The sequence below is a fragment of the Mercurialis annua genome, linkage group LG2 (assembly GCF_937616625.2).
Source record: "Mercurialis annua linkage group LG2, ddMerAnnu1.2, whole genome shotgun sequence".
NCBI classification, from domain to species: domain Eukaryota; kingdom Viridiplantae; phylum Streptophyta; class Magnoliopsida; order Malpighiales; family Euphorbiaceae; genus Mercurialis; species Mercurialis annua.
In genome coordinates, this window is record NC_065571.1 from 46,658,017 (window position 1) to 46,716,499 (window position 58,483).

The 58,483-nt window shown below is 33.7% G+C and overlaps 3 protein-coding genes across 5 annotated transcripts; 1 reads left to right on the forward strand and 2 right to left on the reverse strand.

Moving 5' to 3' along the window:
• The first annotated feature begins 1,705 nt into the window (after positions 1-1,705).
• Positions 1,706-8,747, forward strand: LOC126669165 (uncharacterized). 2 transcript variants are annotated; one of them, XM_050362547.2, is made up of 20 exons: positions 1,706-1,838; positions 2,071-2,142; positions 2,241-2,345; positions 2,419-2,475; positions 2,601-2,671; positions 3,956-4,055; positions 4,172-4,242; positions 4,316-4,416; positions 4,732-4,835; positions 4,931-4,984; positions 5,171-5,226; positions 5,481-5,519; positions 5,626-5,770; positions 5,889-6,064; positions 6,145-6,212; positions 6,293-6,365; positions 6,470-6,531; positions 6,628-7,540; positions 7,799-8,089; positions 8,406-8,747. In XM_050362547.2, exons 2-20 carry the CDS (start codon positions 2,101-2,103, stop codon positions 8,686-8,688), a joined length of 2,811 nt encoding a protein of 936 aa, XP_050218504.1. In that variant the 5' UTR covers positions 1,706-1,838; positions 2,071-2,100; the 3' UTR covers positions 8,689-8,747. The 2 variants fall into 2 exon arrangements, with proteins under 2 accessions (XP_050218504.1, XP_050218505.1); XM_050362548.2 differs by lacking the exons at positions 1,706-1,838; positions 2,071-2,142; positions 2,241-2,345; ... (5 more) ...; positions 4,732-4,835; positions 4,931-4,984 and adding an exon at positions 5,041-5,076.
• Positions 8,748-15,359: 6,612 nt separating this feature from the next.
• On the reverse strand, positions 15,360-21,778 carry LOC126669745 (tubulin-folding cofactor E). The gene is made up of 15 exons (XM_050363292.2): positions 21,312-21,778; positions 21,064-21,231; positions 20,840-20,886; positions 19,895-20,041; positions 19,709-19,783; positions 18,827-18,936; positions 18,583-18,719; positions 18,435-18,496; positions 17,732-17,839; positions 17,596-17,630; positions 17,078-17,143; positions 16,500-16,591; positions 16,347-16,423; positions 16,190-16,267; positions 15,360-15,679 (listed from the first exon to the last, which is right to left on the reverse strand). Exons 1-15 carry the CDS (start codon positions 21,613-21,615, stop codon positions 15,581-15,583), a joined length of 1,605 nt encoding a protein of 534 aa, XP_050219249.1. The 5' UTR covers positions 21,616-21,778; the 3' UTR covers positions 15,360-15,580.
• A 5,824-nt stretch (positions 21,779-27,602) lies between these two features.
• On the reverse strand, positions 27,603-34,719 carry LOC126666646 (uncharacterized). 2 transcript variants are annotated; one of them, XM_050359477.2, is made up of 7 exons: positions 34,294-34,719; positions 33,824-34,164; positions 32,639-32,824; positions 32,386-32,487; positions 32,220-32,294; positions 31,978-32,094; positions 27,603-29,184 (listed from the first exon to the last, which is right to left on the reverse strand). In XM_050359477.2, the coding sequence occupies exons 1-7, from the start codon at positions 34,562-34,564 to the stop codon at positions 27,793-27,795; spliced, it is 2,484 nt and encodes an 827-aa protein (XP_050215434.1). In that variant the 5' UTR covers positions 34,565-34,719; the 3' UTR covers positions 27,603-27,792. The 2 variants fall into 2 exon arrangements, with proteins under 2 accessions (XP_050215434.1, XP_050215435.1); XM_050359478.2 differs by having other exon boundaries at positions 32,223-32,294; positions 34,294-34,718.
• Between the last annotated feature and the right edge of the window lie 23,764 nt (positions 34,720-58,483).

Consider the following 58,483-nt stretch of genomic DNA (forward strand, 5'->3'; position numbering starts at 1 on the left):
AAAGTTTTATAGATTGTTTATGATTATATTAAATAATTTATTAAATGAATTCATATGCAAGTAAAATGGATTTAGAGCATAATTAAACCAAATAAAGGATAAAGAGACAAAATAGTAATTTAAATTTTATACTTTTGTTCGATCACTTTAATATCAATTTAACTTAGATTATTCAATTTTACATAATTGTATAAGAATTTAATATGAACCATATATACTAAGTAAATTAACATTTAATTTATGAAAGCCGAAAAATGATTATATTTAATTTAAAAAGTAATTTTGAAATTAATAAAAATTGAAAAAATTCTATATTGTTATAATTTCTAGGCCAAATGACCCATAAAATTTAACTCTTTAAGCAAATTTTATTTTTTTAGAGTAATCCATCATGTGTTCTTCTTCTCAGACAATCTCTGTTAATAGAGATCATTTGAGAACGAACTCCATCTAAGAAGACGGATTTAAATGGATTCTTTTCAGATCTGGGTTCGTCTTCTCAGACGAATCCTGACACTCCGGCTACTGTTGGAGTGGTGGGAGAGGTAGAATGTCGGCGGGGATCAGCAGAGGGGGTGTATTTCAGAGGTTTAGATTATTTAATTTACATAAAATTTACAATTAATCTATAAGTAGGATTAACTATAAATATTAATTAAATATATAAAATTTCAGAATTAATTTTTTTTTGGGATAAGTATAAAGTTTCGAGACAAAGTTTTTAAATTAATCTCGCGGAGTCAAAGTGGCGAGGTCGGATGAAGGTGGATGTAGCTTTTTATAACATAATAATATTTATTTGTATTAAATAAAAAAATTATTAATTAATAAATTGTAATTATAGATTATTTTTAATTTTTTTTTGGAAGAAGAATTTTTGTTTTAAATATATCATTAAGCGCTATTTCGAATATATGTTGAAATATAAATTATTGATTTAATTTTTTTAAATGAAAAGAGGTCAATTTGATGCTTGAGAGTGGAATTGAAAATGAAAAGTGTAAATTTAGATAAAATCGGTGATTTTACGACGTCAGAATGTAAATATAAAGGATTAAAAAGTGGAGTTTTTTTTCAGACGATTAACCCAATTTTTTCAAAGGAAGATATAATTTATTGGAAAAAAAATTAATGTACAAACATTATTTTTTTGAGAATAAAGTACAAACATATAACCATATAACAAGAAGCAACCATCATATATTAGTTATCATGGGATGGATCGTGATTAGGTTTTCTTTTCATAATGGATTGTAATAAAATTATAAACTAACTTTATGTCATAAAATGACATAGTTTCCATTAACTATTCAATGATTCATAGAAGAATTAGTGGTTAAATAATCAGCACATATGCCTGCACAAACATGATTCTTATCCTTTATAATAAAAAGAGAAAAAAAATATCATACATATTCAAAAACATATTTTATTATTTATTTAAATTACTATTTAATACTATTCATTATAATGACTTGTTGAAAATGCAAGAACACAAGTATTAAGTATGAAATATCTTCTCTTTCAAAGATATAATGTTTTGTAAAAATACAACATATTTACAGACCTATATAAATATTAATTCTTAAATTTCCAACCACTTATTATGTTGCAATTATAAAAATATGACCCTACCAAATGCATCAATAATATTTTATAAGATATAGTTGAGAAAAGTAAGGCAATGATCCACTTCGTCTTTGAGTCATTTAATTTCCACTATCTTTTTTTTTCATAACCAATAGTGTCTACCAATCATAACAACAAAAAGTTCCTTCAATCCCAACAACTACAATACATTTCATTTCTTTTTCTCTCCACCACAATTTCCATTTCAGGTTTGCTCATTCTTGCAAATTTTATCTTTCAAATCTTGCAAGTTTCAACTCATTCATAATCTGCTTACTCTTAATATGATTTTCATTTACAAACGGGATTTAATGTTCGTTTTCTAGTAACACATATATAAATGAACATATATATATATATATATATATATATATATAGATTATTGTATATTAGTATATTACATTTACTTGTGGTATACTTTATTTATTTGTTTATCTACAGGCGTAGAGTGATAAATCAATAATTGGATGCATGATGGAGAAAAGTAACAAATATGATTCTTCCGAAAAGAAGGTATGTTTTTGTGTTGAATGTTTTGATTGATTTTTACAGTTATAGATTAATAAAGATCCCATGTTAATGTAGTTTAATTTGAATTTGTGTATTGTTAGATTGATCCCGGAGTACCACCATCGTTGAGTTGGCAACGACAATTGAATAGTAACGGAAATGTACCTAAACCGTTCAGTCTAAGTTTTGGAGAAATGATGCATATGGTATTTGCTTTTAACAACTTTAAGTATGCCATAATGTTAGAATCGTTGGTCCTTAAATTGTGGTTTTGTGTAGCTTCCGATAGGGGTGCGACTATGGCGTTACTCCAAGGAAGAGACGAGAAATGGAAGAGTAATGTATCTCACTTAATTCTCTGTTTATCATAAACATGATAAATGGATGGTTTATAATTTTATATGGTGAACGTGATTCACATAAGAATTTCTCATTTTGCTAATACTATTTGTTATTTGCAGGTGCCAATATTTGATTTTTCCAAAAAGCATGAGATTAGTGGTGATCATGGCGTTCCTTTAGGTGGCATCGGGTATGTGTTTCTCTTACTCTACTTTAACAAATCATCCCAATATTTTTGCTGTCTAATGCTGTGTTCTGCATTATATTTTAATCAAATTCATTTAATTGATCCTCATTTTATTGCTTTTTTAAATTTTTATTTAAGTGAACTACTACTTTGCTACAATAGGCAAGTATTTAATTGCTGTCATATGAATAAAATAGGACTGTATTTATTCAATTGGATGAACTTTGCTATACTTGGAATAAAGTGTTTGAATCGTATTACAATGAGTAAATAAAAAAATAGTTAGAATTGTTTTTAACGGCAAATATTTGAATTTTTTGAGGTATATAATTTAACCTTAAGAAAACCTTTTAAACCATTTGTATTGAAAATAAAGTTTACGGATTTATAAATGTATTTTTAAATATGATAAATTCCAAATTTCTCATTTAGGAGTTGGAAATCCGAATGGAAATTTTTGAAAAATAAAATTTTTTACAAATTTATAGTATTCACGTACCAGAAAATGAATTTTATTTTAATTCACTAACTGTGTACAATTTATGGATTTTAATCGTCCAAACTTTCTCAATTCAAATAGTGTCTCAAAACTTTGATCCCTTAAATTTATACATAATGTTTACTTAGTTATCATCATAAAAAAGAGAAAATAATTTCAGGCTCTAATTATGTAATAATTCACATTTTTGTCTTTTTTATTAAAAATTATTATGTATAAATTCACATTTTGGTCCTTCACTTTTAATTTTATTAGTATTTTAAATATTTCGTTTATTTTTTTATGATAGTCAACTAAAAATACCTAACTTTAAAAAAATTCAATTTAGTCCTTAAATTTATTTTGTATAAATAAAAAATTATCTGATTATGGAATTCAATGGCTTCATTAATTCAATTTAATTTGTTAGACTTTTTTTATATCATTTTTTTAATTTCTTACTTCATTTATTTTTTAAAGCTAAAAACTTGTAAAAATAATTTTTTAAAAAACATTACTAAATATTAAAAATTAAATTGAAATCACTAAATTTTATAATAACATAACTTTTATAAGTATTAAATATATATTATGAATTAAATTGAATTTTAATTTTTTAAATTAAATTTTATAACTTAGTTAAATAGCACTAAAGTTGAAGGAAAAAAATAAAAATGTCATTGAAAATAAAAATGAATGATCATCATTCATCATATCATATGATTTCCAAATAAGAGAAATAAAAGTATGAATTATGAAATTTGAAAGTAATTTGGTTTTTTAAAAATATCAAAAATTTATGCCCAAAGGTCAGGAAGCATTGGAAGAAGCTACAAAGGAGAGTTTCAATCTTTCAAAGTGTTCCCATTAGCATGCGAGGAATCCCCAATTTTCGCTAATCAATTTTCAGTAAGCTTTCATACTCTCTGGTGATACAACAATTAGAAATTCCATTGCTGATTTATTGCATTACAATTATGAATTCTTGCCTTGAAAACCCATCTGGTTGCTGTTAAATTTGACAGGTTTTTGTTTCTCGACCTAACGGTCAAAAGTTTTCTTCTGTCTTATGTTCAACAAAGCCAGAGATACCCAAGTGAGCTACTACTATTTTAAATTGCTTTTCTAATGCTCTTTGAAATGTTTATTTTTAGTTCTCTGGCATGTAGGGAAACCACAGGCTCAGGCATTGAATCTTGGGATTGGTCTCTCAATGGCCAAAACACTACTTATCATGCCTTGTTTCCTCGGGCATGGACCACTTACCAAGGTACATTCTGCTAATACTTATCTCTTTTCTTTAATAATGGTGACAATTATCAATTTGCAGCTGGTAGCTGTCAACGGAAACCTTAAAACCGATATCCTGAAAACGAAAAACCTCGAAACAGTAGTTTTTTTTATAAAAATAGATTATAGATATGAAATTTTATTGTTTAAATAAGTATGCCCGGAAATGGAAATGGAATGCTGAAATGGAGGACTCGACAAGTTCCTATTCAATATAGTCTGTTTATCAGTAACACTGGATAATGAAACTGGATGATAAAACTTATTCTCATGGTCAAATGCTTATGTGAATCAGGTGAACCGGATCCGGAACTCAAGATTGTGTCTCGACAAATCTCGCCTTTTATTCCCCATAATTACAAAGAAAGTAGCTTTCCGGTATCAGTGTTTACATTCACAGTAAGAAAAGACGGTTTGTGGATTGTATTCTTGCATTTGTTTTCCAGTTCTGTTATTCCTGGTTTAATGAGTTTCAATGCTTATTTTTATTTCAGCTATCCAATTCTGGAAGAACTTCAGCAGATGTTACATTGCTCTTCACTTGGGCTGTAAGTTCAGAGATTTAAGAAACTTATTATGTGTTATAAGCATGATTTTGAAGACGAAATGTTTAAAATGTATGAACAAGGACATAGATAAGGTTCTTTCTCTTTTCTGAAATTGCCATGCAAAAAAAGTATAATGAGAATCAAAGGGTATGTAAAAAAATGATTCTGATATTCCTGCCTTTCCAGAATTCTACTGGTGGGGTCTCCGGATTTTCTGGACAGCACTTCAACACGAGGATCATGTAAGTTCATTCTTAGTTCTTCGTATTAGATGCATGTCTAAGTACAATTTATTCTTTTGTACCATATGTTATGTAACATAAATGCTGAAATGGAAAAAACGAACGGGAAACCACAAACAAAACAACATCTTCTATAAAAATATATTATAAATGTTAAGTTTCAAAGTTTAGAGCTGACAAGTTCCTGTGCTACATAAACCATATATTATTAATCCAATGTTGAAGTCATTAATTCTACCGTGAGCTCCTTTCAGGAAAGAACATGGAGTGCATACGGTAACTTTACACCACAAGTAAGCCCTCGATCTTGATTTGCAAAAACATGTCAAGCTCCCAAATTCATATGTTTGATGGAATATTCAAGACTAGTATCTGTAATGGAAGCCTAATTCATTTCAGGACAGGGAATGGGCAGCCACCTTTGACTTTCGCCATCGCAGCGCAAGAAACTTCTGATGTACATGTATCTGAGTGCCCTTGCTTCCTGATTTCCGGTGATTCCCAGGGTATAACAGCAAAGAACATGTGGGATGAAATCAAAAAGGTTAGTATTCAACTCTATTGTTGAATGTTCATCAAATTTTCTATAAGTGAAAATGTTTTATGAACTAATAACTTGATCATAAGGATGCTCAGAAGATTCTGAAAATTTGTTTTTGTAGCATGGTACATTTGACCAGCTGAACTACAACAGAACTTCACCTTCAGAAGCAGGATCATGCATTGGATCAGCAATAGCTGCAACTTTAACTATTCCTCCAGACACTGTTCGTACTGTAAATTTTTCATTAGCATGGGATTGCCCAGAAGTAGGATTTAGTGGAAGAACGTATCACAGGTAGACTTCCCTATCTCCTTAAAAGTGTGTCATAACTTTAGTCTAGAATGCTAAAAAATACCTTACATACACTATATCAGGCGCTATACGAAATTTTATGGCACTCTAGGAAATGCAGCTGCTGATATTGCACATGATGCTATTCTAGGTAAAATTTGATACCCATGTTTACAAATGAAATCATGTTCTATATCTTTGATCTAAAATATATTTATCCTGTAAAACTAGAGCATACTCATTGGGAATCCCAGATAGAAGAATGGCAAAGACCGATTCTTGAAGACAAAAGGCTTCCTGAATGGTGAGATATGATCCATTGCAAAAAACGCCTGCTTTCAATAATTGAATTTTTTACTTCTCTATCTGTCATGTATATGCTAAGTGGAATATATTTCGTTTTTCTAGGTATCCTATCACTCTCTTCAATGAGCTCTATTATCTTAATGCAGGAGGAACAGTTTGGACAGGTATCAATGCTACTTCATTTTATGTAGCTTAGTGTATAATTCAAGAAACTTGATTTGTTCTCAGTATCCAACAATGTGATCTTTTACTTCCCTCAGATGGATCACCTCCATTGCAAAGTTTTGCAGCTATTCAAGAGCAAAAGTTCTCTCTTGATAGGTCAGATTTCCAAACTGAAAGTAGCGATGCTCACAAGAATGATACAGCTGTTGAAATCCTAGAAAGGATGGCATCTATATATGAGAAAATGCATACTCCAGAAACCTCAAATTCTGCTTTCGGGACATATTTGCTCGGAACTGATGAAGAAAATATTGGTCAATTCTTATATCTTGAAGGTTCCGAATACCTCATGTGGAATACCTATGATGTTCATTTCTACTCATCTTTTGCACTTCTTATGCTATTCCCAAAACTTGAACTCAGCATACAAAGAGACTTTGCAGCAGCAGTAATGTTACATGATACTACTAAGATGCAAATTATGAGTGATGGAAAGCGAGTTCCACGAAAGGTTCTTGGGGCTGTACCTCATGATATTGGACTGAACAATCCTTGGTTTGAAGTAAACGCATATAACCTTTTTAGTACAGCTAGGTGGAAGGACTTGAATTCTAAATTTATTCTCCAGATATATAGAGATGTAGTTGCTACTGGTGATACAAGTTTTGCAAAAGCAGTTTGGCCGTCCGTATATGTTGCAGTCGCTTACATGGATCAATTCGACAAAGATGGTGACGGTATGATTGAGAACGAAGGGTTCCCTGATCAAACATATGATGCATGGTCTGTTACTGGTGTAAGTGCCTATTGTGGTGGACTTTGGGTGGCAGCACTCCAAGCTGCTTCTGCCTTGGCATGTGAAGTTGGTGATGATGCATGTGCTAAGTACTTCTGGGTTAAGTATGAGAAGGCAAGAGCTGTATATAGCACATTATGGAATGGTTCCTACTTCAACTACGACAGCAGCGGTAATAGCTCTATTCAGGCTGATCAATTGGCTGGGCAATGGTGAGCATCAAATATTGTCCTTTTCTGTATTGTTTAGCATAATGATCCAAAAAAACTTTTGCAAATTTTATCAGTTTCAAAACTTCTAATTTTATCAATTTTGACTAAATTTGATAGATTTCATTTCAATTATAGTCACATTGCAGAAATTTAGTTAGAATTGATAAAAAAGTCGCAATTGCTTAGATGTTTTCGGATGATTAGGCATGTGGTTGATCAAGTATACTCTAATATTCCATTCAATAATATATGTTTCAGGTATGCTAGAGCATGCGGTCTTTCTTCAATTGTTGATGAGGAAAAAGCAAAGAAGGCCCTGGAAAAGATTTACTCGTACAATGTTGTAAAGGTGAAAGGTGGAACACGAGGAGCAGTAAACGGAATGCTACCAGATGGAAAAGTTGACATGTCAGCAATGCAATCAAGAGAGATATGGGCAGGCGTTACATATGCTCTTGCTGCTTCTATGATTCAAGAACAAATGCTGAATATGGCTTTTCAAACTGCAGCTGGTATCTATGAAGCTGCATGGTCCCAACAAGGTCTCGGGTGCGTATACAACTCTTAACTCAATAACGGGAAGTTTCTTAGTAATTTCAGGCCAAATTAGTCGATGTGACAGCCCAAATGTTGCAATGTCATGGAGCAATAAAAAGTTATCTTGCACCAAAATGAAAGTTTAATGCCTGTCAAAATTTGATGTCCATTATTAATGTAAAAAAATATGATATGACAAGATCTGAGTGCCATAAGGATTAAATTTGACCTGAAATCACATAAGAAAAACCTGTTTAGTGACTCTGAAAATCTAATACCTCTTAGAATCAGTGATGAGTTTAACCGTAATCTAAATTGGGTGTTGCAGATATTCATTTCAGATTCCAGAAGGGTGGAATACAGATGAGCAGTACAGATCTCTGTGTTACATGAGACCATTGGCAATATGGGGAATGCAGTGGGCATTATCAAAGCCTAAACTCTTCAAACAAGAGATGGAACTCGGCTCGGCCATTGACGACAGTTTGTATGCTTCTCAAAATGCAGGATTTTCCAAAGTTGTTCACCTTCTGAAATTACCGGAGGACGAAGATTCTAAAAGTTTTCTACAGACTGCTTATGAGTTCACTTGCAGGAGATTTCCATTGTAACTTGTACATCAATCTAACTATGATATTTCAGTGATTGGTATATACAAATGGTTCTTTTACCTCTGTGGTTAAAATTCTTTACATGTATAGTTTTCTTGAGACTTTCAGCATTGATGTTGCAGACAGAACTCAGATTGAAGTTTTTTCTATTATATTTAATAACTAATAAAAAAATAATTATGTTTCAAAAAATATATAATGTAATAATTTGATGCAAAATTTGCAATGATCATGTAGCAATACAGTAATTCAGAACATCCCATTCAAACATATAACTAAACGAAGAGTAGTGAATCATAAATTATGCATACAAAATCGAACACAAAATTGAATAGTAACAAACACTTTTGATGCATTTGACAGTAAGTATAACAAGTACAGTTTGAATTTGAACAACAATTGACATTATAAGTCTGTTAAATCAAATGTTTGCTTGCACGCAACTAATCTATAACAATTCATACATTTACAAACAAAACCTAAACATTAAAAACACAAACAAAAGCATTCATCTGACATTAAAAGACAATCGACGGATCCCTTGTTTCTTGAACCTAACCGCAGAGCACGGCTTCAACGGACAGCAGCCTTCTTTTGTGAGAGGTGCAGTTGACCTTGTAATCATATGATCTCGAGCATAGCTTTCCATGTTCCCTCTCCATCTTGCATCTTGATGTTGTTGTTGTTGTTGTTTCCTCACATACTCAGTAGTAGCAACCCTCGAGCCTTCTTTTGTGACAGGTGCAGTAGACCTTGTATTCATACGATCTCGAGCATAGCTTTCCATCTTCCTTGACCATCTTTCTTCTTGATGTTGTTGTTGTTGTTTCCTTACATATTCATTAGTAGCAATCCTCGAGCCTTCTTTTGTGAGAGGTGCAGTTGACCTTGTATTCATACGATCTCGAGCATAGCTTTCCATGTTCCCTCTCCATCTTGCATCTTGATGCTGTTGTTGTTTTCTGACAGGTTCAGAAACCCTCGAGGCGTCCTTGTTCATAGCCGGATGGACTGAGGGCAAATTGCAGGGTTTATGACGAACAGAGGTTTCCAGTTTCCTTGCCGATTCTTGTCGTCGAGTTAGGGGCTCAGCAGTAGAACAGGACGTTGATCTTGGTTGCTTTTCTTCCTGACTTACAGAAGCAGGAGCCGTAGATGCATCCTTGTTGGTGGTAGCCGATGCTTCCTGAAAATCGAGAGGCCAATTCCAGCGTTTATGAAAGGCAATTCTGCTCTCCGTATCACTGACAACCTCGAGAGCTTGTCCCAACAGTTTACGGGCGTCTTTGGCGGCAGCAGAAGAATGAAGTTGAGGATCGATCAGTTTATAGGTTCTGCAGAACAAGCTGTGAATGTCTTGAATAGGTGCGGAAGGATCATGGATTGAAAGAATCTCGTACCAGTTGATCTCGCCAGCAGGGTTCTTGCACAGCGCAGCCGTATGGACTCGATAAGCGGCAACGTACCTGTCAACAGTTTCAGGACCGCCATAGAAGGGGTCGAACTGTAAAGCAGTTTTGGCCATGTGGTAAGCCGCATTTGGGTCGTTGGCCAAGAAGAAATCCTCGGCCATCTGAAGCAGAACATGAGTCATGGTTCTCGGCAGACAGAAAAGATTGTAAAGATGTTAATGAATTGAATGAACAAGGCGGGAAGTAAAAGTGAAGAAGAAGAATGGGAAAACAGAGTGAAGAGAGTGAATGGGTGTAAGTAGGATTTATAGACCTTTTCCCAAGTCTTGATTAGGGTTCATTGTTGCTTGCATGTAAAGCAACAACTAGTAGATCGGTATTATTAATATTCCTATTCCCGACTTCATTAGGAAACTTATTAGCGTGTTAAATCTTTAACTCAAACATTTCAGAATAAGAAACAAAAGACAATTTTAATAAAAATATCAAAAAATAATTAAATAGCTTTAAGTAAGTAAATAAACGATTAGTTTATATTTTTTGCTCTGCTATTTTCAATTTTTACATAATTGGAGGATATTTCGTAGGACAATTAGCAAATAATTGATTTTAATTTTATTAATTAAATGACATATTAATAATTATAAAGAATTTAAATATATATAACAACTCTACATGGGGGTTAGCCTTAATAAAAAATATTAAATTAGCTTAACCTAAATAGGAGATTAATTTTAATAGCAAATGATTAATTAATTAATTTTAATAGCTAGAAAAACATAAAGCTAAGTAGAAAAAATTGAAGTGAAGTGGGAGTCTAATTCTAATAGAAATAAATAGATTATAGAAAAAAGTATAAATATAAATTATGAAATACAATAAACACTGTAATTATTTACTTACTGCATTTGTAACCCACATAATTAATGTTTAACTGCCAGATTTTATCCATCACAATAAATGTTTAGGATATTGATCAACACTAAAAAGGAAACAAAATTTGAAATTTTGATAAGCGTATCGGGTGAAAGATCCTCCAAATTTTGTACCATGTTTCATTCGATAAAGGAAAAATATATATACGCTCATCAAAATTGATTTTGTTGCAAAAACTTATGCCACTTTAAGCCATTAAAAAAACTATATGAAAGAATTCAAAAATTGCAATAAACAATATACTCTTTTTTTTTTTGAATAAAATGACAGAGTTTTAAATATTTGAAAATATGTGTTTACTTATTATACATGTATTTTATCCACCATTTGAATTATTGAAAAATTATCATTTAATATTTTTTTCATAATAAAATGACGTGTTGCATGATACAAATATAAAAAAATGCTAGCATTTCTTGGACATTCATAATTATTATTGAATTACTAATGATAAATAATTTTATTAAATGATAATTAATTTTCAACAAATTAGTAAAATCTTAAAATATTCTAACATGTTTTGAAAAAAAAATTCATAAATTGATGAAAACAATTATAATTTCCTTCAAATTATAACGAAAAACCCTTTTTTTAGACGAAATGTAGAATTTTATTGCCGCATTAGAAAAAATATTACAATTCAAGCATACAGCTTCTTGTGAATACATTAAAAGACAAATAAATAATAAAAGCTGCAACCCTTTTGCGCAAATAACTAAGATAAGAATTTCCGATGATAGCAATATGAAATCGAAAATTGCAAATTGTTGATAAAGCATCACAATGTCTTCTGAAAGCAACTGATCTGGATTTCGTCAGTTGGACATTAGATTTAAAGTGCACTTTATCAATATACAATCTACAGCTCTGACAGTTTCAATCCACTACTAGAAAACAGCAATTTACCTACGGAAAATTTCGTCGGTAAAATAACAAATGTCGTCGGTAAATAAATTTACCGACGAAACACCGACGACATAAAAGTCGTAGGTAATATATTCGTCGGTATGGTATACCGACGAATTTACCTACGAAACTTACCTACGCATATGTTTGTAGGTGAACTGTCGGTATTTACCTACGATTGTTTTCGTAGGTAAATTTGTAGGTATTTACCTACGAACTGTTTGTAGGTAATGTCGTCGGTATTTTACCTACAAATAATTTTGTAGGTAAATCCGTAGGTAAATACCGACATATATTCGTAGGTAATGTTTTACCGACGAATAAATTTTTGGTGTACCTACGGAATATACGTCGGTATTCCGTCGGTAAATTGATTTATTTTAAAAATAAAATAGCTAAAAATACGAAAAACCTGAATATTTATTTAGTAAAAACCAATAATATATGTAAAATTAATTCAAACGATGCTAATAATCCGATTTTGATTACTACAAAATTAAAATCCTACATTGTTTGAGAAACGTCAACTACAAAGTTCTAACGCAACTATAAAAATTTAAATAGACCAATTTAAATAGACCAGTTTAAATATCTGAGCTGTTCAACTGGATTATATATTTGAATGAATTCAATTGAAAACCTAAAAACAAAAATTCCATCATAAACGATTCAAATCTGCACCGAAATAGAAGATCCACAAAGAAAACATCAAATCCCATAAAGGGCAATATAAAATTTTCACAGAGGAAAATATAAACTCCATAAAAGAAGAGATAAAAACAACCATTAATAAAAACATAAAATAGCAAAAAACAACGATTATATATAAAATATAGGCTTAATGCCTTAGAAAATCCTGACCTTTCATTTCCTTTTCAATCCTACCCTGACGTTGAAATTTTTTCAATTTTACCCCATTTTGCATTTTTTTCATTTCAATTGTATCCTAAAGTATAAAATTGATCTTTATTTATTTGACAAAATTTTAAAAGAATTCTTCAAAAATGGTCAATTAAATGTAAAAAGTTAATTTAATGCAAAAAGGATCAATTTAGAGAATTTTTGTCAAATAAAAAAAAGGTCAATTTTATGCTTTAGGGTATATTTGAAATGAAAATAAAATATAAAATAGGATAAAACTGACTGACTTGCAACGTCAGGATAGGATTAAAAAGGAAATGAAAGGTCAGTGTTTTTTTAAAAAATATTAGGCCTAAAATATATAAATAAAAACTGAATTAAAAGAAAACGAAACCACCGCCGGGCCTTGAAGAATGCCAAGCTTAGGGTTTGTTTTTTTGTTGGAAGAGGATGTTGTGCAACGAAGAACTCTTTTAAGTTTTAAGATGTGTGCTTGCTTCTTACCGTAAATGAATTTTTTAAAATAATTTTGTATTCAAGTTATTTAAGTAATGTATTTATAAATAATTCAAATTTTAAAAAATGAATAAGAATGTGAGAAGTGAAATTTAGTTATACCTTTTAAAATAATTCTAAAAATAAAAGCAAAAATTTAAAATTATATTTCATCTGAAGAAATTAGTTATTATTAAATATCTAAAACTAGTTAAAATAGTTCAGCCACATTTGTAGTACATGGACAAATACTGGCGTTCTTAAATTATAAATATTTAAATTAAAAATAAGAATTATATTCAAAATTAGTTAAAACAATAAAGACATATTTTTTGGAGGAAATTTTTTATACTACACTATTTCATATTTTATTTATAACTTTATACTATTGTTTTTGCTTTTGCTTTTCTAACTTTTTTTTTACGGAAAATACCTTTTTTTTTATTTTACAAATATCTTTTTCACTTTTTAATGATTTATTCTCTTTTTAATTTTCTGGTATTTTATAATCGTGTTTTTAGTGTAATTATAGTATATTATAGTGTACTTATTGTGTGTTTACAGTGTGATTATGGTGTTTTTATAGTGTAATAATAATGTATATATAGTGTATTTATGGCATTTTTATAGTGTTTTTATGGTGTATATTATAAAAACACTGCAAATACAACATAAACACTGCAAATACACCATAAACAATGCAAATGCACCGTATATATATATATATATATATATATATATATATATATATATATATATATATTAAAAAACGGTAGAAATACACCAAAAAAATATAGATATACTGAAATACACCAAAAATACACTATATATATCATAAATACATCATAAATACACTATAACATAAATAATAAAAACAATCCAAATACACCATAAACTAATTCGTTCTTTATAAAATCAGTATCATTAAAATAAATAAACAAATCTATGAATAAGAGAAAGACAAAATAATTATATGAATAATAAAACAATTTTATAAACAAAAAAAAAATCATAGATCTACAATAATTTATTTACAAAATATTTAAATCATCACAAAAATTATAAAAAAATCTAAAAACGATGTCGAGAAATCCATAGCGCGAACGGAAGAGCCGAACAGAAAAGCGCGAATGGAAAAGATGAACGAAAGAGGCGAAAAACTCATCAGAAGTAGACGAACGGAAGCGCGAACGGAAAAGCGAACGGAAGAGACGGACGAAAAAAATAACCGGAAAAGACAAATGAAAAATCAAACGGGAAAAAAGAAGAAAAAAAGAGAGAGAAAAAAAAAAGAGTATGACTATGTAAAATTTTAACTTAAAATGAGATCCGTCTTTTATTTATTAGGTAGTTTTATAAATATGTTTGTTATTAGTGTATAGTGGGAAATTATGAAAAGATGGACAAATTTGTTGTAAATGTATTTGAAAATGAGGTATTTTGAAAATAATTCAGATTTTTCATTCAAATAAAAAATAATTCATAATGATTAGTAATTAACAAGTAAATATTTATTTATTTTTTAGTTAATATATAAGGTATTTTGGTGACGTGGCAGCTGATGTGGCACTGTCAGTTTTTTTTAAGACTGGCAGCTGACTGAAAAAGACGGCGCCAGGGGTATTTTGGTCATATTTGGGATTTCGGGAATTTTATAACCGCCGCCACAAAGATCAGGGGGTTTAGTGCCCGTTTTTAAACATCAGGGGGTTTTGTACACGTACCCTCAAAAGTCAGGGACCATGGATGGTTATTAGCCAACCCTTCTATTTAATTATTTTTAATATTTTCATCCTTATACTAATTAAATTGTCAAATCTTTTAAATAAAGGGTAGAGACGAAAAATCAAAAAAAGGATACAAATGAACTTTTTCCTAAGTCAGGGTATAAACGAAAAAATATTATGATGTGGGTTTTTTTTAAGGGCATACATTCAAACAAATAAAATTAATATTTATTTTTTTACTCTATATATGAGAAATATAAAAAAAATTCTGAGAAGAACAGTTGAGTTCTTTGGTGAACATGTGCCAGAACAATGGAGTTATAACTAATTCATGTGCCAGAACAATGAAGATTTTAATTCTCAGCATTGAAATAACGGAATACATAAACAATCATTTTGGCTCACATGCATGCAAGAAATGGAAGAAACTCGTGCATGGATCTATTAGAAGAAAATTGAAGCAACTCTAACATGGGCATATAATGTTGAAAGTATCGCTTTTATAATTCACAGCGAAGGATCATAGTTAGTTCATTATAATTTCCCTGTCGACTGTCAACTCTCTTCATCAACAAGAATGGTCGAGTCATTGCCGACTCCGATATCCATCAACGTTGCCATTTCATCATCCAGCAATAAAGGTAGTGGGGAACCCTGTACATTATCAAACAAAAGAAATGAAACATAAAAATGAAGCTCCCTCTAAACTAATGTGAACTCAAATTTTAAAAATTAACTAAGAAATGAATAATTATCAGATATGGTGGCTATTTTAGATTTAAAGCTGGCTTTATCAGGTCCCAAAATGAGCTAACTGAATTTTTTGATCTCTGTCATTCTTAAAGAAACCTATCAAATATAGAATGTTACAGCAAGATGGGATTTCCTCGACTAATCTAGATTCTAGATATCCCTGCCTGTGCTTGGTTTGCGATCCGAACATAGAGAACAAATTTGGGCTGGGAAGGCAAAATGAACAAGTCTGTTCTACCTGGCCATATTTTGTTTCCACGATAAATTTCATAAAAGCTGTGAAGATGATAATTTTTGTAGCAAAATGCAGTTGTTTCGATTTAGTTATCAATTTTATAGCAAAAAGTACCAAGAGGATGTTCATCATCAATAGCTGTTAATAAACAAAAGAAATAGGCGAGTAAGACAAACCTCTTCCTGAAGAAACAGTTTTGGCTTGACAGACTTGAGCTTGAAAAAGCTTTCACAAAGAATTTTTAGCTTGCCAACCTGGAGTGAAACATGCACTTGAATATACCTTAAAAGAATGTCCAGTGACATGCTTTAGTATGGAGAGTGTAAATATTACCGTTGTAGTTGCAGGTAATTTCTTTGTTATGAGAGGTTTCTCACCAATGGACGCACCCACACATTTCATGGTGATTGCTGCAGATTTATCAGTGAACATAAATCTTGCTATTCATTCAGTAGAAAACAAAAGTAATTATGTAAGGGTTCATACACATAAGTCCAGAAGCCATTTTCTGAGGGCCTGATGTTCCAATAGATGGCCTCTCATCTTCAATGCCATGGAAAGCCTTAAGCTCAGCTAACCTAGAGTCAAGTTAAGTCCACAGTCAGCGGGAAGAACATTATCTCTGAGATAATAATAATAATAAAAAACGGTAAATTTCCATAATCCATTAAATATGGAGTGTACTGGCACTTCCTGAACATGATAAATGAGGAAATATCAGGGCTAAAAATCATTTGGACTAAAGTTTAGTCCCTCTTAGAAAATAGATGAGCTCGAAAACATTTGAGATGGTTAATAATACTCGATTGACATATAGGATGCAACATATCCTGCTAATCCTGAAGTCAGCTTTAAAATCAACTATTGTAAAACCAAGCTCAAAAGTGAACTGTAGTAGGAGGTTCTCACATTGCTACAGAGAACAGTACTGTGCTTTTGGACTACAATTTCATATGCCCGAATCTAGGTACACAGTAATGGGATAATAGCTATTTTCAGTGCAACCTCTGTCTGGGATTTAATGGCAATTAAACAGGACAATAGTTACACATGACAATGATTACCTGGGATGCAATTTTTTGATTTGATCTGGAGTATCCTGCAGCTTTGACATAACTAACCGAACATATCTGCAAAGATGAAGCAAATATTTTCATTAAGAACATTAATTATGTCATATAAAGAATATACATATGACAGAAAATAATACTCCCTCCGTCCCAATAGAGTTGTCCACTTTGCCTTTATCACACAGTTTAAAAAAAGTAATTATTGCTTATGAATTTTATAAAATTTTCCTTACTTTTCTTGTCATACCCTTATTTAATATATGGCCCACTTGCAATTTACTTTTAAAAGACTCATTAGTGGATTTTAAATAGGGGTAATATAGGATTTTGAGTGTAAAAGTTAGTTACTTTTTGAAAGTGGACAATAGTTTTGGGACAAAAAAATTTCTCAAAGTGGACAACTCTATTGGGACGGAGGGAGTACAATGGCAAGGATAAATAGCTTATCTTTAGGATTCCTTAATTTCCCAAAATAGAAAATAAAGGGATTCGATAAAGGATAAAGTATATACCGAATTTCTGAGTCCTTCCTTTCACGAGGAGTAACCTAGAGGCGTATGAGATCAAAGCAGATCCGATTCAGAATAGCCTCTGAAGGAAAATCAATGAGCTGCGAAGAACATAGGAGTTGCAAGTTTGAAAGTTTACCTCACTTCCATTCAGCATTTCAACTTTTGATAATCGTGCTATCAAAACAAATCTTGGGATACCACCTTTTCCAGAATCAGTTATTGGATTTTCAGAAAGCCTGATATCCTACAAATAAGCAGGCCAGAAAGTGTGATAACAGAAACTAGTATTTAAAGTACTCCCAGAACAAGTTTTACTTCTCAATGATTGATTCTTAATTTCTGAATGCTTCTAATTTATATTACCCAGGGTAAGACCAATATAATCTGGAGTATTGACAAGCTGCATACAGCACAATTATTTTACGTCCTTGGAATGCCCACCTGTAACGGCGCAGCCCAACCGAGCCAGTTAACTACCAGACTCAAACAACTGACCCAAAATGATAAATCTAAGTTAACTGATAGTCAGGCCTCAAGCTTTATGTACGCATTGTCACACTCTCAACTCACCAAATGTTGGATCTTACACTACCAATCATGAGTATAAATTCATTTTATAAAAGTGGCCATAATATCAGAAAATCAGGAAGCCAGGTTCAAATGAAGTCATTAGCCCTTCCCACTTAGTTCTTGCATAATAAATGAATAGTTCTAAAAATGCTCAACCGTATGAAGTCATTAGCCTTTCCCTATTTAATTTTCAGTAGCACGTAGATGAGTTGCATATTCCCAATATAATGTGAAGCAACTGACTTGAATCACATGTCTTAGTATCTTACCACCAATTTGGGGAATGAATTTAGTGAGTCAACTGAGGCCAGATCCTCAATGTTGTTACCTCCTGAAGTGCATATAAGAAATTTAGATGCTTCCATCAAGTAAACAGAAGAGTTCAATAATAATAAAGAGGTCTACTTGATGAATTACCTAAGAGAAGGGAACGCAAACTTTGAAAAGGAACTTGAACATTAGATTCTGACCCACTGAGTAGCTTTTTAATTGCACTGGCATCTGGGTAAAATATTTGGTTCAATTTGTTCTTGTTCAAATGAAGCTGCTCCAAACTGAGTGCAAAACAAATTATGTAAGTTCTATAACAATTAATAGCGATTGAAAAATTGAAAATGCTTTGAATAAGTTTCTGACAGAAGAACACACACATCTTTCTGACCTTCTTAGTAGAGAAAGCTTTAAAATTTCGGTCCATTCAGCTATACAATTATCTTCCAAATTCAGAAGCCGCAAAGTATCAAATCCTTGAACAATTAAAGAAGATTCTGTCTAGAAAAGAAAGGGTCAAAAAAAAAAAAGTTGAGCTTCCAGAGGAGATTTATGCAGCGAAGCATAAGACAACTATACGAAGTATCAGAAAAAAAATCAGCTAAAACATATTTCCTAAATTTTTTCAACATTTTATAATGGGAAAAAAACTCTTGACATGTAATATCCACCAGCTTCTGCATAACTTGGTAATTCTCAATTTCTAACAACTGAACTTGCAAAATTCAAGAGTCCCATCTTAATACAGCCATTTCACTTGACTCATCATAAATTTTTGGGAACAAGCTTCAGTTCAAATATTTGCTTTCATTAAGTGCTAACACAACTCTCTGCCCAAGAGGGCCTAAAATGCAGATTTTATAATCACTATACAAGGCATTTCTAGATGAAAATAGTAATATTAAGTAAATCATTTAACACCACCATCATCAGAAGTTACTAACATTTCGCTTGTCAGGAGGGCACGGGAAAAGAAGGGTAAATTGTTGGTGGAGCTCAGTTTCCAGTGGATGGTAACAGGGAAAAGTGAACCTAAAGTTCCATTTACTTTCTTTAAGCTTTTCTTAATAGACTACTTAAATCGTTCCTCAATTCTATTAGTTGTCACTCTAACATTCCACTTCTCACCATACTAGCAAAATCAGTAACCATCCACAAAATGGTTCAAAATTTCACTTTTTGAGGATAATGAAAACTATCATATAATATTGTGCACATAAACCCTTATGCAAAATCTATTTAGAGTGCAAGTACAATAGTTAAAAGGTACTACTTTTAATGTAGTGATGCCATTCCCCATTAGATGCAGCTCCTCAATCACTGGCAATAAATGATTAAGAACTTCAACCTGCAAAGTCAGTTTATTTTTAGCTTTCAAAAAACAAAATAAAGGTATAAAAACCTAAACTAGAAATTAAAAACAATTGACATAAACATGAAATAAGTAGAGGTAGTCCACCTGTGTCCAATTTATTTCAGTATTGTTCAGCACTAGAATACGGATGTTTTTAAGTTGGGGTAGATCATCAATGTTCTGTGACATCAAATTATAAGACAGATTGAGTGCTGAAAGAGCTGGCACTTGCTCACATATGGTGCCAACATCCTGCAATAGTAGATTCAAACGAGAAATTATTTAACTTCAGCACCAAGCTATAGAAGTAGCAAGTAATGAACAAATAAACGCATCCCATCACACCTAACTTCTCCATTATGTGTTTCATATCCATAACTACATTCACCTAATGACAATTAAGACCTTCCAAATGAAAACTTAATGTCTGGAGAAAACATCCAGTTTTCATGATTTCATCATAAAGTGTTTTCTCTTTTCCCTGTCCAGAATGGAGAGGATAAAATGATTATGTTTAGCAGGTGAAATTAGAGCATGCAATAATGACTTGTAGATCTACCAGGCCAGAATTTACAATGCGAATTTGGCAGATTTCACAAGTTTAGCAAAAATGTAAAAGTAAAATAAAATAAAGGTCCTCTGTTTTTTTCATAAAACACAAGCTTAATATCATTGACACACCTTAGAGATGCTTTGCATGTATATTTTTTTAAAATTGTGCTGGATCCTTGTTCTTGTGATTTGCAAGTGACAGAAAAAAAAGAATCAATTTATCAACCATTTAGTTCATGAACAACTGGGATAAATAAATCTGATTTATGCAAAATACAATAAATTACATGGATTTGAATTTGATGTATCTAGAAATATTTACATCACATGTTAATCACATTACAACTAACTCGATAAACAAAAACTTGTAAAATAAGCAAAGAAAGACTATCGGTAAAGATGGCAGAAGGCAGTAACAAAATATAAGGTGCGTCATCGACAATCTTTTTAATTTCAAAATTGTGCGGCTTGACAACAAACAATAAATGCAGAATGTACCTTCCATTCGGAAAGTAAATTTCCTGTCAGGTCTAGCTCCTTCAAATCTACAATAAAACGAGTTAATTCATGTTATACGTTGCAATCGGGACCCTAACTAACAGCCATTTTTTTTTCAAGTACAAGAAATACAACTAACTTGGCACCAAATAGCTGATTTCTGAACTTAAACTTCAGAACAACGCTGACATTATAGTAAATTAATAAATAGTAAAAAAACTAACTTGGCACCAAATTGGTGATTTCAGGTGATCCAGGACAGCTTACACCCAAAAAAGGCAGAGAAGCACTCTTCAATCCTTCAAATTTACTCAATTTATCCTTTATTTTCTCCTTTCCAACAAATTCCACAGATACCTTTCTGTTACTTGCTGAAAGCACATACATTTCATCTACAAAAACAAACTTAATTCAAATTCCAAAATTCTTAAAGAAAATACCACCGAGTTGAGTTAGTAAAAATGAAACATACCCTCTTCTTCTTGAGTTGATTCCCCTTTGTATCTGAGATACAGACCATCTATAAGGGAAACTCCCGGACTTAGATTCTGGGCCCGAACGAATGACCCGGATCGTTCCGAGTTGGCTTGAAAATATTGAACACCGTTAAGCGATCCATTGTGTTTCCCTTCTCCATTGTCCCAATCGACGCCAACCCATGTGCCTGAATATCCTTCTACGGCTCCAATGTACTTCACTGTGCCAACTCGTCTAGGATCTTTTGCTAAGTGGACTCGCTGCCCGAGTTTGAATGACTCAGTGATGGAATCCTGCATTTTCTGTAGCTCTCTGTAGCTGTTACCGTGTCTACTGGTTTGTCAGTTTGAATAACCGGGTCTCGGATTACTCATTCTTTTTAGCGGTTATGGGTTACGATTTTAATTAGAAGATGAACAAAAGATCAATTCACCCCTTTGGCAAAACACCCTTCTGAAATATAAAAAAAAATGTGGGTTTCTAATTAATCCCAATTAATCTTAATTAAACCTAAAACTCGAATTAATTAAACCTAATTTAATTAAATCCTGATTAATCTAATTATTTCCTATTAGGCGTCTTTCAATTTGAGCAAAGAAACCGAATAGTGAATTGTGAATTGCGTGCAATGTTAGGAAATGGATTTCAATTTGTCTGTGATCTTGACTCCGTAACAAGCGATTGTGAATTTGATTAACTTTATAATAAGTATTCTAAATTATGCTAAGTGATCGAGAATAAAAATATTGAAAGTAGATTAAATTGAACTCATAAATATGTTTACAAAATTAAAAATAAAAAATATAAGTGTTTGGAAGCGTTTTTTGCCGTTGAGTGCGGTTTTTGGAAATTTGTTCGAGGACACCAAATGACGAAGTGTTTTTTTATTTATAGAAAATGTGATGACAGTTGAAACCTCTTTAAACTCCTTACGGTTGTTTAAATTTTTTTTGATGAAAGCTTACAGCCTCTTAAATTTCAACTACCCACGTTTTGTATTTTCATATTTTATTTAAAATTGTCTTTCACATTATATGGGGTAATTGATCCTGACAATCACTGAACTTTCGAATTTTTTCATTTCAATCACTAAACTAGTTTCTTTTTCATTTTGATCACTGAACTTTTATTTTTTTTCATTTTGGTATTTTCCGGCCAAAACTACTTAGATGGCAACTGAAATTAATTTTTTTAACCCGAAAACTTTCCATATATGCATTATTTGATCCAAAAAGTCATTTTCAGAGTGAAATTATATATGTGTGATAAATTTTTAAAATAAAACTTGTAAAATCCGACTGTCATGTAAGCATTTTTGGCCTGAAATACCAAAATAAAAAAAATGAAAGTTCGGTGATCAAAATAAAAAAAAAATAGTTTAGTGACTGAAATGAAAAAATTTGAAAATTCGGTGATTTTCAGGATCAATTACCCTATTATATGACTTTAAGTTACGCATTTAAAACTTTCCATGCAATTTTATGAAAGTATTTTTATGTTTGTGTTTTTTCTCCACTCATAGGGGTTATAATTTATCCTTTTAATAAAGGCATATATCACATTCTATAATTTTGTGTTCCATCTTATGAAAACTTGTCCTGAGTAGGTTTTGATTTGTTATGGGCCACGAAAAGATTTTCTTCAACCTCTTGAATTTTGTGTACTTAACTTTTTGAATAAACCTCCTGAGGTTTGTGCTAACTTCTTGATAATAAATTTTAGGAACGATGACAAAAGTACCTAAAATTTTAAAAATATTTACAAAAGTATCTGTAAATTTTTTTTATTTACAAAAATACGACTGATTTAAAATTAATTACAAAAGTACCAAAAAATGATAATTAATTACAAAAGTACGATTTGTATAATGTCGGTATAATTATGGTATAATTTTGGAATACTAAAACTATAAATCAGATAATTTAAAAATAATATTTGGTTATTATTGGTATAATTTCAGTATATTTTCGGTATATCGATTATAAATTTTTATATATATATTTTCTAGTTGATAATTTGTATATTTTTTTTATATGTACTTTTCACTATAGTTGGTAATGAACTAGAGAATTTGTATATTGTTGGTATAATTTTAGTATATTGTTAGGTTAATATTTAGTATGCGATGTGGTGTAATGTTAATGTAATAATAAAATTTCAGTATATTTTGATGTGTACACTTTTGGTATACTGTTGGTATAATTTTGGTATATTATTAATTTAATTTTTAGTATACGATTTGATGTAATTTAGGTAAATTTTCATTTAATATTAATAAAATCTCAGTATGTATAAGTCAGTAAAATTTTGGTATAATGATGATATAATGTTAGTTTATTAGTATACTGACATTATATCCACAGTATACACCGTATGTTTGATATTATTTTTTATTTTTATGTACTTTTGTAAATATTATTAATATTTTTGTAAATGAAAAAAGTCAACATGTAGTTTTGTAATTATTTTCATTTTTTTTGGTAAATGGTGTAATTTCCTCTAAATTTTATACTGTTTTACTAAATTAAACTTCTCACACACATATTCATTTTTATAAAATTTAAATTACTTATATATAAATTACATAAATAATTTTAATACAAAATTATAAGAAAAATCTACTTATGTTCAGAAACAAGCAGTACTCAGTTTGAAATTTTAAAAAAAAATTGTCATAATATGAAGGAAATTATAATTTTTTTTATAAATTTATGAATTTTTTAAAACATAAATAGTTAATTATTAGTAATTTTATAATAATTATGGTTGTCCAAAAAATGATACTATATTTTTTAGTTTGTATCATGCAACACATAATTTGATCAAAAAATATTAAATGTTAATTTTTTTTAATAATTCAAATGGTGGATTAAGTACATGTATAATACTTAAACAATAATTTAAATATTCAAAACTTTGTCATAATTTAAAAAAATAAAATTATTTGAATTTATGAATTATTTCATATATGAGTTGAAATATTGTACAACAATTTTTAATTTTTTTACATCAATTTTTTTAATAGGCATAAGTTTTTGCCACGAATTCAATTTTGATTGATGAAGCGTGTAAATATTTCCAATTATACAGCGTGTAAATTTTTTTCAAAATTGTGTTACATTATTTGAAGATGGATGTTTCACCCGATATGCATATCTAAATTTGATATTATTTTCCTGTTTTATAATTTGAGTATTTATCAACAATATCTTAGAACATTTAATGCGACGAATGAAATGTTTGAGTTAAAGATTTAACACGCTAATAAGTTTCCTAATGAAGTTGGGAATAGGAATATTAATACTGATCTACTAGTTGTTGCTTTACATGCAAGCAACAATGAACCCTAATCAAGACTTGGGAAAAGGTCTATAAATCCTACTTACACCCATTCACTCTCTTCACTCTGTTTTCCCATTCTTCTTCTTCACTTTTACTTCCCGCCTTGTTCATTCAATTCATTAACATCTTTACAATCTTTTCTGTCTGCCGAGAACCATGACTCATGTTCTGCTTCAGATGGCCGAGGATTTCTTCTTGGCCAACGACCCAAATGCGGCTTACCACATGGCCAAAACTGCTTTACAGTTCGACCCCTTCTATGGCGGTCCTGAAACTGTTGACAGGTACGTTGCCGCTTACCGAGTCCATACGGCTGCGCTGTGCAAGAACCCTGCTGGCGAGATCAACTGGTACGAGATTCTTTCAATCCATGATCCTTCCGCACCTATTCAAGACATTCACAGCTTGTTCTGCAGAACCCATAAACTGATCGATCCTGAACTTCATTCTTCTGCTGCCGCCAAAGACGCGCGTAAACTGTTGGGACAAGCTCTCGAGGTTGTGAGTGATACGGAGAGCAGAATTGCCTTTCATAAACGCTGGAATTGGCCTCTCGATTTTCAGGAAACATCGGCTACCACCAACAAGGATGCATCTACGGCTCCTGCTACTGTAAGTCGGGAAGAAAAGCAACCAAGATCAACGTTCTGTTCTACTGCTGAGCCCCTAACACGACGACAAGAATCCGCAAGGAAACTGGAAACCTCTGTTCGTCATAAACCCTGCAATTTGCCCTCAGTCCATCCGGCTATGAACAAGGACGCCTCGAGGGTTTCTGAACCTGTCAGAAAACAACAACAGCATCAAGATGCAAGATGGAGAGGGAACATGGAAAGCTATGCTCGAGATCGTATGAATACAAGGTCAACTGCACCTCTCACAAAAGAAGGCTCGAGGATTGCTACTACTGAATATGCGAGGAAACAACAACAACAACATCAAGAAGAAAGATGGTCAAGGAAGATGGAAAGCTATGCTCGAGATCGTATGAATACAAGGTCTACTGCACCTGTCACAAAAGAAGGCTCGAGGGTTGCTACTACTGAGTATGTGAGGAAACAACAACAACAACAACATCAAGATGCAAGATGGAGAGGGAACATGGAAAGCTATGCTCGAGATCATATGATTACAAGGTCAACTGCACCTCTCACAAAAGAAGGCTGCTGTCCATTGAAGCCGTGCTCTGCGGTTAGGTTCAAGAAACAAGGGATCCGTCGATTGTCTTTTAATGTCAGATGAATACTTTCGTCTGTGTTTTTTATATTTAGGTTTTGTTTTTCAATTGAGAAATTATGTAAATTTAAGGATTATTTGAATGAAGCAAACATTTAATTCAACAAATTTATTATGTGAATATTTAGTTGTTCATGTTCAATTGGTATTTGTTATAATTCAATTTTTTGTTCAAATTTGGGTCAGTAGCTAGAATTTGATGGATGATTTATGATTCACTACATTTTGGTTATATGTCATGGAGATCAGCAGTTGCTTCTCTACTGATTGAGGGGATCTAATGATTAATGCATTCTGTGAACTGACAGTTTTTATATTTTGAATGTTTAGGTTTTCATTTTTAATTGACATATTTTGTTAACGGATGAATCCTTGTGTAATAGTTCACTTGTTCATGTTCAATTGTTATTTACTGTAAAAAGTGTGAATAATATAAGTTATTATTCAACTTTGATTCAATACACTTTCTATATCGTACTAAAAAAATATGCTGTCAGAGAACCATGTATATGGCACTATATCAGTTATAAAAGTCGAATCAAACAACGGAAATTCATGTCCAAGTTCTTCATAATGAATTCATCTGTTAAAATTGCATTGTAATGGATTCAAAGAAGTTGAAAAACAGAAAGCACTGCCCAGCCGAGTACATGGTTGCAAAAACTACTCTAGGATGCATAGATACAGCTTAAGCTCTACTTCCACTAAGCTTTCCGAAATACAAACACAATAGGCCGAATGTGGCCAACCTAAAATCTAAAGAGAATACACAATAATAATAGTGAGATTATTACGACAGAGCGTCTAGATATGAGGCTCATCGCAATGTCAATGAATACTCCACCAGCTGTGACTTGAGCACCCTGCACCAGGTCCACGAACTATTAAAGGCTGTTGTTCCTCGTACCTCATAGTGGTCAATGCTATGATGTTATCAGATCCCGAGAGCTGTGCAAATGGATGATCTATACCTTCCCAACTCAGCACGCCCTTTTTGCCTCACCACATCCACCACTCCAACCTCAACCCCTACATTAAATACCTGGACAGAAAACAAATTACAAATATAGATGTAAGACAGTGAGATAGAAATTCTCTTTATTTTTTGTATTCTAATTTAAATTGATTTAAGATGCTTATCTTAAGTTTGATAGAACATTAACATCAGTGAACGTTTTCTTGCATATCAAGCAATCATCAGGAATCCAATTGAAATATGTTATCATTCCATAGGAATGTGCATTCTAGTTACAAGTTGAAAGTGAGTAAAACTTACTTAATTTTAATTTGAATATCTTATAATTTATAAACCAGAATAACAATTTTCTCACGCTGGTTTCTTCCAATTCTCATATTACATCATTTGAAACCCATTGCTTTTCTTGGTTAATAAAGAATCAAGAATGGTGTTTAGATAAGAAACTTGAATGGTGGTGATGAAATGCAGTCAGTGTTAGGAGGCAGTTCCAGTTTTTTAACCAACTTCAAAAATGAAATTCTTAAAAAAATAGCATCTTCTAAAAATATTTCAAACATATCTCAGGCAACAATGCTGTAATCAAACCCAATTTTTGGTATATTCTAAAATGAATATTCCTATAGAGCCAACAGCAGCATTAAAATAGTGAAATCTGCAGGTGCCCTTGTGAACACAGTTATATAAATAAAGCTTCTAGTTCTAATCATACAAAGCAAAAGACCAACAACATTTTAAAAAATAAATAGAGCCTGCATTCTTAACTAGCATCATCTGGTTACATAACACAGCGATATCTAAATGTTCAATAAAATCAGAAAAAGTTAATGCTATTGGACAAGTTTGATACAGGAAATTTAAACTGCAACAGCTTAATATTCGTCACCGGTACAAACTCCACCTTCAAGCTACTGCACAGCTCTCAACGTGGTGCAGCATACACCTGGGTTTGATCATATTGAGGATAACCTGGCTGGGGAGAGACAGTTTTCGCATAACTTGCTGGTGCACTCACTGTTGTAGCAGCAGCATAAACACCCTGTTGTGGAGCTGACTGCTCATAACTTGGTTGAGTTGATGTTGGTTGAGCATAAGTCTGCTGGCCACTTGCTGGTGCAGCTGCAGCATAGACAGTTCCAGGTCCAGGGGCATATGCAGGATCCTGAGACCCCTGATACCCATAACCCGCGGTGTTTTGAGCTGGCTGTTCAGGATAACCTTGCTGGGAAGATGGATATGACCCATAACCCGCAGTGTTTTGAGCTGGCTGTTCAGGATAACCTTGCTGGGAAGATGGATATGACCCATAACCAGCAGATGGACCTTGCGCATAACCAGCCGCTTGCTGTCCACCTGGCTGACCATACGATGAAACCGGTTGGCCACCTGGCTGACCATAAGATGAAACTGGTTGGCCACCTTGCTGAGGATAGCCAGTGCCCGAAGCGGGCATTCCTTGATTGTATCCATCAGTAGCTGATGGAGCTCCATATGAAGGATATGATTGCTGCATGGGCCCACTTGATGCATATGGATACTGTTGTTGAGGTGGCACACTTGGACCATAAGATTGGCTGGATTGAATGGGAGCTTGGTAAGACATATCTCCTGGTTGACCTGCCCTGGGAGGACCATATGATTGAGGCGGTCCCTGTGCCGGCATTCCATAGGATGGTTGCTTTCCGTACTGCTGCTGGGTCCCATAGCCAGGTTGGTTGGTGGGCTTTTGGTAAACTGGTTGAGAATTCCCATGCCCGTATGGATGCTGTGTCTGGGCATGATTATTGTACTTTTGTTCTTCATATCCATGCCCATAGCCCTGCTGAGGTCCTGCCTGGGAATAAGGAGCTTGATGCCCATAATCTGAACCATGTGGTTGTCCATAATTATAATTTGCTCGTGGAGGATGGCCCATACCAGGGCCAGGAGAAGGACCATGAGCATGCCCAGAATTGGGGTTAGAGACGGGCGCAGATGATGGGTGATCAGATGCATGACCTCCTTGACCGCCATAATAATCATAGCCACCGCCATGTGAAACTGGCCCCTGCATGTTGTTGGGAGGCCTTTGCTCCCAACCAGAACCGTAGTTACCTCTTGGACCCATGTGCTGTGGTGGATAACCACCATAACTACGAGGTGGATACTGTGAATTCTGAGATGGATATGATCCTCGATGATGATAATCATAAGAGCTGTTGGACTGTGACGAGTAGGAACCTCGAGGACCCCAGTTGGACGGACCAGTAGGTCCACGGGGTCGATGTGAATGCTGCTGGTTATAACCTCCTGAGGGATGTGATGGCTTCACATTCTGCCAAAGAAGAAGAATATTAGAGGAAAAAGAGTAAGCAATTATCCAGCAGAAAGGAACAAGTACTTGGCACAAAAAATAATAGCATAATAGTAAATTCAGTAACCATCTCTATTTTTCCCAAAGCAAAAGGTATGAATTTTCACCCCTACAATAATAAATGAAAGCACAAGTTGAACAAAATGAATTAAAAGAACTGAAATTAAAAACAAGATCAGGGATGTTTAATTCTAATGTTACTTCTAGCAAACAACCCAAACATAAAAAACAATAATACCATGGAATTAAAAGAAGCCATTTATGTAGACATCCAAGGAAACAACTCATGCCTCAGACCTTCCCAGAAATAAAATCAGAAATAAGCTATTGCATGATACACAATCATTAGAGGCAAGTCCTATAGCAAAATTCTGGACCATCGAGATTCATCAGCCTTATCATATGAGACATACATGATCCTTTTTAATGAACCGATAGTCAAACTTAAAACCTAAGGGTAAAAATAAGTGTCAGATGAAGATCAAAGCAAAATGAGAAGGCCATGAGTGATATAGAAGAACTTTAAGATGTCATACATGCAAAAATGTATGCCTAAAAACATACATGTATACATGTTCTGAGAAGTGTTGTCTTTCACCAAGCGGGGAGATTCATTTTACTACTAAATAGAAAATACTTATCCATTAACTATACTTCTTGAATCATTTGGGGAAACAAAAAATGCTCTTATTAACTTAAGAATTCCGGTAACAGCTCAAGGGTCCTCCTATGCAGCTTCTTCCTGCTTGAATTATTCAATTCAGATGGTAATCCTGTTAAGCTCAGAGCAAAATAAATTCCCAAGTTCCCAACACTTCAATATGCCAAAACAGTAAAAGTCAAATCCATTTTCTTCTATTGAAAAATGCCTGAAAATGAGATCATATCCGTATTATAAGGAAGACAATGAGCACCAATACTTCCAGACCAACTCGATGAATAATATTTGGAGCAACTTACAAACTAAATAAACAGGACGATCAACTGTTCCTACAATCACAAGTTAATTTGGATATAAAATACTACCAATTATGATAATCAGCACATAATTAAACAGGTGATAAACTAAGATGGAAAAATAATATATAACCAACGAGAAAATTTATCATTCCAAGAGCCTTTTTAAAATTAGAATCCATCAGAATTAACACATAACAACTTAAGACATCTTTACCCTAACTGTATGCCACCCTAATCATGAAGCATGTTGACTAAAACTAACACATCAATACTCAAAATAGGAAGTACTAGCATGTTATAGATGCAACAGAACATACTCTTGTAACAATTCTAACTTTAGGGCAGAACCATCATAATAAGTATGCTGCAATCCGATGCATGTCATAGAAGATATTTCATATTCTTCATGTATTTCAACATGGAAAAAGAAAAGAATTATGAAATCTGATGAGGACTATGTACAACATGACTTTATTCCGGTGTTATACTGTTTTTAACAAAGTTCGGACACCAGAATGCACTATGTTTAATACAATAATATATATAGTCTCACTGAAAGATTTTTAACTTTCAAGTCTCAAAGCAATCTTACCAACTATTAACATCCTGCATTTCCAAGAGTTAATGCCTGATACCTCTCTTCAGTGGATGAAAGTGAATGGTGGTTGTCTATTGCTACACCAAGAAAGCAATGCCGATCCCATGAAAAGGCAAAAGCCAGATCTGCATTTTTAAAGCCAACCAGTTCGAAATTGGCACCTTCATCATAAATAAATCATGGCAACCGACATCTTGGATTGAATATGATCTTGCTAAAGGCATTCAAGTGATCTTGTCATGGATCATTCATCAAAACCACAAAATCTCACATATTATGTCATTTGGCTCTCACTCCTCAAAAAATCTATCAGAACGCCTTTCCACGTAATTGGTTTAAAAAGGTGGTCATACATGCATAGAAACAAAATCATGACCTATGACTGCATACAGCTAAAAAACTAGACTACATACCATCATTTTATCTAAGAGGGTCAAGTAAGACTCGGCAAGAACCAAACAAGATATGAGAAATAACCACAGCAAGAATCATTGATAGATCTTTCACTCTAAAAAAACTATTTAGTGTCACTTTGATGCATTTTCCCTTCCAATTCGCACTTGAAAAGATGGCAACAAAATTGAACAGATACGGCTCCAACAAAATAAATATTTTTCTACATTAACATTTACATTATATACCCAGAATCGCTATTTAGCAAGCCCAAAACATTACCACTACGCCAAGTTCTCATATTATTCACAACGGAGGTATAAACTAACCAAAGAGTAGTAATCATAGTGATGCTTCAGAGACTAAAATGTCAATAGCACACGTCATAGAGGGTTGCAAAATAAATGGAATTTTCACCAAGATGTAAATAGAGTATGTAACTTAATTAAGGCAGCTAGAGCTTACAAGCTCTCATACAGATGAATGTGGTTCTCCACTTAATCTTTAACAGGTGCAACTGGTACTTGAAACAATATTCATGCTTTCAAATATTATTTTACCACTAAATCACTAAATGACCCCCAATATCAAAACAGAGCACAGTTATTAATTATAGAGTCTAGTTTCGTGTTAAAGTCGTACTAACAATTATTATCCAGTAACACATACCATAACCAATATGAAGGTTAACTATAGAATAATTATACTTACAAAAATTAATAATATAACAATCAAAAACATGCAACTAAACAGAAAAGAACTAGCCAAAGATCACGAGGAGATTAAAAATGTAAATAACAAACCTGACTCATAACATCCTCTATCATTTCCCTTGCTATCTCAATTTGCTTTCTATTACCGGTCACTCGCACTGTCCTTTCTTTAGATCCATCCCCATCGGGAAGATGTTGAGGAATCAACTAAATGAGTACAAATGTTAGTTGTATTAATATGATGACTTAATAAGAATGCAGCGGACAACTAAATAAATCTATTTCCATGCCTAAAACAAAATTCACTGGTATCCAAGGCCAACGATATCAACTACCTGAATGCGTGCCCCTGATTTGGCTTGGAGGGCTTTAATAGTATCCCCCCCTCTTCCTATAATCAAACCTACCTAAAAACAGTGAAGATACAAAAAAGTTAAGAAATAAGCATATAAGAATGACTATACAAATTTTATAGATTAACAATGAAAAACTAACAACCTTATCATTAGGAACTTGCATCTCAATTTGATCTCCCACTTCAGTAGTCGGAGCCCTAGGAAGACCCCTAGCTACAAGAGAAGGGGAACCACCAGCATCAGCCTGCAAAAAAAGTGAGAAAATGCCAGAAAATTAAGAAAAGATCTCCATAATCTAATAAAGAAACATATAGTATGTAAAACAAAAGCACAAGATGAAAAACAGAAAACACAGAACAGTTATATGGTAATTTAATTTAATTTAATTTAGCTACCTCTGCTATGACAGCAGTAATGAGCTTTTCGGCCGTCTTTATACTGCTTAATGTCCCTATTAGTTCCACTGGCCTTGTTGTGGAATGTGGTTCAGCATCCATGTCCCTAGTGATTTGAATTTTTGCCCCAGAATTATACTGCAGATATTTTATAGTATCTCCCCCCTTGCCGATGAGAACCCCAACCTAAAATCAACATACCTTTAGAGACTTTTTATAAACAAAAAAAAGAGCAACTAAAACAGAGACACGTGCAAAAACAACAAAATCACAAAATAAAAACAGATAGCCGGTCAACAAGAATCGCATTAATAAGGCAAACTACTATTATTACAGCTTCGAAAATGGCAAACAAACATCGGACATGAGAACAAACAAGCCAAATAACACTTCCAGAATGTATCAACGGACAACATTACCAATTGACAATCACTATCTTGCAACAGCACTGCAAATATATCTTTAACATAGTGCAATTCATTTCCTATAAAGTAAAACTGAGATCAATTCAATGCAAAATTTTGTTCCAATAATTAAAAGTTTGATTTTAGTTTCATAAAATCTAAAACCAAAAGAAACAAACCAAATATATATATATATATATATATATAAACAAAATCTTATTATATTATTTTACATGTTATTCAATGTTAAAATTCGTTTTATATATTATTTTTATGATAAATAAAACGATTTAAAAATATTTATAAAATGATACATTTTGCACTACTTGAAATTTCTTTATCCTAAACTATAAGCTTTCTTAAATGATTAAATATCATATATAGTCTCATTAATCATAACAGAATGCACTGAGAGATAAAAAGGTCACTTAAAGACACATAACCACTTATTTTATAAACTATCTCACTTTATATAGATAAAATGACTGTCTTATCAATTTGAGACGATGGGAGTATAATTTTAGCAAAAATATCAATATAGACTTTAATATAAATTGTAATTATTTGGATGATGGTTCAAACAGATTTTAATTAAAAAATATCAAATCAAACCATGTGTTGCTTTAACATCTTTTTGGTTTGACAAATAAACAAACCCATGTAATTGGTTTTAACTATTCAAACTAGACCATGTACACTCAACCCATAATTTCTATACAATAGCACACCAAATCCACCTGTTCAACTTAAGGTTGTAGTGATTAGTATACATCATTGTTACCTTATCGTTCGGAACCTCAATTTTGCGTGAAGTAGTTTGAGTATCATCAGATTCCGGTTCCTCATCCTCTGCCACTGCCACTGCCTCAGAAAGCTGGGCAGGTTTTTCTCCCTCCTCTTCTTCGTTTTTCTCAGCCGCCTCCTTTGTGTTGTCAACTTCTTCAGGGTCTTCCTCAGGATCTTCCTCATTTGATTCTTCTTCTTTGGTTACAGTTTCTTCAACAGTATGATTCTCTGCTTGTTCCTTCTTAACACTGTCCTCTTCAGCTCCACCATCTTCAACTTTCCCCACATCAGCATTTTCCTCCAGTTTTTCATCTTTTCCAAAACCATTTTCACTAGCTATATTACAAAAGAAAGAGCTTCAAAACACTTGAAAAGAAGAAAAATAACCCAAACAGCAAAAACCTAATCCCTATATAATAAACAATAGCATACAGTATCAGAGAATAATATTATTGAAGAAAATACCTAATCCATCAGATTTATTGTTGTTTTCATCATCAAGCTTTACTCTCTTAGCATCTGGCGAATCCTCGTCTGCCACGTCATCATGATCAGATTTCTTATCATCGTCGCTAGGTTTAGCCTCAGCGGTGGTTTGAGGTGCTGCTGTTCCTTCTTCTGCTTGAGGCTCTAAATCTTGCAGCTTCCGTTTATTGTGATCCGGCGGAAGTGAAGTAGTATCCGTGTTAGTCTCCGCCGCTGTCTCCGTTGCCGCCGCAACTTCTTGCTCCGCCATTACTCTAATGTTTGAAAAACTAAAACCCTTGCTCTGAGCAAACACGCTGTCGTTTAGATGTTTTTTTTCCTCTCTTTTGGAGTGTGTGCTGTTTCAGAAAGAGGGAGAGATAGAGATGATGTTAAATTTAGAGACCAATTTCTGCTTTTATTTATGTGGCAATCCTATGAATGAAGGGGTTTTATTAGCCTTTTTTCTATTTTTCTTCTTTTCTTTGTTTTTTTTTTGATAAATTTTTTTCTTTGTTAATTGCTAATAAAATGGCAACTTTTTGTGTGCTAGGGTTTCCAATTTTTGTTTTATTTTTTAATAGAGATGTTTGGAGAGTTGTTAGACAGTCCAATAAATTGTTTAAAATAAAATTTTAAGAAATTATTAAGTTTAACTTAATTTATTCAATTAAACAAATTATTTAGCATGTTAAATCAAAAATTAACTTACATCCAAAATATTAATTTTAATAAAAAATATTAAAATAACTTTGTAATTTTCATTTAATATTAAAGTATAATAACTATTATAAACATTTTTTTATTTTTATATTCTCTATTGATATTATTGACTATATTATCCCTTTATATATTTCTAAAGATAGTAATATTTTAATATAACTATTAGTGATGGAGTCTGCCTTCTGAACCGGTGAGTAAGACCTGCAAAATAAGGTAGAAGCTAACCGGACGGTGGTTGTCCGATTAACTCTCCGATACTAAAGTCAGTTTAGAGCTTTGAGCAGCGTTTTGTGTATATGAATGTAATTGTGATTCTAGGCATACATCGTGCTCCTTTTATAGTAGTCGAATATACCTAGTAGGGTCGTAATAGGCAGGTGAATCCTACTTTGTAGGGATTCGGCAACATAGTAGGGATTCTCCTGATTTGTCGAGATCTACCTTAATCTGATAAGAGTCCTATTTAGGAACGTCTTCCTAAATAGTCTTATCTTCCTAAGATAGAGCTTATCCTTCCATATATAGTGTTTGTGTCCGAATAGGAAAATACTTCCATTCTTGGTCGATTACCCGAATCCCGGACCTAGCGCGCTTCGAGCGGATCATGTGGGATTCGGTCTTTATTGGCAAATCACCGAATCTCAAGGGATTCGGTATCAGTTGGCATATCACCGAATCTCAAGGGATTCGGCGTCTCCTTCATATCTTCGGACCTTCAGGGGGAGTCCGGTATCACCTGAGAGCGGATCTCCTGTGACTCGGCTCCATTATATTTACTGTAGGATTCGGAATCCATCATTAGCCCCCCCGCAAGTGAGCTGAAGTAATTGGTATTCATGCCTTAGTAGATTTTAGCTCTTTTGGAGCTGAGTCTTTTTATATCACGGGCGAGTCGTTTTGTATTCCAGGCGAGTCGTTTCATATGTTTGTGGGTGATGTTTCTTCTCTAGTAAGATTCTTCGCGTTGCCACGTGTCGCCTATCAGCAGAGGGTTGTAACTGGATGAAGGACAAGTGTCTTCGTGCGTCATTAGTTGGTCCTCATTTGTAATTATGGGATCTCGTCTTTTCAACTTCCTTGCCTTAGGCTATATAATTGTTCATTTTTCTTCTTCTTCCATTTTTGCTCTTTCTGCAACTGTTATTCTCATAAAAGGAAATCTCTCTTCAAGCTTTCTGTGGGTTTCTTCTTCTGCTTTCAAGATTCCTCGTTTTCGAGTTACTCCTTATCTTTCTTTTGATCCTGCATATTTGCTTGCGAGGTATTTACCCTTTCGTTAATTTGATTTCTTGTTTTGAGTAATTCTTTTGCAGTTTTAATTCTGTTTTTTCTTGTTCTTCTTGTTCTTCGTCTTTTCTTTCTTTTGATCTTTTGGAATTTTAATTTCACCATCATTCCGTGTTTCCCCCCCCTTTTTAAATTTTTAAAATGTCAGAAGTAACCGAGGGGGCGAAGGGTGCTCGTGACGAGCTAGAATATACCCGAAGCTCCTTGTCGAGAGAACAGATAATTAGCTATGCCGAGTAATTTAGTTTTCCTGGGTCATATGTTATTCTGAGACCTGGAAAATTGTATCGGGCGAATCATAGCACCGATTCGCCTTCAAAGATAGTAATTTTCCATGAACAGCTTTTGGCGGGTCTTAGGTTCCCCTTAGAGTCTTTGATCGTAGAGGTCTGTCATAATTTAGGTATTCCTTTAGGTCAGCTTCATCCCAACGCGATTCACCTTCTTTGTTCTTTTATGGAATCTTGTAGGGCTCGGATGCAGGAGCCTTCGCTTGCACTTTTTAATTATTTTTATGTTTTCTCCCGCCGAAAGGGTGAGGCATTTATTTTTGCTGGTGGTCGACCGAATCGGTCTCTTTTTAGTCTTCCGTCTTCTTTGAAGGGTTGGACCCCTAAATTTTTCTTGGTTCAACATTCCTCTTTTTCTTCTTTTTCGCGAAGTTTTACTTCTAGTAAGGTTTCGCTTACTGATGTTCCTGATTTGACTGATGGGGAGAGGGATTTCGCCTTGTCTTTGTTGTCGGATTGTCGCTTTGATAAGCCCAAGTACAGCGTTCTTTTAGAACGATATTTAAGTCGCCGTGAAATACTTTTGGCGGGTCTTCCCTTAGAAGGTATTTTTCTAACTTTTGCTATTATGTTTTTGTGTTGTAAGATGTCGACTTCTCTTGAACATTTGCTTGATAATTTTCATGTCGATATGACTGTAGATATGGGCGAGGTCACTAGCGGCGTTCATAATCCCTCTACTATCGCTGCGCCGAATCCGTCGCCTGATTCGGTAGGTCTTGTTCCTGCTACTGGCGATCAGGTTCCTACTGCGACTCCTGAGTCGCCTTTGCTTCCTTCGAAGGATTCAGTTCCTTCTATGACAGAGTTGCCTACCACTGGCAAGAAGCGTCCTGTTGAGGATCAAGTTGGAGCTTCTTCTAAGCGTCCCAAGAAGAAGAAATCTTCTGGGGTGTTTGTCGATGAGGCACCTCGGTTTGCGGCTTGGGCGGATGCACAAAATCCGCCTCGACTTTCTAACGTCGCTATTCTTCATGCTTGCATGGAGAATATTATGATCAAGGAGGACATAGAGTCCATTGATCGTGAACATGGCGATGGTTTGGCTGAGTTCGCCTGTCTTGGCGGTTTTTCGGTATGTTTTTCTTCTTTTATTTTATATCGTGATTTGCTTCTTTATTTTTCTTATTTGTTGCTTTATTTCGTAGGTGGTCCAATCCATCGCTGTTTTGGAGCGTCGCCAAAGGGATGCGGTGGATCAATTGAAGAAGCTTCAGAAGGATTCCGAATCCTGGCTTTCCGAAAAACAGAAGATGGAAGAGGAGGCTGGCAAAGCGACTGGTCTGATCCAACAGCTAAGGTCCTCCGTATCTGCCAAGACTCGGGAGATTTCCGCCTTAGAGGCTCGGGTTCAGACTTTGTCTGATGAAATCGAGTCTCTAAAGTCTTCCTCAGATGCTCTCACTAAGGAGAGGGATGATTTGAAGAAAGAAGATGGGCGTCTCCGCCGGCGTTTGGGTGACTCTGGGAGCTTTTATTCCCAAGTCATGACTCAATACCGGTTGGCGATCGGGGCGAAGCTGCGGGAGCAGAATCCTGGCATCAATCTTTCTGGTGTCAATCAATTGGATCCTGCCTCTTTGGCGAAGGAAGTGAAGGCGAAGCTTGATAAGCAGAAACAAGATGCTTTGAAAAAAGCTTAGTTTTTATTTTCTTCTTTTTGTATTTTCTTCTTTTTGTATTGGATCGTAGGCGGATCCTTTGTAATTTTTGCTTGTGAATATAATGATCTTTTTTTACCATTGTTTTTCTTTAGTCGTAGAGTTAATCTAAACTCGTTCGTTATTTTGAGAAGTTAATCTAAACTTCCGTTGGTGTGATTTATTTGTAGGTCCGGATGGATCCTTTTATTTATTTTGACTCAGACAAGTCTAAATTTTTTTTAACTAAGATTCGAATGATTCTTGTTAAATTGTATATATTAGGTCTCGAGCGAGCCTTTAAAATTTACTTCTTAACGCCAAATCGCCCTTTTATTTCAAAAATGGGAATAAGTACATGCCATGAATTAATCTATTGATAATACTTTCTCAGATGCTCTACATTCCAATATCTGGGTATCATGGATCCGGTTATTGTCTTTAATTTATATGCACCCTTGCCAGTAGCTTCTTCTACAATGTAGGGGCCTTCCCAATTTGCTTGCATTTTCTTTACTCCTGCGTTTCCTCTGCCAACTTCTGCGTTCCGTAGGACCAGATCGCCTTTTTGAAATTCTCTCGAATTTATTCTCTTGTTATGGTATCTTGCAGCTTGCTTCTTATATGTAGCGGCTCGGACCACCGCTTCATCTCTCCTTTCCTATAGTAGGTCTAGACACAGTCTTGTTCTAGCCTCGTTGGTTTCTCTTTCCAGATAGTTCACCCTGATACTGGGTACGCCAATTTCTACCGGAATTACCGCTTCGGTGCCATAGGCGAGTCTGAAGGGTGTCTCGCCAGTCCCCTTTCTAGGAGTTGTTCTGTATGCCCACAGAACGCTGTATAATTCTTCTGCCCAGTTTTCCTTATACTGAGAAATCCTCTTCTTTATTCCTTGTGCTATGGTTCGGTTGGTGACTTCCGTCATTCCGTTTGTTTGGGGGTGCGCCACCGAAGTAAATTTCAAATTGATCATTAGCCCTTTGCAGAATGCCTTGAACCGTTTGCAGTTGAATTGTTTGCCGTTGTCTGCTATTACAGTGTGGGGTATGCCAAATCGGCATATTACTTCGTTCTTGAAGAATTCTTCTACTCTGGGTGCAGTGATGGTTGCGACTGGTGCTACCTCTACCCATTTTGTGAAGTGCTCTATCGCGACGATTAGGAATTTCAATTGATGTTTTCCCGTTTCAAACGGTCCAACTATATCGATCCCCCATGTGGCGAACGGCCAAGGGCTCTCCATTGATCCTTGAGGTACTGCTGGTTTGCGACTGACATTGTCGTGTCTTTGGCATTTATCACATTTCTTGACTAATGTTTTTGCATCTTCGTTGATGGTCGGCCAGTAATATCCTTGGAGTATTGTTTTTCTTGCTATGGTGATTGCTCCTTCGTGTGCTCCGCATATTCCTTCGTGGATTTCTTTTAGGATGGATTCCCCTGTCTGGGGCGAGACGCACCTAGACCATGGATGAGTTAAGGAGGTTCGGTAAAGAACTCCGTTGTGAAATGAGTAGTTGGCAGATTTTCTGATGGTGCGGATGGCTTCGATTTTGTCTGTTGGTAATTCGCCGTGGTCTAAATATTTGATCAATGGGGTCATCCAGGAGTCGGCCTCTTCGATTGCCATGACTTCTACTTTTCTGGTGCTCGGCGATTCGAGAGTTTCTTTTAACTGCATTTTAGTGAATAGATCTCCGAGTTCCGATGCCGATTTGGCGATGGCGTCGGCTTCAGTGTTTTCCTCTCTTGGAATTTGAATGATTTCCCATTGCCCTCCTTGTGCTTCCAGCTGTTGGAGCTGTGTTATGACTTACCCCCAGATATTCGATCATCCCTGTTTCTTTGGCTTGATATTCTCCCTTGACCTGATTTACCACCAGCTGGGAGTCGCTATAGATCCTTAGGATTTCTGTTCTTATTTCTAACGCTAGGCCGAGGCCTGCGATTAGGGCTTCGTACTCAGCTACGTTGTTGCTGGCGGTGAATTGGATGTTTACTCCATATTCGATTTTAATTTTTTCGGGTCCTCTGAGGATGGCTCCTGCTCCGGCTCCTTTTTCATTTGATGCTCCATCTACGTGAAGTTCCCATACTAAGGCTGGTTTGGGCTGACCAGTCTTGGTTGGAGTTATTTCTGCTACGAAGTCCGCCAAAGCTTGCGCTTTTAGAGTCGGGCGAGGTTCGTATCTTATGTCATGTTCGCTGAGTTGGATGGACCAGTGGACCAATCTCCCGGACGTTTCTGGTCGTTGGATCGCCTTTTGCAATGGTTGATTCGTTCTCACTACCACGTTGTGACTTTAGAAGTAGTATCTCAGCTTTTTAGCTGTGGTTAATACAGCCAGTGCCATTTTTTCGATCTCGGGGTATCTTGTCTCCGCGCCTTTCAGGACTCGGCTAATGTAGTAGATTGGCTTCATTTTATTGTCTTCTTCCCTCACCAGCACTATTCTGATAGTCTCGTTTGTGGTGCTGATGTATAGATACAACGTCTCCCCTTTCAGCGGTCTGCTGAGCAATGGAGAGGTGACGAGGAACTTCTTTATTTCTTCAAAAGCGTTCTCGCAGTCTTTGTTCCATTCAAATTTTTGTGTTCCTTTGAGGGCTTTGAAGAAAGGCAAGCATCTTTTTGCTGAGCAGGACATGAATCTTCCGAGTGCTGTGATTCGCCCGTTGAGTTTTTGAACTTCGTTTATATTTCTTGGTGCCTTCATGTCCATAATTGCTTTGATCTTCTCAGGGTTCGCCTCTATTCCTCTTTGAGATATCATAAATCCCAGGAATTTCCCGCCTTGTACGCCGAACGTGCATTTGTCTGGGTTCAGCTTCATTCCGAATTTATTCAGTATGTTGAATGTTTCTTCCAGATCTTTTGCATGGGTTTCCTCGTTCTCACTTTTGATGATTAGATCGTCTACATACACCTGGACTCGTTTTCCTATCTCGTCTTTGAACATGAAATTCATAAGCCTTTGGTATGTTGCTCCGGCGTTTTTCAACCCGAAGGGCATCGCCGTGTAGCAGTAGGTTCCTCCCTCCGTGATGAATGAAGTTTTTTCCTGGTCTTGTTCCTTCATCTGGATTTGGTGGTAGCCTTGAGCTGCGTCGGCTAGGCTATACATCGCGTGTCCGGCAGTAGAGTCCACGAGTTGATCGATGTCTGGCAGAGGGTAGCTATCTTTAGGACACGCTTTGTTCAGATCGGTGTAATCTACACACATTCTATTTTTTCCGTTAGCTTTTTTTACGATAACTACGTTAGCTACCCACTCGGGGTAGTGGACTTCTCGGATGAATCCCGCTTTCTCCAATTTTTCTACTTTTTCAGCGATTATTTTCTGTTTTTCTTCCGAGAACTTCCTTTTCTTCTGTTTTACGGGGTTCGCCGTTTCTGCTATATTTAGATCATGCGTAATGACCTGGGGGTCTATTCCGACAATTTCTGACGCGTTGGCGGCGAAGGTTTTGATGTTGTTTTTCAGCATGGCCGTGATTTCGTCTTCGATTTTTGGGTTCATGTTTGCGCCGAGATTTACTCTTTTTTCCTTGCCGAGTTGTAATTTCTTTGTTTCGCCTTCGGGTGCTGTTTCTTTTTCTTCGATGTCGTGATTAAGGATTTCTTCTATCGCCATCGTTTCGCCTGATTCTTCCATTGATCGTTCGTAGCACTTCTTTGCCTCGGCTCGATTTCCTTGTATCGTGATAATTCCCTGCCTTGTTGGTATCTTCATGGTTAGTGCTTTTACACTCGTCACGGCGGCTGAGTCGTGGAGGAAAGGTCTCCCCAATATCGCGTTATACGGCAAGTCGATTTCTACGACACTAAACCGCGTAGGTAATTCCTCGCTTTTCCTTGTCCTTCCTAGCTTGACATCAAGTGTGATTGTTCCGTTGGGCTTAATTGGTGAGCCCCCAAATCCTACCACAGGTGTGGCATTTCTTTTTAATTCTGCTAGTTCTCTTCCTAGGCTTTCGTAAGCCTTTCTTGTTATTAAGTTTATTGCGCTTCCTTCATCGATCAGGATTCTTTCGACATTCCAGTGTTCGATGAACATGGCTACCACCAGAGCTTCGTTATGCTCTTCAGCTATTCTTCCAAAATCTTCCCCGTCAAAAGCTACTGGGGGAGGAGTTGAGAGTTCTATTGCTTTCCGTTTTCTCTGTGACGTTTGATTCTTCAGGTTTACTCTTTCAGAAGTCATCTTCTTCAATGAAATTTGTTTTTGAGTTCAGAAAAGCTCCTTCTATTTGAAGTTTAGTTAAGCTTTTCCCACAGACGGCGCCAATTGATGGAGTCTGCCTTCTGAACCGGTGAGTAAGACCTGCAAAACAAGGTAGAAGCTAACCGGACGGTGGTTGTCCGATTAACTCTCCGATTCTAAAGTCAGTTTAGAGCTTTGAGCAGCGTTTTGTGTATATGAATGTAATTGTGATTCTAGGCATACCTCGTGCTCCTATTATAGTAGTCGAATATACCTAGTAGAGTCGTAATAGGCAGGTGAATCCTACTTTGTAGGGATTCGGCAACATAGTAGGGATTCTCCTGATTTGTCGAGATCTACCTTAATCTGATAAGAGTCCTATTTAGGAACGTCTTCCTAAATAGTCTTATCTTCCTAAGATAGAGCTTATCCTTCCATATATAGTGTTTGTATCCGAATAGGAAAATACTTCCATTCTTGGTCGATTACCCGAATCCCGGACCTAGCGCGCTTCGGGCGGATCATGTGGGATTCGGTCTTTATTGGCAAATCACCGAATCTCAAGGGATTCGGTATCAGTTGGCATATCACCGAATCTCAAGGGATTCGGCGTCTCCTTCATATCTTCGGACCTTCAGGGCGAGTCCGGTATCACCTGAGAGCGGATCTCCTATGACTCGGCTCCATTATATTTACTGTAGGATTCGGTATCCATCAATTAGGTTTATATCATCCACAATCCTTGATTTTTGAACCTTATATCACGGTTGTCTCTAAATTTCAATTTAGGTCCGGAAATTTTCTAATCTTCGATTTGAAAGTGATAAAAAAAATTCGTCCAATTTTTATTTAACACGGTTGACATTCTATAGTGTGGCACTTAAAAAAATTAAAACACATACGATCATCTCCATCTCATCTTATACGTTATAAAAAAAACCTTACAAATCTAAAATACTCAAATCCTAAAAAGAGCTCTAAAGCTAATAACCTACCTAGCTGCTATCCTTAAATCTCAATTATAGTCGCCTCCTAATTCTCAGTCGCCGCTAATTTTAAATCCTTGTTGTCATCTCTTTTGTCGCCTAAACCCACCACCGTTCATCTGTACCACTGCCTTCACTACCACCATTGTCATTTTCTTTGTCCTTAGAATGGGACGCTTTAATCAAAATGAATAAAATTAAAAAAAAGACACAAAAACAAAGAAGAAGCAAAACTTAATCAATTAACCAACTAGTTTGATTCAAGAACAAACTTATTGCATTAATAAATAAAAAATTAATTGTTAATCAAGAAATTAAAGCAAATAAATTGTCGTTGTTAAGAGAGAGAAAAATTGTCATTGGTGATGTCGGACGATGGAAATGACCACAGTCGTTGGTAATGACGAACCGATTGTTGTTGCTGGCAAGAAATTGAAAATAAATCAAATTGGTGATTTGATTTACAAATAACTCTAAAAATAAAAGTAATTATTTAATGTGTTATGAATTAATTATTTCAATTATTATTTTTAATAGGAATAATTTAATTTATATAAGAAATATATTATTTTTATTATATTTTATTTTTATCATTTGACTTATATTTAACAGTATTGATGAAGTTGGTCTTCTCGACGGGTTAACATGCAAAATAGAGGTTATAACGTTGATCAGACGATGATTGTCCGATGAGCACTTTGATGCTTTAGTCAGTTTTTATTTGAAGACAAGTAATCGTAATGAATACAATATAAAGCATGCCTCAATTTTCTTATATAGTGGTGAGGTGGAGCATACCTACTAGTTCTAATAGGATTAGGAGTCCTATTTTGTAGTAGTTCTAATTCGAACGGATTAGGATTATCGGTTAATTAGATCTCTTAAAATGTATGTTTAGTGTATTTTTAAGATTAATCGTCATGAAAAATAATCGCTTAAAGTTGTTGTAAATCGGTGTTTTCTTTCAGTGTTTAATTTGCTTTTAAACACTTCAAGATTATTATATATGTTTTTTTGTTCTTTTTATGCTTTTTTGACTACTATTTGCATGAAAAACAGATTAAAAAACGAGCTAAAAACGCTCAAAAACGAATGTTGAAAACTGTTGTTGTTGCCCGTAATGCTTGCGCCGCTGCCACTCAGACCGGTGGTGCCGCCAGAATAAGGGGCATCGCCACCTCAACTGCCGGCGCTGGAAGTCACATCGGCGCCGTGTTCTTCATTTCCAGCTTTCCTGGACCTGCTTCCCAGATCCTTTCAGACTTGATCTAGACTTTCAAACGCGTTTTTCGAGATCATTTGGGTTCGGAATTAGGCCCTCTTAAGACCTAAAAATACAGATTTTAATTTACTTTAATTTTCTGCATTGTAACGGGTTAGGCCCGATTAAAACGGACCTTAAAGTCTAGTAATGTAACATAAAGTATAAATCAGGCCCACGAGCCAGATGCCCGCAAACCAACAACTTCCAGAGTAGATTATGGGTTCACCAGAGCTCGGAATCAACCACAGTTCAAACCGATGGAATCATATCGACGAGACGGGCAACTTCCGCGTTTTAACCGAGAGCCAATTCTGACCACACTGACGATCAAAACCGCGTGAGTGCAAGGCACTCAAAAAGTCAATGAGGTTTAAAAGTATCTCTAATCTTGCATGTATACCAATTGAACATGGGCCAGTTTACAATGTTTACCGCTTTCCAAATCATGACAAATTCAATACCAAAAGGCTAAAAGACTAACCACATTAATTTAATAAATCAAATCAATTCCAGCCAGTCATTTAGACATTTTAGGACTACCACAAAAAAGTAGTAATAGTTGTATAGGTTATTCAATATCACCTAATAAAATCAATCTCACTTAAACATCCAATTTTAGGCTTTGTGCATGAAATCGATCTAGACCAGTCAAACTTATGCTACTTACTAGAAATCACTAGGTTTATATGTATGCTTAGGAGTACCTGCTATTTGTTTTGCATGTCTACTCCAGATCGAGTCATATACGAGTCTATTTGTTAACACACTTTCAGACTTGTTTACTTCTGGCAATATATCCTATAAACTGTTATCGAATGTTGAGATAGGAATAAAACAAATATGTCCAGTAAAATAAAGTCGGTAACAGATAAGTCAAGCACACGAGTCTCGGGGAGGTCCACAAACCCGGTCTTTTTGGTTCGATGCATGATAATCTTACCGAAGGCGAGTAAGGTTATCTAGTTGGTAGAAAAGGCAATTCTAGTTAAACTAGGTGGCGACTCCATTTTTCAAACTTTTTCCAGAATGAGAAGTCAGCCATAAACCTGGACGAGCAACCCCGAAATCTGCTTCCCTCACAATTATTTTCTATTAAACTTATCTATTACGAATATATATTTTAATATTTAATTAGTAACTGTTAATGAAATTTACAAATTAAATCAAAATCAAAATTATTAATATGATATGTTTCTTGCATATAAAATAAAAATCATATAAAATTAGAAATTTGTCATTTAATATAGCATTATGCATTGGAGTGTCCTCCTTCTGATTTTTGAAGTATCTTCAGGGTTTGGGTAACGTCCGAACCTCAGGTTACCTCAAGAATTAGAGAAATAACAATCAAGAAGCGGTAGCAAACCCGACTCCGACATAATTTCAAATTATTTTCTTGATCTTTGATGTCATTTCGGGGTTTGAATAAACAACCAAACCCCAAAATAACAAGAATATCTGGGAAACAATCTTGAACAACTAATAAAAACAAAAACAACATACGGAAGAGGATGTAAATAACCTAGGAAGACGAGTGAACTAGATTACTTTCCTGGGTCTTAAAGGTAACTTCGGAGTTGGAGTAACGTCCAAACCTCGAGTTATCTCCAAGACCCGAGAAACGTTAACTTGACAACAAACTACTACAAAAGATACATAGGTCTCTTCAAAATTTGGAGGCGATTTCTAGGTTTTGAGACCCGTCTAAACTCGCAAATATCTTCAAAGTCAGAACACATATGTGAGGCCAAAAGCATTAAAATAAACAAATTGTGTCAAAAATGACCTAAACATAGATATCTAGAAAACGCAAAATGATGGAACACTCTCTTACTCTTCTTTACGTACATTTTATTACCCTATTGAATACTCAACTCAAAGCGAATTCAGAGTCCAAAAACCAGAGTTCCCTTTAGCTACTTTCGTTATTTGTCTTCCACATGAGATCTGATTCATTCTTAGACCACATTCAGATCCATCAGAAACCATATCAAACTGTCTCTCCAGATCCATCAATTCCATTTCAATGGAGTTTCTTAGCAAATTCTATATAAGTTATTCTATAATTCATCTGATACTTTCAATTTATAACACAAACAATCAAAAATACGAAGCAAATAAAAAATCACCGATGAAAAAATCGATCGTATCGTCCCAAAGAATTTGAAGCAACAAATTTTTCTGCAATCTCCACCACTGTATCCTCTTATTATGAATCTTATTCTTCCTCTTTCTATATTTTTATCTTTTAATTGTCAATTTTTATTAATTTTTGTTCATACGTTTGAAACCATTACAAATTGTTTGAAACTGTTTTTTTGAAACTATTTGAAGATAGATATTGCTGCAATTTTTTAAAAAAAATTGTTTGAAATCTTTGTAAACTGTTTGAAACTGTTTTAGAGACTGTGTTAAAATTGTTTTAAACTGTTTGAAACCATTGTAAACTATTTGAAACTTTTGTAATCATGTTTTGAAATCCTTATGAGATGTTTGAAATTGTTCGAAAATTTTATAAACTGTTTGAAATCTTTTTAGTCTATTTTAAAACCTTCCATAACTGTTTGAAATTGTTGAAAATCTTTGTGCACTGTTTGAAACTTTTACAATCTGTTTTAAAACCTTTGTCAACTATTTGAAACTGTTGTTTGAAATTGTTCGAAACTTTTGTAAAATGTTTTCGAAACCTTTATAAACTGTTTGAAGCTATTATATAAACTTTTAAATTATTGTTACAAATCTATTTTCAAAATTTTTTTGAAACCGTCTGAGACCCTTAGTTAAGTTGTCTTTGAAAAACAGTTGTCTAAGTGTGTCTTAAAAAGCATTTGCAACCCTTTAAATCATTTGTAGTAAAAATACAAAGCACAAGAGTGTAGAATATAAAATTCATACACGCTGGAGTATGACTTCTAAATTTTAATTTTGGGATTAAATTTTATAAATATTCTTATAATTTTAGCTATTTTCCTAAAAATCCCTTATTAAAATCTCTTGATGTTTTTTGTTCAATTTGTTGCAAAGAAAATAGAGAAAATGACAAAACTATATAAAAAGAGGAAGAAAAAAACAACAATGCTAAATTTGCCGAAATATTACATGAGCATCTCAAAAAATTAAAACTTTACATTTAATACCTTCCCAATGAGGATGTAACGCATGGCACACACCAAACAAATAAAAAAAGGTCAAAAACGCGTCAGAATAGGTCAAAAACGCGTAAGAAACGCGTCTAACATGCGTCTGACACGCGCGTTAGAACCGTGCGTCAGTCACACGTCATTTTGTCAAACTATTCAAATATGTATCATTCATGTATCTGTTATGTATTAGATACGTATCAAGGACATATCTGATTATTATTTTTTCATATTTCTAACACAAAAATAAATAAAATATATAAATAAATATATAATTAATATGTATTATTTATGTGTCTCTGAAGTGTATATATAATATATTTTAAATTAAAAGATATACGTATCACGTGTTTTAATTAAAAATTCACGCATCAAATAACATCAATAACATTTTGATATGTTACTATTCACTATAAATTGATGCATAAAAATAATAAGTTATAATTTTTTTAACTCAACTTTTATTAATATAAATATCTTTATATACATGTGAAATACAAAAAAAAAGAACTAGTAACGATATTTATCCCCGCCATTGATAAAAATACTATATATATATATATATGTTATTAATATGTATTATTTATGTGTATCAAAACTATATTATTAATGTGTATTATTTATGTATCTCAAAAACTATTTAAACAAACATAATTTACTTCACGACTCTTTTTATTTGCCAGCTCTAATAAATTACAACCACTACTATCCACAATATATCAGAGATCTCGACAATACTACATCTCAAAATACACAAATAATACATATTAAAATAAAAAATATACGTTTAAACTATTTCTGATATGTATAAAAAAACTTGTTGAATATGTATAATATTTGTATTTGAGTTATATATTTAACACATTGAATATATAACTTACGAGTAGTTGAAATGTATCTATAATATATATGAAAATAAAAAAATATGTTACATGCTCTGTAAATGGCTCAATACATCATTTCACCCCTAAACTATATCAATTTATTTTCTGCGACCTCTAAACTAATTTCGTGTTATATTGGATCTCTTAACTCTCTTTTTTGTTCTATTAAACCCCTCATTCGAAACGTGCACACCACGCGCGATGACGTGGATATAATCCTGACATGGCTTTGCTGACATGGGGTTAAATAGAACAAAAAAAATAGTTAAGAGCTCCAATGGAACACTAAAATAGTTTAGAGGTCATATGGAACAAAAAGATAAAGTTAAGGGGTCAAAAAATTTATTAAGCCTAAATATATATTTTTTAATTTAAAATAATAAATGATGTACTTTACATATTATTTGAAAAAATTATTTAAGGTTAAGTACTTTAAAAATCATAAAATTTAGCGTATTTTCCAATTTTAACACAAATTTTAAAAATTCAGAATTGATTTGAAAAATTTGAAATTGCAAAAAATTAAAAACAGGTATATTAAAATTTTTAAAATTAAAAATTTGTGAAACACACTAAAAATTATAATTTCATAAATAATTAAATCTTTATTTAATATTATCACAGTATAGTAAATTTATATATTTTATAATATCATTAAAAATAGACCAACTCTCTTTATCATTATTGAAATATAAACAAATATTTACATGTATAAGAAGTTATATTATGTAATTATTTGACTAAATTTCAATTTTTTTTATTTTTTTATTTTTATTGTCGTAACAATTTACAAAAATATTACTCCCTCCGTCGTAATATAGTTGTCCGCTTTACCTTTATCACACAGTTTAAGAAAAATAATTATTGTTATGAGTTTTGTAAATTTTTCCTTACTTTTCTTGTCATTATCCTTATTTAATATAAACTTCACTTGCAATTTACTTTTCATTTACTCATTAGTGGACTTTAAATAGGGGTAATATAGAGAAATTGAGTATAAAAGTTGTTAATTTTTAAAAGTGGACTAGAGTTTTAGGACAAAAATATATCTCAAAGTGGACAACTCTATTGGGATGAAAAGAGTATTAAAATTTAAAATAAATTTATTTTTTAAAAATTTATATGTGATCGTATATATATTTCTAATCGTTCGTGTTAGACATAAAATGGTTGAAAATTAAATAATTGTATTTTAAAGAAGGTTAAATGGGTAAAAATAAAAAATTTGAAGGTGAAGTAGGAAAATAAAATAAGTTCATAGGTTAAAAGAATAAAATAGTGTAGTTCAGGGGTTAAATAGAGCAATTTATACATTTTAATTACCCTCCACGCGCTTCAAAGCGTTTGAAAATGTCACGACCCATTTTCATGAATCGCGACCAGCGCTAGGGTATGGGTATGGTTGTACCAAAACCCGTAGCTAGCCTTACAGTTAACCCTATAAATACATAACCTGCAAGAAAACAATGCTCGGGGGGCAACCGAGACTTCAGCCTAGTTCTAACAGTTCATAAAATACAATATTTGTATAATAGATGCTAGATGCTCGATCAATTCTGAGTCTCCAATATAGCATAAATATTTAATAACCCAAGTTATTATATTAATGCCAAAACAACAATTAATCAATTGAATAATTCTGATAACAAGTATTAGACAAGTACAACTTCTAATTACTACTGCGGTCTAAGAATAAAATCAATTTAATAGTTTTAATAAAATAAAATAAACCTCTGAGGAATTAAAGAATCAGAGACCAGCTGACTCGCTCAAATCATAACCCTGGGGAAAATTGGGAAAAACAACAGGGTCAGATTTACTGAGTAGAGTTTATATAACCATTTACATTTATTAAGTTGAAAACCTTTAAAAAAACATTTAATAAAATATTTTCATTATGGATTATCAATGAAACCCTAAACCACAATTCTAAATCCATGGTGAGACGTATCTCAATAACCGATCCCCGACTATCACTTAATAAATAGTGAGCCCAGCAGACATATCTTCCATCGGTGCCCTCACTAAGGTGAGACGTATCTCAAACCTACCTCAATACCATAATCATTACCGGTCCGCACGCAGTCCCGATGATGCCCATCGAGTAGCACGTTCCAAATCAAATCCACAATGCCGAAAAACAGTTCGAAAGCTGTTTATACATATAAATATACAAAATATAACATTTGCTTAATAAAGAGGTAAATAGAGATATAAACTCACTGCTTGCTATTCCACGTGAAACTTGACAAACAATCTAACTCTGGTTCGCCTCTGAAGTACGAACAATCGACGAGTCTAAACAAGGTATAAAATCATAATTAAAACAGACCCTAACTCTAGAGAGTACTAGACACGTCAAGGTAAAATAATCCAGAGCCAACACAAAACCTAAATAAATTATAATGCCAAAATAATACAAGTCTATTGAGTTCTCGCTTTAAACTCCGTTTCGGAAAATATTATTTAAATAAATATTAAATAATATAACAATTTCCAAATAGTGGGTTAGCCGAGTTACCGATAATTACCAAGCTACCTCACGTGTCAGGTGATCCAAGTCTAACCCGACCCAAAATATTTTGTCAAAAATAAAAACTATAGTTTATAATTTCTAAAATAACAATTTGATAAAATAATAAATCAGCATTTAAACGGAACTCAATATTTTAAGATCCAAGTAACCAATAGCTACTAAAAATTTATTTAATTAAAAATAAATTTAAAAAATATTTAAAATCTTAAAACGTCAAATTGACACGTGTAGTCAATATTCCAAAATATAATAATTACCCAAGTAATTTTAAATTATTTAATTATAATTATAATTATCACTATTCATTTATAATAATTAAAATAATTAATAATAGTTTAAAAAAATGTGAAGTAGTTAATTTACTTAAGGGATTCAATTGAGTAAAATAAACAATTAAATAGCCAAACTAGCATATTAGCCATTCCTTCCAACCAAACAAAACAATTTCTTCTGCCATAACCCAAGGAACCCGCCAAACATAAATTCAAATCAACAAATTATCAAAGTTCATACTATAAACCATAATAACCTAATAATCTTGTAAACTAAATAAGAATCAATGATAAGAATCATTAATATGGTTGCTACAGTAACCAAAATCATGAAAATTAAAACAATAGCTAAAATTCTGTCACGACCCATTTTCATGGATCGCGACCGGCGCTAGGGTATGGGTATGGTTGTACCAAAACCCGTAGCAAGCCTTGCGGATAACCATATAAGTACATAAACCTGCAAGAAACCAATGCTCGGGGGCAACCGAGACTTCAGCCTAATTCTAGCAGTTTATAATAATCACATTTTTAAGTGCTCGAACAACCCCGAGTCTCCAACATGGCATAAATACATATTAACCCAAGTTAATATAAGAATGCTAAATAATATATAAATCAATTGAATAATTGTATAACAAGTATTAGACAAATAAGACTTCTAATTACTACTGCGGTCTAAGAGTAAAATCAGTTTAATAACTTAATTAAAATAAGACCTCCGAGGAAATAAGGAAACGGAGGCCAGCTGACTCGCTCAAAATCATAACCCTGGAAAAATTGGGAAAACAACGGGGTCAGATATACTGAGATGAGTTCATATAACTATTTACATTTATTAAGTGAAAACTTTTAAAACACTTTTAAAATATTTGTAAAGGAATTTATCATTATGGATAAGCATTGAAACCCTAAACCACAAATAATCTAAATCCAGTTGTCGTGTCGGTGAGACGTATCTCCATAACCGATCCCCGACTATCACTCAAATAAACATGTGAGTCCCAGGAGACGTATCTTCCACCGGCGCCCTCACTAAGGCGAGACGTATCTCAAACCTACCTCAATACCATATGATCATATACCGGTGCGCACGCAGTCTCGATGATGCCCATCGAGTAGCCCGTTCCAATTCAGATCCATAATGTCGAAAACATTTCGAAAGCTGTATATACAATATAACTATATATGCAAAAATACAATTTACTTAATAAAGCGGTAAATAGCGATATAAACTCACTGCTTGCTAGTCCACGTGAATACCGGCAAGCAACTAATCCTGGTTCGCCTCTGAAGCACGAACAGTAGACGGGTCTAGACAAATAAAATAATTGTTAAAAACAGACCCTAACTCTAGAGAGTACTAGACACCACATAGGACTAGCACAACGCAAAACCAAACCACATTTAATAAACACTTATATTAAATGCATTCCAAATATAATTCAAGTTATAGAATACAAATCATATTAATTATATATTAAATTACAATTTTAGTAATTTAATAAACAAATTCATTTAACCCAAGTTAAAAATCCGTATCAGTGAGTCAGCCGAGTTATTAAAAAACTACCAAGCTTCTTCCCACTTGTCGGGCGACCATAGTCTAACCCAAACAAAACTTATTAATTTTATAAACCCGAGTTTATAAATTAAAGATACTTGATAAAACAATTATCTATATTAAAATAGAATTTAATATCTTATAATTCAAGTAACCCAAGTTACACCCCAAAAACTTAATTAAATAAGTCATAAAAGTTTAGGGACTAAATTGTACTTTAGCCAAATAGGGACTAAACTGTACTTTAGCCAACTAAGGACTAAATGGTACTTTAGTCAATTATAAAATCAAATTAATTTCCCGTTCTTAATTTACTAAACAATAAATCAATTAGAAGTCCAAGAGTTATAACTTAGCAAAAATATGGCTTTAGAAACTTTTAGGGACTAAATCGCCAATTAGCCAAAATAGACATTTCAATAAAAACTACCTATAATTACCCGAGTAATTATATTAATTTAGATTATAAAATAATTTTCGCCTTCAAGTTATAACTTTAAAATTTAAACAATTACCAAAGTTATTATCAAACAACAACATAGGTAGAAGTAACTTAGGAACTTATTTGTTTTAAATCAAATGACATGGTGATTAAAATGGACATTAAACCATCTTCCCCATTTAACAGATTCAAAAACTGCCGCCCACCATAATCATGAAGAAACATAAACTCAAGCTAATTCTTATTCAATATCTTAATCAACAAGCTAACATAAAACCCATGTCAAGATTCCTATCATTTAATGCAACACACTCATGAACAACTCACAATCCTAATTTTTTAAATCACCCAAACAGTAGCAATTAAGAACAAGAACGGCAGCCACATAACACATTCATTACGGTGAAAGAACGGCGAGGAAACACGGTTTCCATCCTTATCGATTCATCTAAAATATCACAAGTTAAATGTTAAATGTTTAAAGATTCATAAGCCAAGAGATTAAGGTCATAAAGTAGCAAGATCATGGCTAAAGAGGAAGGAAAACAATCGGCAGAAACATGACAATCAAGAACAGAATATACACGTACAATTTCGATGAAACGGCGGCGACTATATCGCATAGAATTACGTACCGTTTTGACGAAAACAAAGATGGGAATTGAAGAGGCATGTGTCTACAATCTTATCGACGAAACGGAACTGGATTCGATCAAGAAACGAAGGAGAACGAATCAAAACTCAGAGGTGTCGATTAAAAACAAAATCTGGAAATTTTGAAAGAAACTTACCAAATTTTCAGTCAACTTCGGAAGGGATTACGGCTAGCGAATTCTCAGCGAAATTGAAAGGGAAAGATTGCTATGAATTGTTTGCTGCGTGGGGAACGTTTTAGGTCAAAAATATTAAGCATTTAAACGTAGGAATTAGGTTAAAAACGAGGTGGAAGTAGGGTTGGTGAAAGGGCAAAACTGCCCTTAAGAGACCTGAGCAGAAATTTCACAGTCCCGTTCGGGACAGGCACAGTCCCGTACGGGACTGTGTGTGAAATTCCCAGTCCCGTACGGGACAGGCACAGTCTCGTACGGGACTGTGCGTGAAATTCCCAGGTCTCGTTTTTCCTCCTTGGTTCAACCATTTGGTTGAACCAAGACCCAAAGGACCGAGAACCAAACCCAAAATTGAAATTGAACCGAACCAAAATTTAACTACGAATCAAACCGCCCCCGAAAAATTTAATTTAATACCGAAAACAATTTAGAAAATTTTAAAAAAAATTCCGGGATATTACATTCTCCCCAACTAATTATAAATTCGTCCTCGAATTTAAATAAAACTATCGACATACCACATAACATAAAGTTACACATCCAGTTAAACAAAATGTACAAAGCTGATAAGAAAACACATCCACATGATACCTAGCGTATATTAGGACAACAAAAATATAACGAAACTGCACACGACCTCTGTCATTAAATAACAGATCAAAACCAGGAAACCAACCCACTGTCGTTGATGGTATTCCATGTCCAACGGCATACGCACGCGCGTAAACAAAATTTAACAGGTTGTCCCTCAAAACAATTCAAAACCTTCGGTTGCAAAAAAAACTGAACACACTCAAAGGTCACCAAAGTACTAACACAACTACCACTAGGCATAACGATAACATAACTCTAGGGCAGTTCAACTAAGATACAACAAGCTCTACTACCCAACACTCGGCTAATACACTAGGATAATTAAGATCCAATCTCCAATCGCATAACCGACACTGGCTCGCAATATAAGCGATCACAACACACTTATGCACCAAATCCTGTTTCTAGCAGTAGATGCTCCAACTCATAATAACACAATTTATTCAACTGAGAGTCACCATTTTTCTATACCGGAGTGTTTTCCAAAGCCAGCTCGAAACTCATCTATTACAAAAATCCTCAATATCAATACATGGTTAAGCGTTAAGCTCAACTATAGCTCTACAACTCCAAACTCTTTTGCCTTAAACAAAACAATAACATTGCAATATAGTTGATAAAATCTATCATTCCTAAACCCTTACTTCCTTTTTCTTATAGCATCTCTAATTCAAAATGACCGATAACAAAACCCAATAACTTCAGAAAATATTTCGGTTCCAAAACAAACATGATAATAATCATCTAATCCTAACGATTGGTACCAGCTCGATAATACTATTAACTTGTGAATCCACAACACAAAAACTCATAACGCAATTCAAAGAAAAACGAACATCTCTCAAGAATACAAAATAAATTTCTATATCAATTATAAACAATATCCATCATAATGATTCTTCCAATCTCTCAGAAACATAACGCCATGACTACTCTGCACATTGACTGCATCTGACAACATAAAATTTGTCACCCTTACCAAGGGTTCAACAAATGACCCAACGATATCCATTATTACGATAAAACCCTCTATAACAAAATCAATCAACCTATTTTAGTTGTCGAAACCTATTAACCGCGATTTCGATTTTTAAATCAACTACCTCATATAACAAAATCGAATTCAAATCCTCAAAATTATTCAATCAATTGACTACAGCCTCGTATACAACGAGAGATCAATACGATCAGATTGTTAGTTATGCTCAAAACCAACTCCTGTGGGTATAAAATCTTTTAATATCAAATATTTTATACACAATTAGAATTTCCACTTTGATTAAAAGACTCTACGTCTTACACCTCCTTTTTATTCGAAATCAAAATACCCTTACCGTTGAAAAACCATCGGTTTTGCAAACCCTTGAAATTTTTCAAAATCTCCACATTTAAAATCTGAAATTTTTCCTTACTTCTAATATATTTGCAAATTTATAAAAAGTTCAACTGTCAAAATTTTATGTTCTCTTAGATCAAACTCGTTAAAACATTTTTTAAATAATTTATACTTTAAAAGCCAACTATGGCAGAATTTTCCGTAATCAAAATACACATTGATGTTTCAAACATAACAAAATTTTAAATCGCTTCTAAATTTTCTCAAACAAAAACACCACTTATAGACATCGCTTAAGTGGAAAATTTATTATCCCTTCTTGAATCAATTTTTGACAAAATTTCTCCCTTTCCTCAGAAAAGTAAAATCAGCAATATAAATTTCTTGTTTATAAACATTCCTTATATCAATATACCAAAATATTTTGTACAATTTCAAATCTGAAAAGATAAAGTTTCGTTTAAAACAAAAATATAGTGTATATATATACACATGGAGCATAACCAACATTTTTAATCCATAAATCCTTAATTATCATGAAGCTTTCTATTCTAATATACACTATACCGCACATAGCACAACTATATCTCGAATCTCAAAATCATTCTTACTCATAACCACAAGATTCTAATTCTACAGACCAATATCTCACAACATAATCGTCCAATACCCATCACCATCATCACAGAGTATTTGTCTAGCTACCTTTCGGTAACAGTTTAAAATCATTTGAATTCAACAACTTTATAAATAAATATATCACAATGTGACTCGCGAGTTCGTTTCAAAACATCTTCCTCAAAACAATTTATCGATAAAATCCATTTTACATAATTGTGCGCCAGGGTGATGACATCTCTCATCCCCAAAGAGTTGTATCCAACCCTAATAATTTCTATGCACGTGATGCATGTACTATTATGCATGTATCAATTATTAATTTATCTTATATTTAGTGAACAACTCTGTGTTTAATGCAAACCTATTCGTGACATTCAAAATGCATGTTCATGATATGTCTGGGCACAATTACGTGTTGAAAATATTTCAAATTTCCGCAAATCAATCTTTGAAATCCATTTCTTAATAACACATTTGCTAGACGTTACACTCTGTGAGATGTGCACTTGATAACCTCAAAATATTTCTCAAAATTCCTTACTTGTAACCTAGCAACATTCGATGCTATAAAACAATTCAACCTAAAATTCTGTTACAACTCTTCCGCATAAAAATCTAACTACCCTAAACCCTAATCGAAACTCATTCCCAAAGAAATAACACATCAAACGTTCTCACCAAATCTACCACCAGCTCCCGCATCGCATCATCAGACTTGATGGAAACACCAGTGCATTAATACACCGATCTATCTTCTTGGTTCAGAGTTTTCAATATCCGATCTAGGATAATCAGATATCATCAGCCAATCCGAAGGAAGTACTTCCCTCGTATTCCTCGATATCGAAACCCCAAGGTTTCGATCCACGAAACAGAAACAGCAAAGCCCGGCGCAACCCAAAACCAAACAAAAGAGAAAGAAGCTCTAAAAGAAGATCTTACTCAAAGGTCAAAACTATACATCGAGGTAAGGCAACCATAACCACATGATTAGATCATCTCACGTGCTACACCGCACGAAGAGACAAAACTAAAACAATCAACTTAGTCCAACGGACAAGCGAGTTATAAAACACAAATAATGTTCACAAGATAACAAATCTGAAAATCGAAAACCACGAAACCATGCCATTGAACACAATTTACTCAAGCATTCTTAAAACAAATCAGGATGTGCCACAACATTTCCTTGAAATCTCATTTCAAATTTACCATGTAATTATATCGTCCTTTAATAGTACGCTTCAAAATTCGTTTTGAAATTTAAAGTCAAATACGAAACTTCCAAATTTTGTTGAGCCCCACGGTTAAAAGAAAAACACTATCTATAAAAGCCTCTCTATTTATCAATTTCTTTAAAACGGATACCCAAGTATCTCAAACCATAAAATCATCGAGCTAGCCGAGTCATTACAACTACCAAGCTCAACTCCTTAATTTAGGTGACCCGAGTCGAACCCAAAACAACTTTTTATAAAACGTATTCAAAATATTTGTAAAACCGAAAGAAAATATTTTTAATAAAATCTCCACCCTTTCAAAATAGTAAAATAAATTCAACGTTAAATTCTTA

What these genes read in the sequence shown, in the direction of transcription:
- LOC126669165 (XM_050362547.2), top strand. Translation starts at nt 2,101, where the DNA reads ATGATGGAGAAAAGTAACAAATATGATTCTTCCGAAAAGAAG. An exon ending in ACAAAGCCAGAGATACCCAA is followed by an intron (nt 4,243 to 4,315) that starts GTGAGCTACTAC and finishes TCTGGCATGTAG; the next exon opens with GGAAACCACAGGCTCAGGCA. An exon ending in GGCATGGACCACTTACCAAG is followed by an intron (nt 4,417 to 4,731) that starts GTACATTCTGCT and finishes TATGTGAATCAG; the next exon opens with GTGAACCGGATCCGGAACTC.
- LOC126669745 (XM_050363292.2), bottom strand. Translation starts at nt 21,615, where the DNA reads ATGCAGGATTCCATCACTGAGTCATTCAAACTCGGGCAGCGAGTCCAC. An exon ending in AATCACCAATTTGGTGCCAA is followed by an intron (nt 20,887 to 21,063) that starts GTTAGTTTTTTT and finishes GTTTTATTGTAG; the next exon opens with ATTTGAAGGAGCTAGACCTG. An exon ending in ATTTACTTTCCGAATGGAAG is followed by an intron (nt 20,042 to 20,839) that starts GTACATTCTGCA and finishes CTACTATTGCAG; the next exon opens with GATGTTGGCACCATATGTGA.
- LOC126666646 (XM_050359477.2), bottom strand. Translation starts at nt 34,564, where the DNA reads ATGGCGGAGCAAGAAGTTGCGGCGGCAACGGAGACAGCGGCGGAGACT. An exon ending in TGCAAGTTCCTAATGATAAG is followed by an intron (nt 32,295 to 32,385) that starts GTTGTTAGTTTT and finishes CACTGTTTTTAG; the next exon opens with GTAGGTTTGATTATAGGAAG. An exon ending in CAGGGGCACGCATTCAGGTA is followed by an intron (nt 32,095 to 32,219) that starts GTTGATATCGTT and finishes GTACTCATTTAG; the next exon opens with TTGATTCCTCAACATCTTCC.